Consider the following 70831-nt stretch of genomic DNA (forward strand, 5'->3'; position numbering starts at 1 on the left):
GCAACGTGGCGGCTCAATAAACCCGAGTCTGATATCAGAATGTAGACTGTATGAGGGGAATAACTGCTGAATCAGAGCCAAGATGCACAGCTGCTGTGGCTCTGCTCTAGGTCTCCGTGCTACGCCCCCCTTGGTGCAGTCTTGAGAACAGCTGGAGAACACATCACACAAACAAGCTTATGTTGCCACAATTCAACTAGATTTTCTCTCACTGTTGGAAATCATTTCCTGCTGTGTTCCTGTTTGTTGGTTAGTAGAGGTGGGTCACAGCAAAATAAAATAAAAAAATCAAGACAAACCCTCCAGCTGATCTGCCTGTCCTTTTATTTTCATCCTAACGTGGTGAAAACGGAGCTTTTTCATTAATAGAACAGAGAGTAGAAACATCTTGTCTCAAAGTGATGATGAAAAACCTTTTCTTAGATTTGTTACTTTGAGGCAGACTGCTGTGATTCCTTAGTTAGGCTTAAAACATTCCTTTTTGTTAAAGCAGGATCAGGTGAGCCTGAAACATTCCCATAGTTGCATTAATACGGTGAGGATTTTTCTCCACTCCTCTTTTCAATCCTGACGTGTTTACATGCCAATACTGCACGTCACAAACTTTTGTCTACTCTCCCACAGTTTGTGTTCTGTCCTTGCCTCTCTGTGCTTTTGCTGGGCGTTCTTTCTTCCCACAGTCACCAAGTCCTTGCTCATAGGATAATTTGGTTGTTGGGCTCTCTAACATTTTAGAGTCTTCACCTTATAATATAAAGTGGCTTGGGGGTGACCGTTGTGAATTGGCACTACATAAATCACATTTAATTGAATTAACATAGGTTGTTTATTACTTCAAGAAAAACAGTACTAATTGGTTCCTACATCCGGCTTCAGATGTTCAATTGTTCAGCTTTTCTTTGGTTTGTAGCCACAAACTGTTTCCATCTAACAGAATATTAGACGTACCTGAAAGAAGGCAATTCCAAAAGAAATCCCAGCAATTATTCCCAGGTTGTTCTCCATTGTGGTGCTTACCAGCGCAAAGCAGCCCTTCACAACAGGAAAAAACAAACCCAGAATTAAACAAAGTTATATTGAACCGAAACCTTTTACAAATACAGCTGACCATTTTTGAGATGAACTGCTTGTTCCAAACTCACCGTTGTGTACACCACATTCTCAGCCTTGGCAAGATCCTTCAGTGTTTCTGGTGAGCAGTTATCGCCGTCTTTACAGCAGCTGACCGGGATGCCTTTCTCTTGAAAGTACTTTGTATTGTTCCAGTCTGTGTAATTATACACCCCGCAGCAGTGCAACTAAAAGCAAAGAGTCACAACAACAAAAAATGAAAACAAAGCCATGTTGTGGATTCACCCTTTGAGAAGACACCTTCAGCGATGAGAGCAACATGGTTCATGGAGAGTGCTCCTGTGCGTTCAGCGTTGAGTCGACCTTTAAAATGTTCTCATATAAACAAGAGCCCTTTGGTGGTTACAGAGAAACAAAGTCATAAATGCAACGCCACTAGGGTGATGGAAAATCTCCCACTTACATTCCTCTGGATGGTGTCCACTGGATTCTTGCTGTCCGTGCTGGTGTAGGTTTTCACTGCGTTTTTATAGACGTTGTCCAGCGTGGCTTTGATCTGATGAGTTCAAAATAAAGGCGTCACATAGATAACAGAGGGGTTGACTTTGAGTTGTGCTAGCTGAAACCTGACTGAGAGATAACGGGTATCACAATAGTGGTATTCATCGTTTTGCTGCAGACGCTCATGTGATTGCACGATTTCACCGTTTGTGATGTTGAACTTGTTTTAACCTGTTTCGAGAAACTTTCACCCATGAAAATAAATGACAAACATTCCCTCAGGGTCATGTTACAGTTTCATTTTGATTCAAGCGTACCAACTGTGAGTTTAACTCACCTCATGCCTGAAGATGAAGCCTGAAACTCCAGCCACGAGCTCAGCCAGGAAGACCAAGGTCAAAAACATGGCATACTGAGAAACACAAAAGACAAAAAAAAAACAGTCATGCAAGGTCATCTCTGAGACTGGGAATGTCTCCTACTGCTCTTTCACCGACCAGTTTGAGCATCCACGGGCTGCCGCGGCATGTGGCGAAGCAGCCGAACAATCCGAAGATAACGATGATGGCTCCGGTCCCGATGAGGACATATGGCGCGTTGGTGCTCTCCTCAGCAGCCAGGGAGAAATAGGTCTCCAAGCTTACCTTCCCCCACACGCCAACGGCCAGCAGGATCACGCCTGTGACCTGGAGACAACAGAAGGGCGAGTCAGCTCAAGCATCAAAGATCAACAGACGAACGCAAGAAAGGCTTTTAGGACCTGTGATAGATACGAGTCAAGACCAACCAGTTACTCATTTCATTTCAATTTATTATGTAGCTCTAGGGAAAATCATAAACAATGAGCAGCTTAATTAAAGAAAGAGAAAGCTAATTAATTTATCTGTGGATCACCCGAGGGGGAAAATATCTACTGACTTCAGCTTCCAAAATATGTCACATATGATAATAAAACCATTTTTTTGGTAATTATAGACACTTAAAAACATTCTAAATCAATTATTCTGCATGTGTATGTACTTTGACAGACTGGTGATCTACCTTGAATCTCAGGACACTTTTACTTGAGAACTGTGTCGGTCTGCATCCAGAGAAAACACAATTTCCTTTAGTGACTTCCTTTATTAAATCTGCACTGATCTCAGGGGAGCAAATGTAGATGAGGCAGGGGGTAGATTGTATCTGAGGCAAACAGGATACAGCCTTTCCGTTCACAATACACGCTTAATATGCTGCGGATTATTCATCTACCTGCCTCGCGTGTTTTAGTAAGAACACGCCTGGGATTCGAGCCTCAGTCTGATTTAATCTCAATCTCAGCAGCTTTTCCTTTAACGCTCCCCCACACAAGTCATGAGCCTGAGGGGAGGCATCGGCTCAGCCAGGCAGCAGCAATAAATTGTCAGATAAAAGCACAGGCCTGAAGTCTGTGTTAGCAGAAGCAGGAGCCTCACAGGGCTGTTTGCTCAGAGCAAAGACTAACACCGAGAACAACTGGAAGCATCTGTTTTCCTCCACAGACAAGCTCCTGTTTGTTTGTTTCGTTTTGTGATGAAACATGATTTAAGCGTAAATGGGTCCGGCAACAAGAAATTACTGTTGCGTTTGTTTTTGGTTATTAAACTGTGAAAATAGTAAAACAACATGTTATTTCCCAACTGCAGAAATTTAAACCACAAGCTCTAATTTGAAGATATATTCAGTTTTTTACTCCTGTAAATAACCAACGGAAGCAGGGTTTCACTGATATATTACCTAAAGATGATAACACTGCTCTGCTTTTTAAAATGTGACAATCAGATCAGGGTTTGTCCTACTTCAAAATAAGCCTGCGTATAGTTAAAGCAACAAAGTTGCATTTAGTTGTTCCTGACCAATTGATAAACACATTTTAACCTGAGTCAGGAAATCAAAATCAGTGCATTTTGCTGTAACTTCTGATCTGATTAGAAGAAAAATAATTTATGCATAAGTTTATGAAACCCCTATTTAAATGTTTTTAATTATGATCCGATTACATCGTCATTTGGAGTTGCCAACATGTTTCTAATGCAGGAAAGACACTGAAGATCAATTTGATCTGTTTTGGCTGACTAACTCTTCAGACAGTGTGTTAACTGAAAGTTGGGTCATTATATTAAAATGAGGCATCGTAAACAGAATAGTTGATCCTCTGTGGGCCACTGGGGCACTATATCAGACTTTTATTGTGCCCTTTAATTTATTTATTTTTTTAAATTGGCCCACAAAAGTCAGTTAATTTATATACCACTAGTTAAAAACAAAAGTAAGCTTCGAGCCCCTGTAGGCTCATCCCTGCTGTTATTGTTGCTGGAGACACGCTGACTGCTGTGAGCCTACAGCAAAGTTTAACCAAATATCTGAGAGTCTAAGCTTGCAGTTTGCACACGCACATCTTTAATTAAACATTTACTAATTCAGCTTCGTTGTCGTGGTGTAAAACAAACCGGCTTTGATTGGAAAAGCTAAGAACATCACCATCTTTAAAAGTTTGCTTCAAAGGGGAAGTGACTGGTGGAAACACAGTCACTGGTACAAAAAGAGGAAGTGGTAGCAAGTTGCCCAATGTCCTTTTTCACTAGCCCCAGGTTATGTTGGACCTGATGAAGAAATCTTTGTTTCACCGATACAAAAAGGGGGCCCAAAATAAATTCATTAATAAAAATGAAAAACTGCATTTTTCTTCTAAACATTTGTACTTCCATAAGGAAAACCATCCAACCACAGCTGCAAATTAGCACTAGATCAAATGAAATAATCTATGTACGAAAATTAAATGATTAACTATGGAGCTTTAAACAGTTTTGTTTAGAGTAAACAAGAAATCTGAAGCGTTATTCTGCAATCTGTGCTTTATTCCATAAATCATCTCATGTAGTATTCTTGTTGCACGTGTATATAAAAACCTTTGCCCGGCTTCAATGAAATGTCATCTAATCATGATATGAAACTGAGCTGCAATCATCAAATTATCTCTGACCTTTTCAGACAAAACCATTAATCGTCTACTCGTAAAAAAAATAACAGTTTCAGCAAACTGTGTGGAAGAAAAATTACGAGTTGAAGCCCTACATCAAATCCTCGAATCTGAGAAGTATGCAGAGGTTTTGAACAACAGCTGTGCATTAAAAAAGAAAAAGAAAAGGGGAACAAAAAACTGAGAACTAGATGAGATGAAATGCTAGGATGAGATGATCACTATATGGCAGCACAGGTTAACAGCAGACATTAATAGGAGTGCACTGATTTATCTGCCAAGGCGTGTAACAAAGGTGACTGATCACAGATTGTGATGAAGGTCAATCTGCTGTGTAACACCAAAGGACACTGTGATGAGCGTGGCAACAAAAACAAAGTAAACCAACAACATACATCTAATGGCATGAACTACTGGTCAAAATGTTTGCTAGTTCTACTGGTGGACTGGTAAATGAGCAAAAATAACCACTATAGCCGATTATACAGGCGACCAGGTGCCTTGTCCCACACGTTGTCTGGCTCTAGTTTACACAAGTCAAGATATGTTATCTCACAAGAAAAAAGGTCTCAAAGCAGATATATGAATGCATCTCGAATGTTTAGCAGTAATGTGGCACAAGGTCAATAATTTTAACCGGAAACGGGAGGAATGCAGTCAAATTAAAAGCCTTCCACGAGTTACCTGGGATTATTAATATTAATTTCCTCGTAGTTAATTAAACATTAAGTTTAAGTTTTAGTCTGACATAAGATGTAATGTATTTACTTTATTAAATATCCGTTAAAAACAAACAAACAAACAAACAAAATAAAAAGTGACACTGAGGTTTGAGAAGTGCATTAGTGACTTTATTAGTGTACTTTAACGGCTAATGGCAACTTCCAGGGGTAATAAAGGCGAACACTGGGTGGATTTTTTTCCACAAGTGGTTATTACCGTCGACATAAAACTATCTCTACTCTGACTCGTGGACATTTTTTTTCAGAAAATTTAACTTCTGCAGTGATTTCAAGAAGCCGTGTCGTGAGCCTCGTTGGCATAGCCGCTGCTCGGAGCCCATTGTTGCTCCTTCGTTAGCCTGTAGCCCCCTTCTCCCCTTCCCTTTTGCAAGTCCGGCGACTCACCCAGAAAATGAGGCTGTAGGAGATGAGGAAAGTCTTCAGGCAGGTAATCACTGGCTTCGTCTGAAGCCGTCGAGACGGTGGCGACATGTTGGAGTTTAGTTTTTTAACTGAAAAAAGAGAAAGAGGAAAAAGCTTCACTTCCCAGCGTCCAGAAACTAAGAAGGGAAAAAGTTCTGGATCTGAGGAGAGAGGGGGAAGTGTCGTCACTTACCCACACTCACTTTCCTGGAAGATAAACAGCTCAGCTGGACAGACTAGCGTCAAGTCCGCAACAGCTCAGCGGTAAAACGCCACACGCGCACACAGCTATCAAAATAAAAGCCCAGCTGCGACGTTTTTTCAAGGGAAACGGTGTCCAACATGCGGTCCGGGGGGCAGAATTGGGCCGCCACAGGGTCCCACTCGGACTGTTTGATGTGAAGTCATTTACTGCTTCAGTTTTTCAATATAATTCATTTCTTCTTGTTTTCTGCTGATGTTAGCCTTCCTGCACAGGAGTGATACTGTATGGAAAGCATTTCTAGACCAATACCAGCTGATGGAACCATAAGGAGGTGCAAGCGGTGGGAAATGTTCACAGCTTTTAGTGTTACCAGCTGTTCCTGCACATGGAGGAGAGGCTGGGTGCTTCCTTTACTTAGTGAGGGACTGGGAGTTAGTGAATGGCTGTTTACCTGTGTGTGATTCTGCCTGTGCAGCAGTAGTTTTCATTTTCCTTGCCAGGATAGACCATTTTTTAGGATCTGTTTCAGCGTTTAGACCCCACACATAGGGGTGGGGGAGTCCTGTCAACAGACCTGTCACCGAGTTATTCTTATGATTGTATGTTTAATCTCTTAATCATTTGTTATCTCATAAGGTCATTTGTTTTTTGTAAAACAGGCTGCAGCATGAGCCCAGAAGCTCATAAATTTAGCAATTCCTGGCTAATTACATCCCATCCCTCTAAGAAATGGTTCTGACTTCCAAGAATCGCAGCTGTCCCAGTTTGCTGTGGTATTCATGATTGTGGCTTTTTGGCCGTGCAGGGTTTATAGTGTGATTTTGATAAACTGAGTTATCCACTTGCTGTGTAGCGTTTGGGTCTGAGGCCAATTTGCAAAGTGTCACGGTCCTGGGTCATTTTGACCCAGCATTTTCAGTTCTTATATTCCTTTGTATTATGGTTTGTATTCTGATCCTTTTGTCATGCTTTGTTTATTAGTATTATTCTATGTTTCAGTTATTCTTTGTGAGGGATCAGTTCTTAGGTTGTGTGTCTCGTTTAGTATAAGTTCAGTTCAGTGTCAAGTCTGTGTCTGTTTCTTGTTTCCCGTTTTATTGTGAAAGGTTGTGCCTCATCTCAGTGTGTCCTTTGCTCCCCGTGTCTCGTTAGCCCAAACCCTCCCAGCTGTGTCTCCCTCCTGTTTTCCATTCCCTGATTACTCCCCTGTGTATATAAGCCCTGTGTTTTCCTGTGTTCCCTCAACTAGCTGTGTGTTCTGCTTCTGTGTTTTGTCTCCTGCTCCAGTTAAGCATTTCTTTTCCAGTGTTTCTGTCCTCAGTTCTTCTGTTCAGACTTTTGTTGGTCTTTTGGTGAGTTTAGTTAGTACGAGGTTTTTCCCAGCAATAAAGCTGCGCTTTAAGTTTCACTTCCGTGTCTGAGTCCTGCATTTTGGGTCCACCACTCCTGCTCCGCCTGCCTGCCACACAGCCAATCATGACACAAAGTGTGGATCACTCACTGAAGGCTGAACCAGAGATTTAATAAGGACATTTTTTTAATAAACTTAATTCTAAATAAATTTTTTTTTTTGTCTTTAAATAATCTGTTGAGTGCTTTTCAGCCTCTAAGAACCAGACCAGGTGTTCAGATTTGACAGAGATGGTGCTGCTTTACATTTTTCACTGATAAATAAGAAATTCCAGTTTTACTATAATAAGAGCATATAGATTTTTTTTCTCCTGTTCTGACTGTTCCACAAGTTTACAGACAAGCATGGTTTTTGTTAATTTGTTTGTTTTTCAACTATTTTTCCCGACCTTGCAGTGCTCAACCTTTTCAGCAAAGCTCATATTTATCTTATTTCAAACACCACCGGAAGTTGATTATTTTGTCCTTGGTATGTTTGAGATCAGCTACAATTTTACAGTTGAGTAGTCACAGCTTTCTTCTGAGGCCTATAAACCGGATTGGTTTTCTTGGTATGTTCAAATGAGTGTGACCTTGTTGTAGAAGGACAATGGCTCATTGTTTTGTCCTGGAATGACTAAGGCATTATAGAAACAAATATACACTTTACTAGAAGCTCAGTATGAAACGATAAATCATTTATTTTGAATCAACAATTTAAAAATGAATCTTAAAATTGTATATCAATCTGTGACATCACCAGCCCCCTGAAGTTTGCAGTTTGCAAACAGCAGCCAGTATTTTACTGCACATTTAATGTTAAGGGCTTAAAAAGGTGCAGACAGGCTGGTGCAGACTGGAAGAGATTCGCTGGCTTGCAGAAAAGAGTGCTATTCAATTATTAATTAATAAGCTATCACACACTATTACACCACTGCTTGCTTCACATTTGTCAGGGCTGCGCTGTGTCCACGTGCTTTTATTATGACAGTAGCACCGCTACTTCCTGTCTCTTGCAGTCGGTCTTTACAGTCCTTATAATTAGCTGCCTTCTGCTGATGTGGATGTGACACACAGTTGCGTGTCACAGCAGTCAGAGCAGCCTTGTAAATATGCGCTTAGTTGAAGATAAACACAAAGACTGAGGCTTTTTTTCGTTCTCCAAATTGAATTTCTACTCGCATCGCGCTCTCCTCGTGCGATTTTCTAAACAAATTACATGTGATGATCCTTTTAAAAAAAACAAAGCGTCGCATTAAATAGTGCTACAATTAATTGCTACTAGACCGTGAGCTCTTTGTAAGTGTTGCGTATCGTGGGGGGGACATATTTGGAGCATTTTGTAAGTTTATTTTGAAAGTAGCCCGTTTCATTAAAACAAAACAAAACGAAAAAAACAAAAACCCATCAGGCCTGATGTCACTGAAATAACATTATGAGATTATCAAATAAAGATCCATAACAGCTGATAACTCCAGTGCCATTGTATATAACAGATGGCAGCCTAAAAAATCTGCTGCTGCAAGTGAATTAGCGTATAGGCCTACTTCTTGCATGAGTTGAAGGGTGGAGTTTATAAAAGATCTTTAATCATGTTTAATGCAGCGATGGGTGGAAACACACACACACACACACACACTAGAAGCCCGTTAGTGCCACCAAGTGGTTTCTGTCTCTGTGATGAACTAGAAGAATCTTTCCTTAAGCTGAGGAGGCTGCGTGAAAGAAGCGCTCGTTGTTGACTGTGGGGATTATTCAGACAACTCTTTTTTTTTAAGCTTTCCTCAGTTTTATAGCTTCGTAGGTCTGTGTTGGACTCTGAGATTCTTGGAGCTGTACAAAAAAAGTTTGATCTCATCCAGGAGTGTCATCTCTGCGTTTCTGACATGCGCCTCAGCCGCTCTGTCGCTGTCTTCATCTTGTTCTTCACAGGTGAGTCCACGAGACAAACCTAGCCTGTACGAGGCAAGAAAACAAAATAAACAATTCAAATGTTAGGGGCTAGATTTCATCAAAATACCACGTGATTACAGTGCACGATGTACTTTCCTGCGATCAAAGGAAAAGTACAGAATCAACAAAGTAAAACTACTCCTTAAGTTCCCAATGCAAAAACGTTTGCTCCCAAGGTTTTGGATAGTGCATATTCTGTTAGCAGAAACTCGATGGTGAAGTTGAAACAGGCTGAAACTAACGAGCAATCTGCTGTTTCTGTTTAGCTACAGTAACCATGAAAACTCATATTTCCAAAGCATAAGTGACATCTCTGATAAAAATGGGAAGCAGCAAGCTCTCATATTTAAGAGAGAGAAACCATGAAATCTTTGGCAAGTAAAGAATAACTTTAACTTAAAATAATGACTGTTTTGTTTTAGCTCAATCAATCAGCTGTTCGACTAAAGCTATCTAAAGTAATCCAAAGTAACTACATCTGTCTGACAGTGATCTTCTCTAACATGTAGATACTTAAAGGAAAAGTTATTTAGTCTAAGTTTAGTATAAATTCCTAGATTTTTACTTACTTAAAGTACTTTCTCAAGCATTGGTTTTGTTGCAAGTCTCAACTAAAACAAATTTGCATGAATATGTAATATATTAGATGGTTGGCCAAGGATCAAGTCACTCATCTTCCCTGCAGCTGGGAAATACCTCCTACTCTGCACTAAAGCTACTGGTATTAGATCCAGATGTGCTGCATTTTTTAGGGGAATCGATGAGTACAAAAGGAGGTTCCTGCTCCATTTGTGCCTCCACAACATCTCCCAACATGCAACTGGCTAAAATCCAGGATAAGATGACTTTAAAAATGAGCTGAGCTTCATTTCTCTTCAGGTGTTCCTTCCCCGTTTGCTGACCAAGCAGTTTAATTACGGCTCGGCTCCGGTTAATTACTGAGGAGTCCCCCTCCGGGCCAAATGTGCTAAAGCCTTCATTTAATCCTGCAAGATAATGACATGACCTGAGATTCCCCTCGGCAGCACATATGAACTCCAGTGATGATGAGGAGTGATTGAAAGGATCTCTCAGCTTTGTCATTAGAGACAGATGAAATGTCAGATGAGCAGCAGCTTCTTTGTGGTCTGACTCATTTCTGCTGCATGGTCTCACTCTGTCTGCAGTGTGCATGTCTCTGCAGTAAAAATCTGCCTAATGTGTGTCAGTGTCTGGCTATTCTGCACCCCTTAGTCATCAGAAGCAGCGTTTGAGTAAAAGCACCAGTCGGGCAAGCCTTTCTTTGTCATATGTGAGAAAAAATGGATTCTTTGGATCTCTTTGGGTCCGAGAACAAGTTATGAGGGGACTATTTTCATACATATTATCACAAAAGCTGAATGAGTAACAAGAAGTCTAATCTCGAAGGTTATGTTTGCCTATTAGGAGAAACAGCTCAAATCTATAGAAAACCTCCGTTTCAATTTTATCCATGTATAATCTCACATATCATTTTAATTGCCATATGCATGATAGTACACCCCACTTGCAGTAATGTCCATTTCTATATTTGAACACTGCAGTGATTAGCCTGTTTATTTCCTGTGTGACTAATTCTCTGTGAGGGGAAATATTAGCCTGGGGTAGTGTATTGTGTGGAACATGGGGCTCTTTATAAGAAAAAGAAAACAAACATAAAAACCCACTGACGGTGGGTTTAATCTGCTTGTCTTGGGAAGAATCTGGAGCAGAGTAGGGAAATTAAATGTATCTTTACTAATAAAATGCTTTAAAGTGGACTTTATTAGCTCGAGACTAAGTTTAATGCTGAGCTGAAGCAAAGGAAGCAGAGCAGGAACTGAGAGCTGGGGTGGGGGGTGGGGGATTGACAGACTGGAAAGTTTGGCACTCAGCTCTAAACACGGAGTCATTTTCAGGATACTGCGCCTGAGCCACCACTGCAGAGAAAGAAGAGTAACAGTGATTTATTGTGCAGAAAGTTCAGTACAAGAACTGTTATAACATGGAAAATGGTGAGTAAGAGACACAATCGCCAAGTGGGTAATAAAAACATGCTGTTTGTCCTAATGTGTGGTGGAGTTAAAGTGAAAGTTTCAAAACATAACCAAGGCCATTTACATGCATCACCTCAAGAAAGCAAAGAGCCCCAGGAGTTTCCATTTCCTGATTGGAAATCCAGGTATGGACTGGAATATTATTTGAGTTGTGCTACAGGAAGCTGAAAGGAGGTTGTGGAAATGAGTGTCTGCCTGCTTCTGTGTGACCTACATAATATTTGCTTCAGTCATATTATTTCACCCCAGCTGATGCTCAGGAGGTTTGGGGTTCGAGCCCTAGGCTTTTCTACATGTTGGCTTAAATTTTTCGTTTCCTGTTCTCATGCTGTCCTCCCATAGGTGCCCAGCATGAGTCGAGGTCTCTTTTTTTCCTCTTGTACTTTCCCATTGTTGTGTACTTTTTCAGTGTTTTTCTGTAACGCTGCCGATCTCCGACTTGTATTCCCATGTGATGTCTTTGTTGTGTGTGTAAGTCGGGGGGGGGGGGGGGGGGGTCCTATTCCTCTGCGGGGCAACCTGCATATGGCCAATAAAGCATTCATTCATTCATTCATTCATTCATTCATTCAAATACATGTCCAGGGGTTCGGTTGCTCCTGATGTTTCCATGTGAGTGTGTGAATGTTAGGTTAAAAGTGCTTAGGTTTTTTTAAATACGTGTGAATGATACTTGTAGTAAGAAAGCTCAAAAAGAGTAGAAAAGTGCTATTTAAGTGACCGTCTATCTACCATAAACACATGTGACATGTCTGGTTGTTTTTTCAGCTGGCTCTGGGACTACAGTATATGAAAATGAGTTTACAGAGGAAGATACGACTCCTCAACTGGACTACACAAGTGCGTATGGACAACAGACACTCACTGGGGCTGGGCCATATGTCAGAACATACCATCAAACAGTGTCTATTAAAGATTTGGCCTCTGTTGCTCATATGAGTAGCTAACACATCTGGTGTCAAGAATAAGCAGCTTAGTAAGAAAGTCTCTGTTAACTTTTAGATTTTTGCTCAAAGACTCTTCTAGGAAACCAGGTGATAAAGAGAATATAGATATTTATAGCCTGCTTACTTCTTTGGATCCAGGGTTATACAATCCAGATGAAATGTTTTTTTGATTTTTGTGTCAGTCACTGCTGTTAAAGCCATTAGAAAAAAACCTTGTGTAATTATTTTTTTTATTTTTTTATTCATTCTTTGCTGCCTTGGGCTACGTCCACACGTACACGGGTATTTTTGAAAACGGAGATTTTCCGTTTTCGTTTTAAAAAATAATCCCGTCCACACATAAAGGCAGAAATGAAGGAAAACGCTGCTAGGACATGCCAAAGCAGCAGGTGGCGCTATATTCCTAACCGTGCAGAAATGTTGGCCAATCAGAAGTCTAGAAGCCTCGGTGGGAAAAAGTAAACAAAGCTGGGGCATAGAAGCAGAACCGAGTGGTATGTGTGGAGGGACAGTAACTGTGTGTGTATATGTAAGCATTTAAACACTGCAGAGAGTAAAATTAACAGTATTGTAGAAATTCATTTCACCGAAACAATAACGTGGCGCACAGTGTGACGTCAAAAAAGGCGCACACCTTTGACGCTGCGTTTTTCTCCTCCACACCTAAATGCAAAAACGGAGTTTTAGAAAATATCCACCCTGGCCGGAGTTTTTAAAAATCTCCGTTTTCAGTGACCGAAAATGCCGTTTACGTGTGGACGAAAGGTGCAAACACATAGAAAAATCTGCGTTTTCAAAAATACCCGGATACGTGTGGACATAGTCTCGATGTCTGGCTTAATCCTCTTCACAACGTTGCTTCAGTTCATTGAAGATTGGAGGCATTTGTTTAGGCACAGCTTTCTTAAATTCCCAACAAAGCATTTTAATTGTGTTGAGGTCTGTCAGACAGATGACCTCACGTTTGACTCTAGAATACTCTGTTATACATAGGAGCTCATGGTCGACTCAGTGACTGCTAGGTGTCCTGGTCCCGTGGCTGCAAAACAAGCCCAAACCATCACCTTTCCATCACCGTGTTTGACACTTGGTATGAGTTGTTTATGCTGATATGCAGTGTTTGGTTTTCTCCAAATGTGACTCACAGCCAAACATTTCCACTTTTGTGTCCTCTGTCCAAAAGTCACTGTTTCAGAAGTCTTATGGTTTGCTCAGTTGCAGCTTTCTAATAATAAGCCATGCTGCCATGTTCTTTTTAGAGAGAGCAGGCTTTCTCCTGGCAACCCTTCCAAACAACTTGTTTAATCCTTTTCTAATTGTGCTGTCATGAATTTTAGCATTTAACATGCTGACTGAGGCCTGTAGACTCTGACATGTAGCACATGGGTTGTTGCAGGTTCTTTGGAACAAGTCTGACCTTGGGGTGAAATTTCTGGGATGTCGACTCCTGGGAAGCTTGGCTATTGTCCTGAATGTTTTGCATTTTCCCTGATTGTACAATTACGGTCATTTTGGAAATGACCATATGAGCCTTCACAGGTTGATGGGTAGCAACTGCTTCTTTAAGGTCATTCCTGATCAGCAAGCTGCCAAAACTTGCTTTTATAGAGGCGCTCACACTTTCTAATGAGTAGTAGAATTGAAATTTGTGGTGCTTTTTATCTGGTTTCTTGCTGAAGTTTGACTCTTTGAACTCTATAACAAAGACTGATTAACTGATATAGACAAGCACAGTCTGAAATCCCACTTTTCACATGAGTGAACACTGAGTCCAACACTCAGAGTCTAAAGGAATTACACAAATCTGATTCTGGCTGCTCTTTAAAAACAGACCCTTACTGGTGCCATCCTCCGGGTCTGACCAACGGTGAGGTGACCTGCCACTCCCCTCAAGGCAGAGCCTACAGGAGCACATTGGGAACGCGTTGCCAGATGAGCTGCGATCGAGGGTACAAGCTGCTGGGAAGACGCTCCATCATGTGCCTCGCTAATCGCCGCTGGTCTGGGACTGCTTACTGCCGCAGTATGTGGAGATTTTAACTTAACATGTGATCAGTTTGGTGACACTCTTTGTTTTTCTGACCAAGAAAACTGATCAGCAAATATGGTGAGTGTCTGTTATTTGAAAATATTCATTACATCTCATTCTTACTGGCCAGGAATTATAAAATCAGTTCACATGTTCCCTTATTGCCACGAGCACTGGAGTTGTTAATTTTATTCACTGGCACCACATGTAAGTGTTAATCCACTGCTGAAAATAGTCCCCAATTACACATTTTTTTTACTCTTTGAGAGTAATAGTTGCTTAAAAATGCAGTTCGCAGTTTGAGCCTTTTTAACAGCTCGGAGAGTTAAATCAAATCCTGTTTTAGATATTTTCTTCACACGTGCTCACACTGTTAGTGTTGTTGATACTAAAAATAGAAAATCACCAGCCAAACCTTTTAATTCTTGGACTTTCCTGAGGTGGCTTTTTATGATTCACAGTTCAAAATAATAAATTTTTCTTTTTTTAATACTCTGAAGCAGACTCCTTGACAATTTGATTGCCCCTCCCATACAGAAGGTTTGAAAAGCAGATGGGTGGGGCTTCTGTGCTTACAGTGGAAAATGTGAGGCTGACATGTCCATATTAAGGATATCTGCTGTCAGTGATGTTATACAGACCCAAGACAACAAAATAATCTAAAACTAAACGTTTAGAGCAGTCTGGTTCTTACTTGAACATACACTGAGCTCATTAGTTACAATTTTGACCATGTTTAATATGAACAGCCACCACTGTGGCCATTTAACATACTCTCTGTGTGTCCGTCAGAGATGCGCTGCCACATGCTGCCCCTCATTTACCATGGCAGGTACACCTGCACTCAGGGCTTTATGGTGGACTCCAGGTGTGACTTTACCTGTGACACTGGCTATCGCATTGAAGGAGAACCATCACGCATCTGCCAGCACAGGGGGTCATGGAGCGGAGTACAGCCGGTGTGTTCAGGTACGCAGCGCAGTCTCCGCGTGTAGAGCCAAGTGAAGCCGACCAAATGTTTGGAAATTCTGTCAGCTATATTTTTTAACTTACTGCCATACATGGACTTTAAATCAGGCCATCTGCTCTGGTGTGGTTATCCTTCATTCCTTCACAAGATTGGCTCCTTTTACAGTCTCACAAAAACAAGCATATTTCCTCCTCGTCTGTTCTCTGGACTGAATCCAAACTGTGGCTTGTTGCTTTCTGAATTCAATTCTGCTCTTTATAGCTGTAGCAGTTGGGCCATGCTGACAACATGCCTGCTTCCTTCCTCTAATGCCTGCATTGCCATTATTTCAGATACTGATCCTCCAAAAATAAAGTGTCCTCCATCTAGACTCAAGGTCGCCGAGCCTGGAAAGCTCACCGCCAAGGTGACCTGGGACCCTCCGACAGCTACAGACACTGCTCACAAGTCACTCGAGTATGTCGCAGACTTCCTTTATTTCCCTTTCCTGTTCATTCTTAAATGGATTTGAACATTTTGTTGGCTACTGTGTCTCTCTGCAGTGTGATATTAGTGGGCCAGGAGCCAGGCACTGACTTTAAAGAGGGACTTCACATTATCCGATATAAAGTGTACGATCAGGCCAGGAACAGAGCCGCCTGCAAGTTTCTAGTGCGTGTTGAGGGTAAGCTGCCAAACCGGATTTCTTGAGTTACTATTTTGTTATCACTGTTGTATTTTATTTACATGATTTTGTTTTCCATTCAGTGAGAAGATGTCCAGAACTCTTTCCACCCTTGCATGGTTACCTCAGCTGCTCCTCCGATGGGAGCAACTATGGTGCAACGTGTGAATACCACTGCGAAGGAGGACACGAACGGAGGGGGGTGTCGAGTCGTGTCTGCCAATTCAACCGAAGCTGGGGCGGAGATCCTGCTGAGTGTGTTCGTGAGTACTGAGTCTGCAAATGGGTGACTTTAAGATGACTGTATAACAGTGGCAAATGTACCAGACTGACACAACAATATAATAAATAGAGTAAACAAAAAGCATTCACAGAGAATGAATGATACACTAGCAGATCTAAAAAAATAAAAGTTGTATTTTTGTCATTTATATCGTGCAAGATTCGTCTTTTTTTATTAAATTTCGAGACTATCAGAAATGCAGCATATTAGATTATTCAAGTAATCTAAAATAATTTTTAATACAGCAACGTCTAACTTCTGAAAAGCATGTTCATTTATTCAATTCAGTTCTGCCAAATCACAACAGCAGTTGCCTCAAGGCACTTTATATTGTAAGGTAGACCCTAGAATAACACATACAGAGAAAAACCCAACAATCATATGACCCCCTATGAGCAGGAACTTTGGCGACAGTGGGAAGGAAAAACTCCCTTTTAACAGGAAGAAACCTCCGACAGAAACATGCTCTGGGAGGAGCGGCCATCTGCCGCCACCGGTTGGGGTGAGAGAAGGAAGGCAGGATAAAAGACAGGCTGTGGAAAAGAGCCAAAGACTGCACTCAGTACTCAGTTCAGGCTCCATTAACATGAATTAGTGCATCAACTTGTGGCACTGCTGAGGTGTTATGAACCTCCTGTTGCTTTGATGGTTGCTTCAGTCGATTCTTATCTACATCTTGATAATCCTGCATAGATACTCCATGTTATTCAGGACAGGTGAGTTAACTGGCCACTAAGCAACAGTAATAATATGGTAACCATCGGGTAGCAGTTTTGGCTCTATGGGAAGGTGCTAAGTCCTGCTGGAAAAGGAAACGAAGTGGACCAACCTCCACCGACACTGGCAGATGAATCGCAGACTGCAGAAACTTTACATTGGACTTCACACACCGGGAATTCTGTATCTGTCCATTGTTCCTCTAGACACTAGGACTTAAATTTACCAATGAAATGCAAAAATCTTCATCTGAAGAGAGGCCTTTGGACCACTGAACAACAGTTCGGTTCTTTTACTTCCTAACCTCGGTAAAATGCTTGTGATGTTGTCTTTGGTTCAGGAGTAGCTTAATATTAAGACTGCTTCTTTCCCTGAGGACGTCTGTGGGTGTGGCTCCTGATGCTTTGACACCAGCATCATCCCACTCCTTGTAAAGCTTTCCCAAATTCTTGAATCGACTTTTCTTGTCAGTCTGCTCAAGGCTGCGGTCGTCCCTGTTGCCTTTGCATCTTTTCCTACCACGCTTTTCCCATCCAGTCATCTTTCCGTTAATATGCTTCGATACAGCACTCTGTGAACAGCCAGCCTGTTCAGCCATAAGTTTCTGTGGCTTACCCTCCCCATGATCGTCATCTGGACAACTGTCGAGTCAGCAGTGTTGTGGTAGTGTGTTGTGAGGTATATTGTAGGGTCTGATCTACTACTACTGATCTGAGTACTTGCCGATACAGAGTACAAAAACCGATACTTCTACCACACACACACACACAAATGCAATGAATTGGAAGACAGGTTTTATTTTATTCTCTGCCGAAAAAAAATAAAATCTTAATAAAAATGACCACAAAAAAATTTCAAGTGAAAAATAAGCACTTCTGTTAAATTATTGCGTCTCCACATTGTAATTTAACAAAATATCACTGAACTATTGGCACTGTCTCGAGCTTTCAGAATAATAAATAAACACTTCTGTTTGGAATAAAATAAATACAAATTAGGTTTGAGAATAAAATAAACTTTTAAATTATTGCAGAGTGTCCATATTGTAAACAAACAAACAAAAGAACTAAAGTATTTGGCATTGACGAACTCCTCATCTGCCCGTGGATCATCAGTCCACTGTGCCGTTAAACCGAGGACTGACATCACGCACACACTGCTTGTCTTTACCTCTTCAGAAAGTTTTGGCACCATTATCTCCCTGATGTGTGGGCGGTTGGGAATTTCATATCACGGCTCGAGTATGCTGAGAAGACGGTTCAATCCTATGTTTTCCACGACCGGCATTGGCTGGTCATCCAGAGCGATAAAATGAGTCGAGCCTCTGTTATTTAAACTGCCCGTGGATTTTCTCTTGACATTTTTCATTGCTTTTCCAAAACCTGAGTTAAAGTTGGCTGTTCCACACTGCTGACATTTTGTTTAGCCTAGCTACAGCAGCCTCCAGTTTCTCTTTTTTATCTGGAGCCGCCAGTCTCACTCGCCTAACCCTGTGCCTGTTTAGTGCGGGATGTCCCCCTAGTGGCCAATCTAAAAAACTACAACAGAAATGACAAGCCACCCTCTGATTAATGAAATAAGTTGGTATCGGTTCATGGTATCGGTTAACTTTTACGAGTATGAGTACACACACATTTTACAGTATCGGCACCGATACCCGATACCAGTATCGGTATCGGTGCATCCCTAGTATATTGTATTTATAATGTTTGAAAATTCATTCATTCAAACTCAAAATGAAATCTTCAAATTATTTCAGATACTGCACTTCAGATTTTGTGAGCTGTAACCAACAATCATCAAAATTCAAACAAAAGAAATGAAGCTTGTAAGATTTCACGTCACATCAAATGACTATATGAAAGTAACTTTTCAGGATACTTGCATTTTTTGAGATGCACTAGTATATTCCAGTTAATAAACATTTTTTTTTATCATGGCTGTTTTGCATCAACCAGCAAATATTTTATATACAGTGAGGTAGTAAAGTCCAGTGGTTCCCGACTTAAGGGGAAGGCACCCCACAGAGATAATTATTAGAGGAATAAAAAGTTCCACTTTACAGTTTCCTCTGTCCGTTTGTTATATATGTTGTGACAGATATTCAGAGGCAGGACATTTTTTGATGGGGTCTAAAAGTTTTGATGAGGAGTGATGATTACACACTTTCTTCTTAAGAAGGTCAGAGCTGAAAAGGCTGAACAGCGCTGCTTTAATCTTGAACAGCTCGTGCGATTTTACGCTTCAGCGAAAAAAGTAATACATTTAAATTTTTGGAGATTTTAGCCAGAGGTGGGGGATCTGGTTATGGATCATGGTGGCAGCAAAAAGTATGAGATAGAAGAGAATACATCTGAAATCTATGCTTATGTATGTGCTTATGTACATATGGAGGGGTATAAGTGGAGGATGTAACTATGACCTTTTGTTTGTAGCAATTGAGATTAAAGCCGATGTAAAGACAGCGCCGGCTCTCCTGGATCAGTTCTATGAAAAGCGGAGGCTGCTGATCGTGTCTGCACCCAACATGTCGGACCCTGACTACCAGCTCCAGAACATCATGATACAAGTGAGACTTCACTTGATCAGCCCGGTAAAGCTTCTGAAGCCGTTTAATAAGTAACAAGAACCCAATCATGTGTTTCAGAAAGCAGATTGTGGATTAGCCCTCCGGCACGTAACCGTGATCGAGCTTCTGGGCTCTCCTCCTCGTGAGACTGGCCGCATTAAAGAAAGTCTTCTTCAGCCTCAAGTCATAGAGGGTTTAAGGTAATAATTTATCTGTTCAACGCTTCTACGGTTCTTTTATGGTGACTTAAAAAAATCCATCCTGAGATGACTTTATAAAATTTCCATTTCACTTAACAGTCGGGAGTTATTTTCACAAACTTTAAATGTCAGGAGTCTCCTAATAAAAAGAGAGTCTCCATTCAAAGATTAACACTTCTAAATATAGCATAATAATCACTTCAATGGGATTTCAACAGACCCGACAAAACATCAGTAATAATCATCTGGCTTTTGGTTTCCCTGAGAAGCACTGCGATGCTTTTGAAGCTGAGCATTTTGCAGTAAAAATAAACATTAAAAAATAATTAATCTTAGGAAATGCCTCGATAAAGATTCTTTCCTACAACTGTGCAATTTGAGTAAGAAGCATTCCTCAGTTTTTCCAGACTGGAAACTCTTCCTAACCTAAGGTCTCACTGCAGACACACAAATCCTAAAGAGTGCTGAGGTAAACTGAGTGAGCAGAGCACAAATCATCAGGGGAATTCAGACATCAATAAAGGGACATGTTTTATCTCAAAATATAGGGATGCAATGATACCAATTTTTTCAAACCGATACTTGGATCTGAGTACTTGCCGATACAGAGTACAAAAACCGATACTTCTACCACACACACACACACACAAATACAATTAATTGGAAGACAGGTTGTATTATATTCCCTGCCGATAAAAAATAAAATCTTAATAAAAATGACCACAAAAAAATTTCAAGTGAAAAATAAGCACTTCTGTTAAATTATTGCAGAGTCTCCACATTGTAATTTAACAAAATATCACTGAACTATTGGCACTGTCTCGAGCTTTCAGAATAATAAATAAACACTTCTGTTTGGAATAAAATAAATACAAATTAGGTTTGTGAATAAAATAAACTTTTAAATTATTGCAGTTATTGCGGTCCACACTGCTGACATTTTGTTTAGCCTAGCTACAGCAGCCTCCAGTTTCTCTTTTTTATCTGGAGTCTCCAGTCTCACTCGCCTAACCCTGTGCCTGTTTAGCGCGGGATGTCCCCCTAGTGGCCAATCTAAAAAAACTACAACAGAAATGACAAGCCACCCTCTGATTAATGAAATAAGTTGGTATCGGTTAACTTTTACGAGTATGAGTACACACACATTTTACAGTATCGGCCCCGATACCAGTATCGGTATCGGTGCATCCCTATCAACATAGCTTAGAGTTGGAAGGAAATACATTTAATTGTAATTGAAAGCAATGAGTTGAAAGCCAACAAGTATAAAGCTGCACTGAACAACACTCTTTTTAATACAGTGATCGTGCACTCTCCATAGACTGTATATAAATGATGGCTGTAACTACCTCGCTATAACCCATTGGTTCGCTAAATCCAATTTCAAAGACTTGTTTTGAACATTTTGGCTGTCACCAGCGTATTCTGAGAATATATTGATCACAAGGCAGTAATGTTATTCCAGTTTAAATGGGATCATCATTCACTTATTTTTGTACTAAATTAGACATGAAACTAGTGATTGAGACCACAAACCAGAAATATTTTAGGATCTGTGTTCACATACAGTGTTTCTTGGGGTGGAAGCAACCTGGCGCTAATTATATGAGCACTTCTGTGAAGAGTTTATTATTGCTAAGCTATAAAAGCTTTAAAAAAAAACAAACTCCATCACTATTTACAGTGCTGGTATTGTAAATTCTGCCCAATGTTGAAAATACTGTGTGTACAGTGAAGTATAAACATACTTCTTGGTATTTGTGTAGAAAACAGATGCTGAGAGTCCAAAAAAACACAGACCGTGGACAGAGGCCATTGAGGCCATAGACACAATAAGAAGTGGGGTCTGTTTACTGATCATTAGAAAGAATGTAGGTTTAGGGCACTCAGATGCTAACTCTGAAGTTTCCCCTCAGTTCTCCAGAGTGTTTTAGACGTCCTTATCCTTGTTTTAGTTCTAGGGAGCACAGTTCCAGTCCTTCATCGCTATCATAACCTTTTCAATCGTAGCAGGCAGCTATAACTGAAAACTAAAAGCTAAATTTATCCAAACAACAAAGTTACCAGGCAATGAACACCCGGAGGCATTCAGAGCTGTAAAGCTTGAATCAATTTCCCAAGTCTCTAAAAAACATGCCTGACATTATTGTAACAACTTTATATGGTGTTTTTCTGAAGATGATGGATGGATGTTTTTAAATTCAGGAATCAAGTGGTCAAAACTAAAATAGATAATGCAGCTTTTATACTCTAATCTGATCATTTTGAACACCTTAAGAATGATGTGTGACTACTTTGAGAAGGCAAACCTTGAAGCAAAAAGTTGACTTTTTTTAAGCAACGTTTGCCAATTATAAATATCCAGATATCCGGAATATTACAAGGATGAATTATATATCATCCTTGTAATATATATAATTACTATTAGAGTAAAATGACAAAATGCAGACTGTAAAACTCTGTTATTTGTAATTTTCACTGTAGAGGATGTGTTAATGGCTCTTATTGGGTTTCTCCACAGACAAGCATTCAGAATATCCAGAAGCTACTTCAGCATGGTGCTCCTGGATGAGCTCGGTCTGGACCGAGAGCGCTTCATTTCCCCCGTGGGTTCAGAGGAGCTGTTCTCCTACGTCGACAGTTTCCTGCTGGACGAAGAGGAACGGGAGAAACTGGAGCTCCGCAGCGATTTCTGTGACTAATTTAATAAACCTCCGTCGTTGCCACAGCAATGCACTCATCAGTATTACTAACACACAGTGAGTAAGGACAAGCAACCAGAAACCAGGTTCAGAGGAACATTTGAAGCGGGAAAAAAAACAGACAAGACAGCAGTTCCTTGTTTTAAAATGTGCTTATACAACACTGAAGCGCAAGCACTGTTTGCTCTGGATTAAATCATCAGCCAAAGGGGCGCTGACAGCGTTTGCCACAGAAAATCTAGCATTTAACATTAGAAGTAAAACACACCAGCAAATATGTGTATATACACACATATATAGAAATGTAGATATGTATTTGTATAGAGCTTCTTTATTATCAAAGAAAATTCCCAGCTGGACTCAGATGTAACCAAATTCCTTCTAGAAGCATCTTTCACCACATCCATACACTGAAATGCTTCTGAGCAGTTAGACTGAAGCAGTATATATAAATCAACTTTAATTCAATAGGATATAAACTTGCATGCATAACAAGTCAGATCTGATAAATATAATCTACTGCCAACTTTGCTCTAAAGGTTATAAAAGCTTTATCTCCTAAAATTTATATTTTTTTACCAACATTTAAAAAAGGATAAAAACGTGTAGCGTGTGAGAGAGCATTGAGGTAAACAGTGTTACCAAAGATAAAATGTTCTTTATTGAAAAACTTCTCATGCAAGTTATACAAATCGTAATGTAAATGCACTGGTGTGGATTAAATAAAGCAGAATTTCTTAGAAGCGACAGCTGAAATACTGCGTAACCAGTTTGTTTCAAATTGTTTTCCCACACCAGTATACATCTCGACACAAATAAAGAAAACTGTGAGAAACTGCCAAGTGCTGTGCATGATTTTGAATAGCGATAATATATATACAGTTTGAATTTTTAAAAAAGTGACTGCTTTAACAAAATTAATTTGTTGTGGTGATGCTTTGGCACGCTTCCAAAAGGTTAACACCCATCTGCAGTTTGGGGGCCGTGTTAAAGATGAACCCCGTGCAGAGAGAGCAGGTGTGAGCAGCCGTGAAGTGTCACGACAACAAACTGGGTGAGCGCTCGCTTCAAGAGACCGGCCTGCTCTGGTGTGACAAGCTTGAGAAAATAAAATTAATCCACAATCCCATGTTAGTCTCACAGGACACAGCTTCTCATCATCTCAGGCGTGTGCTGTCCTCATTCGCCCTTCGCCTTCCCCATAGTGGAACGCAGTGTAAGAGTGCCCTCTGCCCATGAGTCCGGGTACTGCATCATCTTCTGCCAGAGACTAATCTCCTCTCCAACCGAGTCCAGCTCCACCTCCTCTTTGCCCACCTTTACTGTGCCTGCAGGGTTAAGATTGCACACTCACTGCAGAATCTGTTTTTCTCATTAATAATGGTAAATTCAACAGTTTTTTCTCAAAGATGCTTAATTTTTGTATTTTAGTTTAATTGTAAAACCCATTATATTGGCATGAATTTCAATTCAAGTCATCTTTACTCCACTGTGACATATTGCTTGCTTTTAGGCTGACCAAATGTTAATAAACTAAACGTAGAGCAAATATATTTTATATGAATGCAAATTTCCCAAACCCCTTGCTACTAAATATAGCACAAGGAAGCTAAAGCTTAGTCTTAAGGATCATTTTTCCAGTTGTGTACATTCTCCTTTTAATCACAATAACCTTCAAACTGTTATTTCTGTTGTTTTGTCTTTTAATCATTTGATTTTGCTGCAACAGCACATCTTTCTCCCATTACATTCCAGAAAGTTCTGCATAGCGTGTGATTGTGGTCAAATTTCCCAATGCTGGGTGTAGCTTGAACAAAGAGGGTAACATTTTACTTAGCAGGAGGAAGAAGCCTTACAATGAAAGCCAGACCTTAGAACAGTTTGTTTTACATTGTTGATTTCTGAAAACTGGAAGCAAAATTTGTATCTCAGTATGAGAGGTGAGGGGGACGAGAGATAAAAATGCTGTGCAGGCACACATAAAGGAACATGTGGTCACTCCTGTCCGATTGCCCATAAATAATATCTGACAAATGAATTGGTTATGTTAACAGGTTATGTTTTCATGTTTTGTAAGATGATTGTTTTGTTTTTTTTAAATACTGACTCACATTCCTTTGTGCATGTGCAGTTTTCAGTGCATGAAATGGGAGATGACGTTCATTGTGCTCATTTTTCATTCAAAAGTTCTTCAAACTTAAATATATTCCAGAGTCAGAGATGTTTTTCCTCTTTGCTTTTCCTTGTTGAAGTGCAGGGGGACTGGAGGGGCTTTTGTATCAAAAAAAAAAAATCATGCAACTTTAAAAGACACCCACAAAATTTAACTAACAAATACAGGTAATACTAAAGGAAGAGGAAACTGCTTAAAAAAATATAAAAATACAAATAATTAAAAAATACTGGCAGCTGCTATAGCTACCACCCAGTCTCTCAATGGATGTGCCTATGGTACACATTTGAAAATCCTAGGCAACTTTCTTCTTCACATTCCAAGATTTTTCTGAAAACTTTTGACCTGGATGTTGAAATAACTGAGATTCAAACGATCACATTAACAAACTTGGGTGTCCATGTTGCGCACCTGCCTGTTGCGGTGATGAAAATACCCCATCAGCCTTTTACAGGTGAGTGGCCGACCTCAAAATCTTTGTAGTTTAATGATTTATTCCACTTGCTGGCGACTAAGCAGCAACAAAGAAATAATAGTCTGGGTTATCCCCCCCCCAAAAAAAAACAACAAAAAAAACAGTCCATCTCATATATGAGCTTTAAAAGCGTGAAAAAAGGTGAAAAAGACGACACCAGGACTTCATAGATTTGATCATTTACCTTCTCCGGAGCTGAGGCGGACACCTCCCAGGAATTCATTGCTGTGCAAGGACTCTTTGTCCCACACAGTCAGCTCCAGACACATCTCCTTCAGCTGCTCCAGAGTCAGCGCCTTGTACACGAATGTTTCATTGTAGTGGGGGTTCAGGCTCTTCTTCATAACCGGAGTCTTCCTCTTTGAGTTCTTTGCCTTAGTTGGGAACAGGTAGCTGCAAAGCCACAAACACCAAACTAATTAAAAAAATACAAATTCCTGTTTAAAAACCACGAGTGCGTTTATTTATTTTTTTATTGGTTTAAGAATTGGACCGGTGATCACCAACCCCTTCACAAAGCTATCCGATATGCCTCCTGACTTCATTGCCATCAAATTCTTTGCCTCCTTTATTAGGACATGCAGCTCTCCTCCTTCCTCCACCCTGGCTTTTTTATCTGAACAGGAGAACAGACGATCTCAGAAATTTGAAGCAAAGCCAGAGTTAGAAACAGCCACTTTTTTTACCTTTGGTTTTCTCAGCCGTTTGCTTTTTAGGTGTGACAAACTTCAAGGAGATCATCAATTCCCCTTTGTACTGAGCAAAAGCTGAAGGTGGCACAACAGAGGCTGCCTGTTTAAAAAGACAAAAAAAAAAGAGTTAATTTGTACACATGCCAATGTACTAACAAGGAAACTCAAACCTGTAAATATATGAGACAACATCTGTAACAGCCAGGCTCTTTTCTTCATAGCTAATCGATACTGTCGCTTTGATTTAAATTGATTGACATTTGGGCTGCTCACTCTGGTCTGTAATGTGCTTTTTATTATTCTTGCTGCTTGCTGAAGCCATCATTTTGTCCGGTCTCCTGCACAAGGACACATGTACGTAGTTACTAAGATTCTCAGGTCTGCCGCTGCTTTCATCCAAATGCACTGATCTACAGGTCAGTAAGTTTCAGGGCGTTTTCCCACCTGCAGTGTTTAGTCCATTTATGCTTTGTATTCTGTGGCAAGGGTCTGTACGGGCTAGCATCTAGCTGTGAAAATCACAGTGAAAAGCTACAAACTCATCAATGAATTCTGACCAGATTTAACAACCTATAGGTGTTAAAATGCCCTCAATGAAAAGCAGCAGTCCACAGAGGAAGACTGCTAGTGTGGATGCAGACAACGTGTAAAGCTTGTTCACTGTGGCTTTATCTCTAAGTAATAAAGAAAAATAAATCCAGCAAAAAAGCAGGGCAATAGAGCACAAGCGCAAAAAAACCCGCTTCATCTAAAATCAGCCCTCACCTGGTTTTACAGTAGGGCTGCCACGATTAGTCGACTAGTCACGATTACGTCGACTATCAAAATCGTCGACGACTGATTTAATAGTCGACGTCGTTTGAAGCTTTGTAAGATCATAAAAGACGCAGGAATAAGTAGTAGGATTTAAGAGTGTAATAACGGACTGAAACAGAAGATGGCAGCACTGCATGTACAAGGATGACAGCTGCCGTTAAACTCCGAAGAAGAAGAAGCTGTGTCCCAGAATTCATAGCGCAGCCCAGCTCAGTTTCCAACAATGGCGGCAGCTAGTTAATTTTAATATTACTCTTATTATTCTTTCTGGGTCACAAAATAAACGTTTAGCATATTTTCAGGCGAGAATGTAGCTGTGTAAACCTCAAATATCTGCTCAGTTTATCAAGACACCACATATTTTCAAAAGCGCTCCGACGTTTTCGGAGATGTCTGTTACCCACTAGCTCGATAGCTAGCCGGGGGCTAGGCTCACTACAGCCGTGAGAACACCGGACTCCCGGCTTCAAACCCACCGCTGTCTTTTGCTACTCAGGTTAAACATGATATATAAGTCACTTAGATAACTTAAAAATGTTATTGTTTGGCTTTTTTGTAGTATTTTATTTGTTCCTGAGTAAATCGGTTTGGCTGAGATTAAAGTTATAGTTTTTACACAGCTGAATAAAGGTCAAGCAGACAGCTGATTATCAGAAGGTGTCCTGTTATATTTTAGATAGCAAGGAGTTTATTAAACCGAAACAATCTGCAAATTTAATTAAAATTTAATAAACTATCATCTTGTCTTTATTTTTAGAGTGCTGCTTACAAAAAGACTCCCATGGTATGATCAATATTTTAGAGATCAAATTAAAGTTACATGAGCTTCATTAAGATTTATTTACTGAACTTTCTATAATTAAACCTCAGACAGCAACTGCCAGCTCAGCCAAAGGTAATTTTCTACAGTAAACAGCTCAAACTGGAACACCGCAGTTAGTTTTCACTGGTTTTCACAGATCATGTGACTTTACCCAAACAACTACAGTTTATTGTCCATGTTGTAAAAGCCTGTATGATGCCATTCATAAAGGAAGAGACGTCATTCACAGCAGCGTTGATAGCCTTTGTACTAATTTATAATTCTGTTATTTCAGCCTGATAAAGGAAGGGGCTACCTGGTGCAGCTCTCCTTTGCTTAGAGACCCTTCATTCAAATTCTAGTTAATTCATAAAATGTTACATGGCTCTGGGTAAAACAGTAACCTCCAAAAGTGATGATGAGTGGTGAGGAAGGAGTAAATGTTTCAAATAGAAGGGAGACATCGCCTGTGTGAGGTCTCCTCACTTTAAAGTAATTGAGGTTTAAAGGTAACAGTGTCACTAGGAGAGGAATCCTATCAGCAATCACCTGCTGGCATTTTGCAGATAAACCAATTAAAATCAATATTTTAATTTGTTAACCGTTTCATAAACTGGGTGGGGCATCAGTGCATGCCCCCGATACGCAGTTTAAAATGTGTGCAAACTCCACCTATTCAGCACAACGCAGACGTACACTCTGCATCAGACCTTATGGGTAAATAAGCCATTTGTTGAGTTTCAACATAGCTACAAGAAAACTCCTTAAAGAGCTGCTCTACCTTTGCCAGGAGAGCCATGCGCTCCTCCTGTGGGGAGTCGAGGTCTCTGCAGTCCAAGGGGATCTCCACCTCTCCCAAGAAGGCGTTGCGGCTGAGGCGACCATGATGCCAGACTGATATCGAGAGGGAGCGAGTGGACAACTGAGAGCAGTTGATAGAGTACTGGTAGAAGAAGAGAGGAGACGTGATGATCAAAAGCCTGATAGATAATTCTCCAATGCGTGGCTTTGAGGAGCTTTTTAGCCCATAGTTGAACCTCGTCAGCTCACCAGGATGCCACAACCCACACAGTGATTCGCCGCTCACATTTTCAGTGAAATGTGTGTATTCACAAAAAACAAACCATTTTTTTTATACTGAATATGTATTGACCCATAACTGATTGACCCAAAATGCCCATTTTAAGCCAAACCCTGATCTGCTTCTGAAACAGCGGTTAAATAATATGATCTCAGGTGTGAGTGGTGAAATAATTCACACCACTGCTACTGCTTCAACCTCCAAATGTGGACATTTCAGTCTTTTAAAAGTAGACAGAAACACAAACTATGACATGAAAAATTGAGAGTATTTAACAACAACAAAAACAACATGTTGAGATGGATCTTTCTGGTTAATTTCCCTGTCAACAGTTTGCTACTCTGCTTAAGCCGACTCTACACTGAAGGCTGGGACTAAAATCAATATTTGACAACAGCTACTCTAATCTGCAAAGTCAATATCAACCTTAAGGTCTCCGTAGGTGCGGTCATTATTTGCAGCAGACATGGCGCAAGGTCGCTAATAAGGGAGCGTCTTTAAGTCAACAGGGTAAGATCAACAGTTGGAGTCCAGTTAGACATGAGAAAAATGATAAATCGTCACCTTTAAAGTCTCATTGTAGACTGGGTTTATAGTGTTTCTCTTGGTGCTGGTTTTCTTTTTGCTCTGGCGAGATTTGTCAGGGAGCAGATAACATTTGACATAGCTGTAACATAAACACAGAAGCAGGTCAAATCATTATTACGGCTCATCTGTTGTATTTCCTGACGAAATGCTGAGAAAAATGTACGTCTGTTGACACTCAATTTCCTGTGAAGCTCAACTAATCAGCTCTGGGATGTGTTTACTGAGACTCGGTAAACACAGTAACCGCTTATCGACATTGATCAAAGCTTTGCTTACATTACTGAGGGGTGTGTGTGCAGTAGAAAAATGTGTCGTTTTTAGGCACAATCAACAGTGCTGCTTAATCTGAAGGTTAAAGTTTGACTAAACTTCGCTTTTAATTTTAAATTCTGCCAGTTGGAGCTCGATGTAGGTTTGGAGTGTAGCGAAAGCTCTTACGGGTTGCAGACACTCCGTGCAGCATCGCCATAAGCCAGCTGATGACACTCCTTGATGAAGACCTGGAGGCTCTGGCTGCTCTCGTCGTAACTTACGGAGAACACAACATCTCCCTTCACCTCCACACTGTCAAAGTCTCCAGCTTCACTGTAAAGGCTCATCATGCTGCCCAGTGTGCTCTGCGTGATAACAAACGATCGTTAACAATGCCTGCATTTGTTTCAAGTTGATGACAAATATTCAATTTTAGTTAATAAGTGGAGAAACAGACTCAGTGCTTCAGTTTAAAAAGTAATAACAAGGGAACAAAGAAGCTACAGATTGAGAAAAATTCTAGAAAGATACAGAAAAATTGTTAGGGACAAATTGAGTTAAGCATTATCAGGATGGTTCAGAAATCCATATTAATAGCATTAAAGTCGCCTTGGTGACAGCTTTGCCTTCTATTCAGGCTCTGGTAACTATAGAAACACTTTGCTGGACTCGCACTATCAGTTTTGCACTTCCTAACGCGCTAGAGGATTTCCTGAGGTTAAAGATCCTTGTTCAGATAAGTAAGTATCAGCTCTGTTATGAGACACGTAATGAGCTGCACTTCAAAAGCTACTTGAGAGACCTAATGTGAGTTCTGAGAACTGTCATTACTTTACCTTTGAGCCACGCAGGCCGGAGGGATTTGAGTTCATCGTTCTTCTATGAAAGCTAACCAAGCTGTCGATATCTTCTTCCTCTTCTTCATCTTCCTGCGGCACCAAGATACACACTTAGCAAGTTTATCATACGCACACAGACTTTGAGACCCAGCAGAATCATCTAGTTTCAAAAAGGTATTTGAGGTTTTCAGAGAAATAAAAGTTGATTTAATAACCGTTTAGCTGCAGGATCTTTCATTTACTTTCATAAGGTCAGTGAAGATATTTGACTAAATACCCACCAAATTACCGATCAAACCAATGGCATTTTAATTTAAAGGGCAGAACCTATCAAAACTTATTGAACATCACCAAATGGATTGACCTGGATTTTGCTAACATAATGCACACTTTTCCAGCAAAAAAGATCTCCAATGATGGATGAAGGGCGTGCCCAACAGTTTCTCTAGCTTTCCAATTTACACTCACTTCACAAAGTGAGTGGCTAGCAATGTAGACGTGAGAGGCCCAGGGGTTAGCCTCCTGTTGCATGCCCAACCACCACCTTTATGCAAGTTATTACACAACCGCCTCCATCACTTAACAGACAGACAAAATTTCATCTGGAGGGACCGTCTTTGAAAATGTTCACAGTTATTGCTCTTTTAAAATAACAGAATGCCACCTCTCGCCTGCCTTTGCCGCTCAACCTTGTGAAAGTTAATCTGGCCACCACGAGAACAACTACTTTTGATCAAATCTAACAGCCCAGAATGTCACTTCTTCTGCCCTTGTCGTCACCTCTGCTGTCAGAAATCATCCTTAGACATACTTAAACATCCTCTGAAACTGGAAAGGTAGCACTGGGGATTAAAAAAAGGCAATAAAATGGTTGCAGGATCCGTTTTTGATGATTCTTTCACATTCTTTCACATAGCTACATTGATGGAAACAATGTTATCCTTGGTAATTAACTTTAATGTGACATTATAAAATCTAAGCAGCTACACACACACACACTCACCTGTATATCCAAGCCTGGTACAGATCTGCTCCTTTTGCCCAGTGATGCCTCTGATGTGTCACGTTCATTGCGCAGGTCCAGTGTTGATCCATACTCTGATGAACACACCAGCAATTAAATACATATAATAAATACAGAAAAACACACATTTTTGTTTTGATTACGGGGAACAACACTGCACATGTTAACAGACAATACAAACCTGCAGGTTTTGGGCCTCGCTTGATGCTCTTCTTAAAGAGTCTATCAACATCCAGCTCTGGGTTTAGGGTGGAGGATTTTACTTCTGCGACCTAAAGTGACCAGAAACAAGATGCGGTCAGAGAGGAAGGTGGTGAAAATATTTCAAACAATGAAAACTGTCTTACAGTGTTGATCTCTGCGTTGGTGGTTTCACGGCTGACAGTATCTGCTTTGATGGAGACAGTCAGACTGGAATTACTGGATCCTACTGGGCTGGTTTGAACAAAGCTGTTCTCCGTCCTGGTTGGCAAAAGAAACAGACATTTAACAACTACAATAAAGACCTTTTTTTGTTCTAATATACAAATAAAAACTTTTCGTTTTGTAAAGAAGTCCCATTAGCCTCAGATTTGTGTTTCATTTCAGTTGTGTGACCTCAGTTCTGAAATCGAGAATGGGAGAACACTTTAATTAAAATTACTTTGGTGGATATTTGAGGCCTGTGACCCTACTTAGCATACAAACTGGAAACTGCATTAGAAACAAGCCCCCAGCTGGGCTTCCTAATTTAGATGGGATATTATGCTGTTCATGATCCCATTTCTAAGGATATAGCACAAATCAACACATAATTATACTGACAATAACACGAACAAGTGTGAAGTCCAAGGTCAGATATGATGGAAACTTTGTTTAGATATACTAGGGCCTTACTTTGCAATAGTTTCTCATTTTTTTAAGTACCAACACAACTTAGAAATGATTAACAACTAGGTAAATATAGGAGATTAAATATGCTGCTTTACTATACTGCAACATCACTGAGAATATTTACATTATAATAAGTTCTTTCTTTAGTACACAAACATTTCAGGCTTAATAACAATCAAATGTAGGTTAAAATGGCTGTAATTGCTCTACTTTCTCATAACGCTGTCACATAAATATCATTATCTGTTAGTTTAAAAATACAGTCTGAGTTTTTCAACCCCACTTTGATCTTAACGGTGTCAGACTAAATACTCTACTCAATTAGGAGCCAAACACCTAAATGTTGCTATTCCGGTCTCAAAAATTGCTATTTGATCAGCTACACCTGGGGGTACCTTGGTTGCTCAGGCTCAGGGGTCACACGGCCAGACTCCGTCTCAGTTTTAACGCTGGCTATACTGGAACTTTCTACAGACTCCGTGTCACTGCGATTTGAGTTTGATTGGACCTTTAATTCTTCCTCCTTTGATTCCAATGATGCCCTTGAAGTGATGGATCCAGTATAACTGCTTGAATTACTGTCAACAAAAATGCGAGTTTAAGAAGTGGTTTATGAACATTTTTAAAACCAGACAAAAGTGATGTTAAGAGTGACAGCACACCTGTTGTCAACCATCTGAAGTTTCTGCTTCGTCAGAGAGGGACCTGAATTTATTTCAGAACTACTCAACAGGACTTCACCTGTTGTCTCTCGTTTCTTCGCTACAAACACAGAACAAAAAACAAACAAGAAAAAAAAAAAAAAGTGAACTGGAACGTCACTGCTCTGACTGCAGGCCGGCTGATGTTTACATAACTAGCTCAACAGTTCTACTTCCTGTTAACTGTACTCACATGGCTGCTTCTTTCTCAGGGATACTCTCACTAGGTCATGCCCAGGTGTTGTAGAGAAACGGTTGACCCGCTGATCGTAGAACCAGTCACCCGTCCTTTTCTTGACATCACTAGAATCCCATATAAATATTCATCAGTTAACTAACAGATTTGTTAATGGTTATCCAACAAGGTGTGAGCAGTATGTGACCAATATGTGAGAGTGCAGAACACAACATATATAGTGATTATCCTGAAAACAAGCAGTTCTGGGTTTTCATTGATGTTTCTGTTAATGCCAAAAAATGTCGCAAGACAACGAGGAGAGGAAGAGATGAGTGGTGAGATACATTTCACACTGCATAGCTGATCATCAACAGATGTGGTTTGCAAGACCAACAGTGATTTTTCATAGAAATTATGGCTGCCACGATTAGTCGACTAGTCACGATTACGTCGACTATCAAAATCGTCGACGACTAATTTAATAGTCGACGCTTCGTTTGAAGCTTTGTAAGATCCAAAAGACGCAGGAATAAGTAGTAGGATTTAAGAGTGTAATAACGGACTGAAACAGAAGATGGCAGCACTGCATGTACAAGGATGCCAGCTGCTGTTAAACCCCGAAGAAGAAGAAGCTGTGTCCCAGAATTCATAGCGCAGCCCAGCTCAGTTTACAACAATGGTGGCAGCTAGTTAGTTTTAATATTACTCTTATTATTCTTTCTGGGTCACAAAATAAACGTTTAACATATTTTCAGGCGAGAATGTAGCTGTGTAAACCTCAAATATCTGCTCAGTTTATCAAGACACCACATATTTTCAAAAGCGCTCCGACGTTTTCGGAGACGTCTGTTACCCACTAGCTCGATAGTTAGCCGGGGGCAAGGCTAACTAGAGCCGGTGAGCACACCGGACTCCCGGCAAATCGTTTTCAAACCCACCGCTGTCTTTCACTACTCAGGTTAAACATGATATACAAGTCACTTGGATAACTTTAGAATGTTATTGTTTGGCTTTTTTTTAGTATTTTATTTGTTTCTGAGTAAATCGGTTTGGCTGAGATTAAAGAGATGCTCGAGAATATCCTCCGGTGTCCTGTTATATTTTAGATAGCAAGGAGCAGACAGCTCAGTTTATTAAACTCCACCGAAACAATCTGCAAATTTCATTAAAATTTAATAAACTATCATCTTGTCTTTATTTTTAGTTAGCACATACCTTAAACACTTCAAGCTGTAAGCTAATGATAGTTATATAAGAGCAGATGCTGCTGGTGCAATAATCTGTACGTTTTACGTCCAATGGATGATGATCTGATTAGTCGACTAATCGCAAAAATAATCGGTGACTAGTCGACTATCAAAATAATCGTTTGTGGCAGCCCTAATAGAAATATTTAGTTATTTATTACTACTGTATTGACAAATAAAGTAAAAATCTAAAACAAATGGGTTAAACCAGATACTCGGTCTGGATGGCACCAATAATATTGTGAGAAAGTTTAGAGTCATTTTCACCAGGATGTCCTTTAACGCACACATAAAACAAAGCTTTAGGACTGCCTTCTTTCATCTGTTCAGTACGGCCAAAATGACATAATAACATCTCATTACTCCGTTACTCCAGAGTTGGACTATTGTAATTACCTATTATCAGGTTATTCTAAAAGCTCATAGAAAGCCTTTGGTCCAAAAACACCACAACAAGCACTAACAGGAGCTAGAAGGAGAGATCATATTTCTCCTTTGTCAGGTCCCATCACATCTTAAAGACCTCTTAGTATCATATTATCCCTATAAACAACTCAGACTGCAGGCTTACTTCAGGTACCAATCCCTTCTCCTTTGGAACCAGATCTCAGTTCATCTTCAGGAAACACCCTCTATACAACTTTTTGATAAAGCTCATATTTAGAGCCAGATCAGATTAACCTGAACTATAATTTTGTAATTCTGTTACAGGTTTAGGCTGCTGGGGGCACTTTGTATTATACACAATGCAAAATAAAACCTAGCAAATCATCATTAGTCTCAAAAGCAATTCATGCGCTGTCACTTCACGTGACAGAGCAATTCATGTGTCTGTTGAACTTGGATGAATACCAAAAGCAGCTCTTCCAGTGGCTAGTCAAAACCTCCCAGATGCTGTCCGCTGACTTATCCAAGTTACACAAAAATGTTCATGTATCATAGAAGTGCCTGACATGTAGGAACACCCCAGAAGACAAACAGCTGACTGGCACTGTGTCACCTGGAAACCTGAAGGACCAATCCTATAGCATCTTTGTAAGCCACTGCAAACCTGCATCAATGATGAGCTATATTCACAACTGAGCTACTTAATGGACAGAAATGAATTGAAAGGCCACATATTTCTGAGGCAATGCAGACTTTAAAGCTCAGTGGGCTATCATACTCAAGAATTGGCGAAACCAATTTTTCCTGGTTAAGAATTGGCTTAACCAGGAAAAACTGGTTTCGCCAATTTAAATAAAAATGTCAATAAAAATCTTTTACCCTTCAAAGAGTTTTAATTGCTTTAATATGTGATTAAAAAATTACCATTATAATTTTGTGGTCAGTATTTGCATTCAAAACGACACAAACTGCTCTCAAAGTTGGAAAGGATTTTGGACAAGGTTTGAAATATTTCTTTTCAGCCACAATGGGCACCTTAAATTATTCTGAACCAATCTTATACATCGTCCTAAAAATATTTATTTGTGTGCAAAATGTGGAAGAAAATCTACAGCTGAAAATTTAAGTATTTAAATATTCAGAAGCACGAATGGGAATCTTACTTGGGCTTGGAAATCTCTCAAATATAAAACATCAACCTAACCCCACACACCCTGTTTTTTGAAGATACAATATTTGTTTAATTTAAAACGTTTCTTACGATTCTTTGGCACACACGTTGCACAGCCAGGATCCATCGGGCAGGACCATCCGGCAGTTGCGACATACGATGTGATTGCACATCTTACACTGGCTGGAAAAAACAGTCAGTCGGCTCAAAGGCTCCAGGCATCGGCCACAGCTATGCTGACTGTATTTTTCACTGGCACGTTTGGCCCCTTTCCTCTTAACATCCTGCAGCTCTGTCTTCAACTTCCTGAGCCAAACACGGCACACAAATGCCACATAGTCAGTTTCACTTGAACAGTCATATGGCAAAGTAAACATTTTGCTGGATTTCTTAAAAAAAAACAACCCAACAACCCAAAAACAAACAAACAGTACATGAAGTAAGTTTTTAAACATATACTTTTTGTAAATGTTAAAGTATAATTTTATTTCAGAACTTGTGGTCATTATCAAGGTGTAGTCCATAAATATTACTCAATTATTGCAAAGCCTGAAATGGTAAATGGCCTGTATTTGTATAGTGCCTTACTAGTCCCTAAGGACCCCAAAGCACTTTACACATCCAGTCATCCACACATTCACACACACGATCACACACTGGGGCTCGAACCGGCAACCTTCCGATTACAAGGCGAACTCCCAACTCTTGAGCCACGATAATATAAAGAAGTAACACTGCGAGACAAGAATTATGAAATCAAAATAATATGTACAGTGTCTTTGTTACTCAGCTTCTAGTGTAAATTTGTCTTGTGCATTAAAGAACTCGGGCGGAATGTTGTTTAATTTTTTTAAATACTTGTGCAAATAAAATGAGACATTGTTGCTGATAACAAGATTAGACTTTACTGCAATACTTCACTTCAGCAAAATATGTTAACTTCAGAGGGCAGGTGGATTAAATTCGTCTGCATTAAGCAAAATTGTCAGTTTTGAACAAATTTCTAATCTGTACATGCTGACCCACCCAAACACATGTTTACGACTTACAGTGGACAACAACAGAAAAGATTTACAAAAGCAGGACAAATGCCTAAAAGGCTTAAATATCTTAAATTACAGAATAAACTTAAGCAATGAAGACTGAACATTATAAACACTAGAAATTAAACATCTTAGCAAAATACTGAATGTGTCTCAATACAGTCAAAATATTGGTCTCAGTTCTCTATAGCCGAGTCCTCAGTCTAACAATCCTGCACTGAAATCTTTGCAGAGGTTTCTGGCACGACTTCGCCTGCTTCCAAAGTGCACAGTCAGGTGAAGCTTTAAGTTCTTTTTCTTTAACAGAAGAACTTAAACTGCAACAACACTTGCATCAAACAGGACATGCATGCATTTTTTTAACCTTACCGAACACCTATACTGTTTAAAATATGTTGTCTATAATATGTTTTATGATGGGCCAGATGAAGGCCACAACATGAAACATATCAGATAAACAATAATTAAGTGGTCTATATACTGTATGTACTGCCGGAGCTTTAGCTTCTTCAGGTTCTTTTGACTAATTTTATACAGTTGCAGTTTTTAAAATGTCCTGGTGACCACATCAATGCTAATGTAGATCAGACTTTAATATAAGTGCAAAGTTTTGTTGTTTTTGTTTTTTCCTTTTATAAAGAAGGAGCTTTGAAGCAGAAACACTTCATGCTTCATATGATGCACCGAGTGTTTCTTCTACACACCTCTTCACTCTGTATGTACACCACTTTGTATTCATTAGTCATTAATAATCTCTGGCTCTCTTCCACAGAGTGTTTTATGTTTGTCTTTCTCCCCTTCCTCACACCCGGGTCATGGTAGGTGGCTGCCCCTCCCTGTGTCCTGCTGGAGGTTTTGTCCTGTTTAAAGAGAGATTTTTTTCATCCCACTGTCACCAAGTGCTTGCTCATAGGAGCTCATCTAAATGTGTGGTCTTCTTTTCTCTTTACAGTACAAAAGTGCCTTGAGGTGACTCTTGCTGTGATTTGGTGCTCTATGGATAAATATGAGTTGAAGTAAAAGTGAGCAGTCTCAGATACTTTTCAAGATGCTCGTCAAGCGCCAATACCTCCAGAACGACTTAATGATATCTAGCACTGCACAGTGCACTGTTGCCTCATGGTAACAGGGTCCCTACTTTGACGGAGTTTGCATGTTCTCCCCATGTCTGCATGGGTTAGTCGAGGTAGTTTGACTTCCTTTCAGAGTCCAAAGACATGCACATTTGGTTAACTGGCGATTCGAAATCAGCTGATGTTAGATAAAATGCTTTACACGTATAGCATGAAGTTCTCTACAAATATATTTTTAGTTTTAAGCACTCTGAGTGAACAGTAAGTGTGGAAAAGCACTACATTGCAAGTACATTACAGTGTTTTCTTCATAATGATGCAAGACGGGGGACCTATGAACAAGGTTTCCAAACAATATTAAATAGATGAAAACAGAGGCTCATTCAGAAAGCGACTAAAGCAATATCTGTGGAATTTAATCCAGTCGCAACTGACACATTACAGTTTTTGATTGCTATTGTTATTTTATTGTATTAGTTTTGTCATTACATTTCTTTTTGTTAATATTTTGAATAGATGTGCACTTTGTTAAAACTAAATGGAATTCTAATAAAAACAAAACAATCAGCAACAGTCAAACAATGAATCCAGATGCATCTAATACTGTAAGAGACAGCAATAAGTATCTAGAGCCAACACATTAACAACAGTGACACTGACAGTGTTTTTGTTTTGTTTTTTTCTTTAAAAAAAAATCAGATTACAACATTTATATCTTTTGTTCTCCTATTTTTGTCTATGATTTTTTATCTATGAAAACCACAAAGCCACCACGCCAATATTACTTTAACTGGATTAAGCTACTATCATCCAGCTCTTAGTTGAACCCTGACAATAAATATCAAGTCCCCACAAGTATCAAATGCCAAATGGGCATATTTCTAAATAATTAAAATATTATCTGAAAAGTTGAATATAACGCATGGGAATACTTTTGTGAAGTAAAAATGGCTAAAAATAAAACAGAATAGAAGTGCGGTAAAAAAAATAAATAAATAAGCGGCAGATATGAGTTGATTTTGGTTCTTCTAACAACTAAATAACAAGTGACTAACTGACAGGTGTGAAAAATTAGGAGCCTCTTCTCACCGCACACGCTGGTCCTCAGCCTGTCTCAGCTTCTCATCTCGTCGCAGCACCTCCAAGATCAGCTCCCGCTCGGATTCAGACAGGAAGCCCAGGTTTATCATGTCAACAGCCTCTGGCATGGTGTCTGTATCCAAGAACCCTTAGTGCAGGTGAACTGGCTCAATCGAGTCACTTTTACATTGAGATGTCACTGAGGACAAAGCAAGAACATCAGGAGTTGAGCGTTTATGCAAAAAGTGTTTTTTTTAATTAAACCTTCCAACTAATGCTTGACTTTACTACAGGACAACCTGCTTTCCTATGATCTCCTGTAATGCAAGCTCACCAGAGCCCTTGAGTGAAAACGGGAACTTAGTGACTCGATTCCCTGTGACGACAACACAGCCAGACAGAAACAGTTGTGTTTATGTGGTTTTAATCAAATAACTGGGAGACGACTGAGTGACTTTTCCTTCTTCCTGTTGGCTTCCATACAGGGAAGTTGCTGCTGCCAGTATGCCATCCTGCATAACTCAGCTGGAGATTTCTCATTGGATTATTTAAATCTCATGCCAACATCAACAGCAAAGCAAAGCTTGCCTGGTGGGAATACTGATAAAACCACCAGGAATACTTTCTATTTCAAGAGATGACTCTGGAAGTTTCTGGCTGAAATGACCTAAAGAAGAACCAGGATGTGAGAGGATTTTAAAATCCCACAGAAAGCTTCTGCCGGGTGAAAGCAAAAGACAACATGAACTTGGCTACGGTGCATGGTTCCCACCCTCTAAGGATACAGAGAGCAGGGTGGAGTTCAGGAGCTGAAGCATTAATTTAAATCCAGCATCAGCCTTGTCATCTGTCATGTCCCCATCTGAAACTTTATGCTCCATTTAAACTCCCTGCAGGGTGATTTAGGCGGGAGCAAAATGAGGCAAGCTGTGAGAAAGCTCCCGTTTCTAAGCACGCATGGAAAACGTGATAACTTCTTCCTCATTGTTTGAATGCCTGGAGCTTGTTATTGTGATATGAGGGGTTGAACAATACCTGCAGAGCAACTTAGTGAGAGAATAAGCTTCAAGGAAACAATACTCTGAGTTCGTGAGGCACGTAATTCTTTACCAATCGTAAACATAAAGGGGGTAAAATCATTAAACCAATAAACAACGCTGACAGATTTAAATACAGACTGAAAGAGTTAAAAAGAACTCGACTATGAGTCGCTAACTGCGCCTTATCTGAAAGTCCAATTAACGCTAACGTTATATCAAAAAACCGCCTGAGACTTCCCTTTTTCCTGCTGTACAGACCGGTCTGTAAACTCTACACGTCACAACTGTTGCGAATTTTACTAAATAAAAATAATTTTTAAAAAAGCCTCGGACTCATTAAAGGAAATTAAACACACCTGTTGGTAGAAGTCCACGGAGAACAGCCACTATACGACTCGCAAGTCACTCCCGTGAGAAAACACAGGCAAAAGTGATACCAGCAGCACGCGAGCTCACCGCGCGCTCACAATCACACAGCTGTACTCTGCTCCGTGGTTAAAACATAACCGTGCTCGAGTCTCCCTAACTGCTGACTTTGTGGCGGAAGAGAAGTAAAGTTTGCAGGAGACGCTCAGGAGCGCCTCTCTCTCTCCACATTTTCCATGACAGGTGCTTTTCCTTTGCTCTATTTACCGGAGGGCTGGGTGTGGAAAATCTCGCCCATATCTTGGTTTCCTTTCTCCCCCCAAGCTGTTTTTTTTTCTAATCCTTGGAAACTTGGAACAAAGAAAGTGCATGCATATGCGCTTTTCATTTTGCATTTTGCATAAAAAAATTGCACGTAAATGTGTGAAATTCAATATGCAAACGAGAGAGAGAGAAGCACAGCAGATAGTTACGCATAGTTGTAATACCTGGCTATTATTTGTTGTTAGGGCACAGCCATAAGAGAGCAGACAACAAAGCAAATGATTTCTGAGTTTTATAAAATGACAGCAGCTTTTAAGCCTGAAACACAGGTCGTTTAAATTAAAACAACAACAAAACAACAACAACAAACTTTCAAAGTCCTTTTTGGAAGAAAAACTCCTCCCCTTCCTGTTGTTTCATGTCTTATTTTACTGTAAAAGTCCAAAAAATGTTTACTTAGTAAACGCATTTTTGATTATAAGAAAAGGAGTCACTTGAATTTATTACCACTTATCCCTCCATAAACTATTATTTAGTTTTTCAGTACATGTAATGTTCTGTTTGTTTTCATGTCTGTTTGATAACTGGGCGGTGGTAGTGACCTCAATCTAAGGCAAACCTAATAAATCTATAGGATTAAAACAAGCTACGCTACCTTGCTATTCTAACTAGACCATGACTTTGATACATGTCAAGTGCTTCAATATTATTAACACATTTATATACATAAATAAAGAGAAATAGGATGAAACAGACAGACAAAGAAGGATAAATAACACATTGGAGCACCACAAGCCAGATTAGCTTCATCGCTCCATTGATTTCTCCAGGAAGGATGGACCCAGCCATCCGTGCAGAACATATCCCCCAATTAAGGTTCAAATCTCTCGTATCAACTTAACTGGATTCAGACCACATGCCTGCAAAAAGCCAAATCATATGATTCACATAACTTCTGAATGTATGAAAACTGCATTCTGCAGACATTTATTCAGGCTTTTCCTTTAATATGTCATGCATATAGGTCATGGTAGTAAAACATCCCCCCTTTAAAGCAAACAAAAACAACAACAACAAGGAGGGTTGTGGATCTTTAATCATGGCAGATTTATGACTAATGCAGAATAACAGTGATAACAGTGTATTTCCTTTCCAATGCAGCCACCCTCAAAGGTACTAGTAATCAAACACACCTGAGAAATAGTACAACACAACAATGAGCTGCTCTCGAGCAAGGCACAGCCTGACTGTCTCTAGCGGCTCGCTGGTAACACTGTGACTCTGGTGAACTCGTGAAAGGGATTGAGGATTGCAACTAATTCCCATGAACGAGGAATTTCCAGGGCCGGTCATAAGTCCCGTGCACAAAAGTGAGGCAAGAAACCTGAGGCCTGCACTACGTTCAAAGCAAGTTCACATCTCCATACATTAGCCACAAGATGAGGCAAACCTACGAAGGTGGTTATAAACTCAACATGTGAACCCAGTGTTTCTCATAATCCAGCTACGAGCATGTTCACATGCCAGAAGAGTGCATATTTTAAGATGAGCAAGGTAGAATATTAGAAACATATGAAGAAGTTAAATGCGTCTTGTAATACAGCTACTGCAGGCAAAGCAGCTGCATTAGGAATGTGCTGTATTACAAGATGTGTAAATTCACAGATTAATCAATATTAAAGCTCCAGGACATTCAAGAGTCTCACATGACTACAACTGCATATTCTGTTAAGTTAACCACCTACTGTTGGATGTGTGCAAGATGATTTTAACCTTATTCTTTCTTTCATAGCAAGCTTAATGTAAGGCAAGGCAAGTTTATTTGTGTAGCACAATTCAACAACAAGGTGATTCAAAGTGCTTTACAGATACATTAGAAACAAGAACAATGATTTAAAATTGATTAAAACAAGCAAACTGACTGACTAACTAACAAACAAAACAGTATATAAAATCAAAACAGATAAAATCAAATCAGATAAAATCAGTAGTTAAATGTAAGTTTTGAAATTTAAGCTTAAGTGTGGATTTGGTGTTTTATTCAAATGCAGCTGAGAACAGGTGAGTCTTCAACCTGGATTTAAATAAACTGAGTGTTTCAGCTGATCTGAGGCTTTCTGGGAGTTTGTTCCAGATATAAGGAGCATAAAAGCTGAATGCAGCTTCTCCGTGTCTGGTTCTGACTCTGGGAGCTGATAAAAAACTAGATCCAGATGACCTGAGGGATCTGGAAGGTTCATACTGGGTCAGGAGGTCACTGATGTATTTTGGTCCTAAACCATTCAGAGCTTTATAGACCAGCATCAGAGCTTTAAAGTCTATCCTCTGACGGACAGGCAGCCAGTGTAAAGACCTCAGAGCTGGACTGATGTGGTCCAGTTTTTTGGTCTTAGTGAGGACTCGAGCAGCAGAGTTCTGAATGAGCTGTAGTTGTCTGACTGATTTTTTAGGTAGACCTGTAAAGATGCTGTTACAGTAATCAAGCCTACTAAAGATGAATGCATGGACTAGTTTTTCCAGGTCCTGTTGAGACATCAGATCTTTTATCCTTGAAATATTCTTGAGGTGATAGTAAGCTGATTTTGTTATTGTCTTAATGTGTTTTTCTAAGTTTAGGTCTGCGTCCATCACTACACCCAAATTTCTCGCCTGGTTTGTGGTTTTTAGGTGTATAGATTGAAGTTCTCTGGTGACCTGTAATCGTTTTTCTTTGGCGCCAAAGACTTACCTCAGTTTTGTTTTTGTTTAGCTGGAGAAAATTGTGGCACAACCAGTCATTAATTTCCTCAATGCATTTACCAAGAGCCTGTAAGTAAATTAAAAAAAAAAATTTAAACCAAAAAAATTCAATTTAAAGCTTCGAGTGTTTAAAAAGAAGGCAGATAGATTTCTTAGTGCCCAGACATTTTCATCACTACACAAATGCATGGCGCCACCTCATCAGAACTCAGCACATCTGCACCTAAAGGAAAAAGGACAGTCTTTTAAAGATCGCAGTGTTCAAGGAGGCATCTACATCCACTGTCAACAAACCTAGAACCACCTAAAATGCATCTTGAGATCCGTTCCCAGATGCTTCAACCCCCACTCACAAATTGTCTGAGGTGGCTCACATGACAGTTAAGTGGGACAGCGTCTTTCACACTTTGGCCCCAGTGAGTCAGGCCTTTTTTCACATGATTGGGTCAAGGATTCTCAGGAACACCTCCAAGGGGATAATCCTAACTAGGGGTTAAATACCTGAGATTCTATAGCAGTTGTTTTAGAACTAAAGGTGCTTCCTGGATGAGAGACAAACGGTATTGATGAACCTAAAGACGCCCAGTTGTTTCCTTTCTAAGCACTCAAGACTACCATGTCCTGGATGACTGAGAACTTACACAAACATATTCAATTTAAACCTGTAACTTATGTGAGCTTATCAAGTACAAAGCTTTGTTGCTCTGTTCTAGGATCATATTACAATATTAAGGATTAGAAAAAAATGCGTTTGAACTGCTTTCAGCTAACAGAAACAACAACATATGACTACAGTTTCTCCTGAGCATCTACATTTCTTAATCGTGCTCACTGAGGAAAGACAAAAACTAGACCTTCCTTCTACCTGCGCACGTCCATGAGCCCATGGGCTTTTCCACAAGGTAAGGTCAGCAGCATAGGTTACCCTGGCAACGCACCCAAAGTAAGAACTGAACCACCTTTGCAAAACTGGAGACCCAGGGTTAACCCCAAAGTTACGTTGCTAAGCCACTAATCCTGCTTTGTAGTGCAGGCCTCTGGATAAATAATGGTTGCGGTTGGTTTGTCACAGCCTGACAAATGATTAAACCAGCTTGTGTAAGGTTTGGTTAGAAACGTCTGTTTGTTTAACACCACAGTGTCTGTTTAGTGTTTGTGATGATTGCTTTCTCAGGAAGGCCTGCACTCCAAGTCCAGCACGACATGGTGAACATGAGGTGCATATGACTTAACGTGCTCGATGTGCTGGATGTTTGTTGTCCACCGTGTACCAGTGAAGTCCTTTAAAAGAGAAGCGAAGTGCTTTGCCGTGTCTTCGGCCCAGGCCCGCCACACCTCTCTGTCTGCTTTTTTCCCAGAAACCTTCTGGGGGGCATCGCCGGCTGTACTGTGCTGTACTGGCGAGGTAACGTTCTGGTGTATATGTAAAACGCCTCCTGTTGCTCTCCTGAGCAGTCGACAGGCGACAGGCCAGCCGTCCTCAGAGCTCGGTATGAGACCCAGGTTCACTCGGTCAGCGACGCCACACAGCTGGAGCTGGAAAAACAAAAGTTAGACAAAAAGAGGTGATTACAAAAACCTGTATAGAGTATCTTTTTTTCTTAAAGCGGAAAAAAATGCAATTATATTTTTATAATAATGGTAAAAACTCAAAAGAAACAGAAACTTGCTGGTCACACTTGCTGATGATCATTTAATCAAGAGGATTTAATTAGCAGTGCCTGGCTGATACTTGCCTTCTTAATTAAGGGTAAGTAAGGGTGTAGGTACGGCACACAGTCCTGAGAAATCTATCTCATAGTTAAAATAGATATAGTTTTTATTAGAGGTGGACTTTCTCTGATGAAATGATCATTTCCCAAGGGACCAATCTAAAACTGTAGTATATAAACACCACATGCGGCATAAGATATAACGAATCGATGAACTTTACTTGGCGATTATCTCCTTGGTGAATCGTGCAGCGGTCAGACACTCCGTTTGCCTCGAGGTTTTTCTTCAGAGCTTCGACTGCGTTGGGGTTCCACTCACAAGCATGAACGCGACTGGCCTTTGCATGCACCAGATATGGGAGAGTGAAGTATCCAATACCTGAAGTAAGGCACAGATGGGAAAATTAAACAACAATATGCATCATAATTTGGTTGTTTTTAGGTAGCACACAGCTGTAAGAGCAATAGTACACGAGCAGTGAACTCAGAATTCAAGGAAACAACATCAACTTTATTTCATATCTACTAAAATGGGTCCTTTTAACCTTCAAAAAGTTACATTTACCACAGATTCCTTTTATTGCAATCATATAATATTTTTTCCAGTTTTATTACCTGCATATAAATCCACTACAGTCTCCCCTCTGCAGTCAAATCCAGCCACCCGGAGCTTCTCTGTTATGTTTCCAGCCGAGAACATGCACTTGGTAACATCAAACTCATAACTGAAACAAATGTGAAGCACACATTTTAGTCTAATAAGCATGTCCCCAAGTGCTGAAATCTATGACTGATTATTACCTAATGCCATTGTCTACATGTTTGACCCAGCTGTGCTGTCCGAGCAGCATCGTCACCTCAGGAGATCTAAATCCATCTCTTGAAATTCTCCTGATCTTTGCTAGGCGCTTTGCTCCCAGTCTTCTGGCCACTGTGCTCCAAAGCTGTTGATCTAAATGAGTTAAAAAGTAGCCAGTGAGCCTCCTCATGAATTATTCTGTGCATTTAGCGGTAAAGTAAAACGTGGTGCAGTTTGAGATCAGTAGCTACCCATGTTTTCCCATAATGGCAGAACAAAACAAGTGTCTCCCAGCAGGACTAGGTCTCCATGTCGCTGGAAATTGCGAGGGATGTCTCTCTTCAGCTCTTCTGTCCATCTTTCACCATGAGACTCCAACAGCTCCTGGAGGACTTTCTCCAGTTTACTACCACTTGCCCTCCCTTTCTCTTTTTTTGACTGCAGAGCAGACTGTGATGAAAGCAGGACAGAAATGAAAATATTCACAAAAAAACAAACAAAAACAAATCACCTATTACATTTTAATTCGTTCAGCTTTAATTACCTTACTCCAAACTACTTCAAAATCATCATCTGAAGCCACAGTGGTCCTGAAAGACTGAAGATCGAGCTGGGACAAACAGGATGCTAAAATGGGCAGGAGGACTGTCCCATTTGAGTCTTTCACTAAACTCAAACTCGGGTCCAGAGCCCCTTTGGACTGTAGTGACCTCCTGTGAAATAAAATGCATGTTAAATATAATGTCAAAGTTATTTCAAACAGGCTGTTTGTTCAAACTAATCAGCTCCTTTTGATCTAATGCTAATTGCTAGCTGCCGTTGATAGCAATGACCAAATCGTGGATTACCTGAGCTTCTGAGCCTGACACTGAGGCACACGAAGGCATGGCACACTGTCCATCTGTAAACAAACAAATCAGCTCTATTTACGTTTAGATTACGATGCAAACAAAGACCAGATGCACGTCAACAACCGGGTAGAAGCTTCCCTACTAGACACAACCCGTGTTTCCAGTCGGACTGTTATGCCGGACGGACAACTGCGAAAACAAGCAGTTGATAAACCAAAAATATATTAACAAAAACAGCACCCGGCGAACACATTTTTAATGTTTTTGTCTCTATTTCTTTTACTGCTACAACTACAGCTTTTCCTCGATTAAACGAGGCCAAAAACCATTAAGTGATAGCCAGTTTTGGAGAAGTTGCTCGCGGAGCCCAATAGATGGAGACAAAAGGAAGAGAAATCAGAGGGTAAGTTGCGGATGGTAAAGCAACTTTAATGTAAAGCAGACTAAAAATCCTCCAGAATCAATCTAAAACTAATATCTATAATAAGATATAAAAATTCAACTGTTTGGGTTTATTCTTAGTGGGCCTTTATTTATATTGTATTTGTGTAATATAGTCAAGTTATTTTGTAGGCGTTTACAAATGCAACAGAAGCATCAGTAGACACGTGTACTCAAAGGCCACTTTATTAGGTACACTTTACTAGTACCTGCAGACCTTTGCAAACCTTCATGGCATAGATTCACCAAGGTGCAGGAAATATTTGTCAGATATTTTAGTTCATGTTGACATGATAGCATCACACAGTTGCTGTTGATTTGTTGGCTGCACATTCATGATAGGCTGTGGCATTTAAATGACGCTCACTTGGTACTAAAGGGTCCAAAGTGTGCCAAGAAAATGTCCCCCCACACCACCATTACCAGACTGAATGATTGATACAAGGCAGGATGGATCTATGCTTCCATGCTGTTCAAGCCAAATCCTCATCCTGTCATTTGAAGGAGCAGGCACCGTTTTACCATTGCTCTGTTGTCCAGTTTTAGCAAGTCCCTGCAAAATGTCACCTGCTTTTCTATTCTGATCGGAGTGGTACCCAGTTTGGTCTTCTGCTGCTGTAACCATCTGCTTCGCTGTTCAACATCTTGTGTTTGGAGATCGTCTTATGCAAAGCTTCGTGGTAACAAGTGTTTATTTGAGTTAATGTTGCCTTTCTGTTAGCTTGAAGCAGTCTGGCCATTTTCCTCTGACCTCTGGCATAAACCAGTGAACTGCCACTGACAGGATATTTTTTTCTTTTTCGGACCGTTCTCTGTAAACCCTAGAGATGGCTCTGCAGCAAAATTCAATTTCTGAAATACTCAAATCACCCATCTGGCACCAACAACCATGCCACCTTCAAAGTCACTTAAACCACCTTTCTTCCTCATTCTTATGTTTGGTTTGAACTTCAGCAGGTCTTCTGGACCATGTCTACATGCCTAAATGCAGTTAAGTTTTTGCTAAACAAATTTAAGGACAAATCTGACTGCAAATATGGGAAAATGATAATATGCACCTGTGAGATGTCCAATGGCCAGGAATTCCAAATTTCTTCTATTAGCAGGGCTGCAGTCCCAAAAACAACTGCAATTTGATATGAGTTGTATTAATAGCATTTTGGAGTATGTTTGTTAGTGCCCAAAAGATGGAGGCAGTATTGGCATGCCTATCTCAGACAATTTTCCTTTTCTTCCGAGATTACGTTATCTGTCGATTAGTGTGTATGACATTAGATCAGTCATGCCACCACTGAGCGTTCCCCTTAAAAAAGATCGGCCCTGTTTGACAGATCTAATGAAAAGTGTCATCTGAATTTAAATTCAGACTTTAAGCTGTCTGCAGCTGGGGGGGCATTTGAACTTGAGAGGGCGGGTGGACCAATGCTACATCTGACACGTCATCCATCATCTCTGTGTTTGATGAGGTGTTGGAGATGTTATCATAGCAGGATGAATGAACTGAGGCAATATTGTAGCATTGCAACATATATATATATGTATATATATATATATATATATATATATATATACACACACACAGAATTAAAACATGTTATATCTTTGTTATATAAATATTAATTTGTTATATAAATAAAACACTAATAATTCTATTGAAGAAATACACACCTAATGAAAATGCTGTCCTTCTCCTGACTGACTATGAGCACAATCGACAACATCTATTCAAAACTTCAAAACTCTATCAAACTATAATTATCCATAACTGTAAATTTGCAATTTTGCACATTTATATTAACCTGTAAATTTACAATTTTTGTGCGTATCTCTATATATATGCCTTAGTATTGCATACTCTGTATATATTATCACTGTGACAGTGTTGCAACTACTTGCACTTTAAATTCTGATTACACCCACACATAAGCTACAAGATCTACAAAACACTGTTTTACTTATTACTACTTTCTTTTTAGTGCTTTTAGTTGTGTGAAGGGAACCTGCAAAGTAAGAATTTCATTACTCTGCCTAACCTTTTGTGTTTTGCGGAGTACATGACAATAAACTACTTGAATCTTGAATCTTAAATCAAGGAAGAGAGGTCATTGACATTAATCAGTCTGGAAAGGGTTACAAAGCCTCTTATAAGGCTTCGGACTCCAGCAAACAGCGAGAGCTTTAACCTCCTAAGACCTGAACTCTTCCATGGCATGCATTTTTAATTTCTCTTTGATATTTGGGCTGATTAGGACCTGATGAATGTAAAAACAAAGAATTACCAGATTATTTTTATTTACCTAATTTTTGTTTCTAAGAAAAATGAGAGCCACATATGAGGATATTCATTTAAAATTTCGATAGAACAGTTGCAGCATAATGTCCTCGTAAGTGGATATCAGGCCCTTGTAGAGCAAGATTTAGTATTTTGGTCTAAATAACCCAAAATGTGATGTCCACATATGTGGACGTCGGATCCTAGGAGGTTAATCCACAAATGGATACACCTTTTAACTGTTAATGCTTTAATAATCAGAAAGAGACGGAGCAAAAAATTGCATCCATGGGAGAGCTCCAAGGAAAAAAACCACTACTTACCAAAAAGAACATATAGGCTCACCTCACATATGCCAAAAACATCTTGATGATCCCCAAGACTGTTGGGAAAATAAACTGTGGACTATTAAGACAAAAGTTTAACTTTCTTGAAGGTTTACATCCTGTTACATCTACAATTTCATAAAGAGAGCATCATAACAAAGGTCAGACATGGTGGAGGTAGTGCCAGACCATCGCTGCTTTTCTGCTTCAGGACCTGTTCGACTTGTTTTACTTGATGGAAGCGTGAATAGAGAGCAGATCTCTACCAGGAAAATCATGAAGGAGAATGTCAAGCCGTCAGTTTGTGCCTTGAAGCTTAGCGTACTTGGGTTATGCATCAGAAAAAATGATCTGAAACACAGTTAGTCCACCTCTGAATGACTAAAATAAATAAACAAATAAGTAAAAATGAAGGTTATGGAGTGGCCTTGTCAAGGTCTGACCTTAAATCAGATGCTTTGGCGTGACCTTAAACACTTCATGTTGGAAAACCCTCCATGCGGAGGCGTTGCCCTATATATATATATATATATATATATATATATATATATATATATATATATATATATATATATATATATATATATATATATATATCGCATTGATTTTAAGCTTTGCAATTAGCTTGAAACACTTAAGTGTGAAAAATATGCCAAAAATAATAAATGAGGGCGGGGACAAAGAGTTTTTCACACCATTGTGCACTCAAGCGTGTTAATAATATAGCTTACATACACAGTGCAACAATTCATGTGGTCAAATCTTCAAAATGTATCGGTTTGTTTTAGCCTGTCAAACTGTCTGTATGATGCAGAAGAAATACGATTAAAAAAAGACCTCTGCATTGTTTATCTCTGCTCTCGTGGGGGATCAATCCTTCTGGTTTCCATTACCAATTAACTCCAATAAAACACTTCACGCTCTGCTCCCTTGGGCAATACGATAGGCGAGCAATTTAGCATATTAATGTGATCAACACCGGACCTGTTCCTGTGTCCTTTGTTCCCTTTTTCTTTCACCTGTCCTGCCCCTTTAAGATTAGATATTTCAATCTAGGCGTGTTTCCTGCTACCATTGACTAAAACCGAGAGCTGGCAGGCTGTAGGGGGGAAAGGCATATCCAAGAGCTTTACATATTCCTGGACACACTGGCGATTCTTTCTTATTTATTTTTTTTCTTTAAATGAAGGCTGTTGAACCAGCAGTGCAGTCACAGTCTAACAGCCTGTTTGTGAAGACCCAGCAGCTGCTCGCCCGTAAAACCATTTATGATTTATCGAGATGATATGAATGTCAGTCGGTCAAGGTCCGCTCTTCCGATTGAAAAGCTGGATTTTCAGGTTTCTGGTGGGAATCATCTGCTGCACGCATTTGGATGAATTTCTCCTGATTTCCAGAGGTGCCCGGACCGTGAAGGGATTGAGGTTGTTTGAGCGCAGAGGGAGGCTCACTGTGGGAATGACATGCTGCAGTAAAGACGGGAAATAATATGGATTAGAAAACGCCGATGATGTGACTGCGACACTTTGAATGGTCAGAAAATGCTTCCCAGCTGCCACTTAGCGCACAAGTCTTTAATATCACTCATTAACTGGACTGTTTTTGACTAAATAGTATTTTGGGAAGGGGCTACATGTGCGCAGATCCCCTCCCGAGCCATCGGCGTATTGTCTGAATCCCTTTGCAGTATAAATACTTGTATTGAGCCAAAGAAGCGCACACTGCTGATCTGAGAAGAGGACACCATGTCGGCGGTGATGATAACACGAAAGGTGCGAAAATGGGAGAAGCTCCCGGGGAAAAACACTTTCTGCTGCGACGGACGGGTGATGATGGCCCGGCAGAAGGGCGTCTTCTACCTGACCCTCTTCCTCATCACCGGGACCTGCGCCCTCTTCTTCGCTTTCGAGTAAGTCATACCCCGTGGCAAAGTTATCAGCTGCTCCAAAAAGTGTTTGTAACTCCCTTTAGGCTTCTTATGCCTTTTCCGGTTCCCAAAATATCGAGTCTTATAGCCTTATCCAACATTTGTCAACTTTAGAGGTGCATAAAATCAGTATAAACTCACATAATAAACATTTTAGCTTCAATCAAAAAACATCCCTGCTTATTTACGCGTTAGAGATGTCCGCTCTGAGAATATAGGTTATTTGATCATGAAACGCATTAACAATTAACAATTTATTTTGATTGATTGATCTGGAAAGCAGTATCCACCTTCTCAGAACTAGCTGAATATCCTAATGCATCACCAAGAGTAACGTAAAGTCCTCACCTTTGATTGGGTTAAATCACCAAATCAAGCTTTTACTGTTATCCTCATCTCAGTTGTGTGTAGTTGATCTGAAAATGATTTCTTTAAGGGAGTATTGGATTTTTGTTACCTTTCTAAACCTACTTAATGGTAATGTGATCCTGGGCTCGGTGGTGGGCAGTAACTGTAACCTCCTGTTATGGTTTTCTTTTGTAACAGGCAACAATTTCACTTTGATCACCTCGTATTTGTGTCTTGTTGATCTAAATTCTCTTCCTGACAGAGACGATGGTTATGACTGACCACATACTGAGTTGTTCAATATTTAATGACACAAGTCGTTCAGCTTTGCGGCTGGTTTAAGACAGAAATGCTGCCCCCCTCCCCTTTTTTTTTTTCCGGTCTCGGCAGTTCTGTCCCAATCCACTACTTGCACAACCCATTGGACTCATTATCCAGGCATGCACTGTCGACCTGCTCGGATGCTTCTCGTGAACCCAGATCTCACCAGTTCATGCTGTACTGAGGAGTGCCTTTAATAAAATGAAGAACATGGACGTGGCTCATAAAGCAGTGCTGCTTACACTTTCTGTCCACATCCTTTTTATTTCCTCTTTTCTTTCTTGGTAGTTTTAAATGACACACAGAACACAATGATTTGGCACAAAATCCTGCTGTGTAACACAGTAACCTCCGTTGACTGTGGGTGTGTATGCGGCTACCAGGCCAAATGGATTTGGAGCATAGTGGAGAAGAGAAGTAGCTGCTCTTGCATAGTGCCAGGCCCTTCCCGTCTCTGTCTGCCTGCACGTTAATGGCCTCTTGCTTTCCTCTGAGTCTGCACAGAAGGAGCTGTTGTCCGGCTCACAGAGGGAAAAGGATGATACTGCTCACGCTGAGCATCCAGAGCTGGGAGGAGGCGTTGTGATAACTGATAGCTAGAGGGTCGTTAACTTGCTATGTTCATATTACGGCACAATATAATTATCTTTCTGGGTGGGACGGCTACTGAAGTCGGGCCCGAGCAACATGAGGGTAATTGCTAAATTCAGTTACATGGCAACTTGATACATTGAAGCTATGACAGGGTGAAAGCCATCAGCAGAAAGGCTCTGAGGTATAATGCATTCACAAAATGCCAATTTAACTGGTGATAGAAACATTAAAACACCAAGTCTAAGCTCTTTGCTATTGTAGAATTATTTGTCAGCTAGTGCGAGAGCTGTAAGTAACAGCTGTTTTCATAATTAATGCATCTGCTGTTGATTATGTTCATTTTCTGCATTTTCCAGAGTCTGAGACCGCTTGTTCAGAGTACTTATTTTATCTTAAAACCCGACATAAACAACCTTCCCATCGCTTGTCACCCATAAATAAATAACAACTATTGCATAATCATGAAACTTAGCACAGACATTGAGGCCAATTGTAATCCTCCAACCCCAAATCTTGAATCTCTATAAACAGATATTTGCATATGAAGATCTGGAATCTGTTGGCAAAGAAAAGAGTTTTGGTGATGGAGGTTTCCTGGTGTGGCAGGTATTGAGGAGTCATGTGTAAGACATGCAGAGAGACCACGTGGAGAGCAAAAGAAAAGTGCATTCAATTGCACTTAAGATATGTTTTGCAGATGACTCAACTTTCTTCTAGCTGCTTTAAGATAATCTGCATTCACAGTTGGAGACCAAATGGCACGAACCGTTGAGCACTTCCTCAGAAAACGCCTGTTAAGTTTCCCCACTGGATGATGTCGTGATGATGTTCTAGCCACCACTGTGATTTGATTCATGACCAAATCATTGCAAAACTGATCACATTTGTAACAGCTGCTGCTCTCTTTTGAAATGTCATCGTGTTAAGCTGCTAAACTAAGGCACGCTAGTGGATAAATATCTGTTAGGTTGGTCATTGTGAGTATGAATCAGTATGCTGACGTTAGCATTATCTGGCTCATTTTGTGCTAAAAATGGGGGAAAAAAGGTATAAAACAGAAGCCAATAAATTATCAGTTAATCTGCAAAACGAATATTTGTTGAGTTTCACTGCTCTAAAACACTAAAAACAAACCAGTGATCAAAAATGTAATTTTTGTATAAAGGCTTGCAACACATTAAAGACTGTATTGCAGTCGATTGTGTGACGCTGCATCAGTATAATCAGCTAAGCTGTCTGTCAGGGCAACGTCTCGCTGTTTCTTTATCTTGGAGAATTCCTTCCTCACATGTGAGCTTAAGGTTGGGCAGCGTGCTGCACCGTGACGTTGATGGCAGAACAAGGGAGGGCAGCGTCATGGCGTGAGCTGGCTAATATCCAAGACCAGGGGAGCAGACGTCTCACTTTTATCATCAGCCACCGGCACCATGTGCAGGGAGACCCCTCCGTGTTTTAATTTGTGCTAAATTGCGGAAACCAGCGGCTGAGTACACAAATGGAAAGATGCATTAGGGACAAGTAAACAAATTAGTCACTGAAGAAATGGGCCCAGCCTTTTTAGTTTCCTTTACATCCTCACCTTATTGGATTTGTGCTGATCCTTTTTGCATATGTATTAAACTGGGTATTGCATTCAGTGTGTGTGTACAGAGGGCTTTAGCATGCACATATCTGCAGAAGGCTTACTTGCAGATAGATGTTTGCAGGTTTGGTTTCTATTTGCTGCTTTTTTGTCAACGTGTGTGCATATGTGCATGCGGATTGCCACCTATGGATTTTGGAGGAAGGAACAAGAAACTGGAACATAAGGACAGCGTGTCATCTGTCTGTCCACCACAGGACACTTAGCCACTAGGCCAGAAAACCATATGTGCATGACGATCTTCTTTTCTGGGTATTGGTGCTGCATGTGTGCGGTGATGGGAGCGATGCAGGAGAAGTAGGTATACAGGGATGAGCCTGCAGAACGAGTGGCTGCAGTCAGAAGAGCGAACCCCCTGAGCCTCTCTCAGCATCTAACTCCACCCTGTCTCCCTGTTAACCAATCGGAAAGCGGCATCCGGCCAAGGCCAAATGAGCAATAACATGATTTATACCCTACTCAGAGTACGCGCTCCATTTACAGCAACCATGATCTAAAGGCTTTGTTCTCTGGAAGCTTCTCTATCAGAAGGAGAGAGCCGCTCCTCTGTGGAGGGTGGATTTTATAAATCTATAGCTCACAGCCTGTGAGCCTGCTTCATGCAAGGAAGGAAAGTCCACATTATATTTGCATAAATCTTGGGGTGGGGTTGAAGTAGATGCACTGCTATCAAAAATGTGACAGATGCTGCTAAATAAACACATTTCTCATCAGTCTCAAGTTCACTTGCTAAATATTATATGACGCAACATCTGTGATCCTAACTTTAATCCCAGTAAACGCTCCGTGACCCGGGCTCTAATGTTTCATCTCTCTCGTTTGGTATTTAAATGTTGCATAACAAGGACGAGTGATTTAAGCCCGGCATCAGAGTGTAGTGAGTGTAGTCTGGAGCTTCAGGTTCAGGGGGTGCAAGTTCCCATGACATCAGAGCAAGGGCATGTATCATCTTTGTCTACCTGAAGCAGGAAATTCAGTCACGGCTTGATACCGCATACTAATGTATGAGGTTCTGATATCTGCATAGTTTGGATGACTCTTGAAATATTCTTAGATAAGAAGTAAATGTTAAGTGAGGCTTTCGTTTTTTTGAATATTTATGAGAATAACATGAGCAGTTTTATCGTTGTGGGAAAAGCACAAGGATCCACGAAAGCTTTTCTGATATCGACTTGTTTCTGTTTGTATCTTAAAAAGGAGAGAGGGCAAGCAGAGTTTGAGAGCTTTTGTTTTTTTCCCTCAGCAGTGCCCTAGAAACAGCCAGGCACAGTCTGCAGATGTTTGTATGACAGAAGGCTGTTACTGAGGCCCACTGTTGAGCTGCCTGCACAGCAAGTGCATAATTCATTTGGAGTATGAGTCAAGCAGGCCTGCAACAGCTTACAGCTGTTAAGTATTAATAACGGAAGGGTTTGAAATGTTCGACAAAGGTAAAATGTCATGGTTCACTATGTGCGGCGTCGTAATCCCGGGTTCAGGGGCGGTGCGGCTGAGACGCTGAAGTGATTCTAATTTGGTGATATCACTACTTTAGGAGCTTTTCATCTCTGAGCTTGTGTCATTCTGAGTTAAGAAGGAACTAAACGTCTGCAGAAGACTCGCCTTAAAGCGTCTAATGCTGACAGTAGGAGCAGCAGTAGGTAGTTTATCTGTCTCCTGTGTAATGAGATTTAATTGTTTTATTTTAATGCCTTTATTGTCTTTTATGACCACCAGGTTTTTCCCTAAACGAGTTCCCTTTTATTAAACAAAGTTTATTCGGTGTAACTTCGGTGTAAACTCGGGGCCTAATGCCCACTCTGTGATATTTGTTTAAGATTTAATTAGGGGCCAATAAATAATCCAAAGACCATACAGCAAGGGTTTTTTGCCTATTAAGTCAAGGGGTAAACTCAAGTGTGATAATATTTTTGTGCCATGGTTAATAAGATTACAGCCTTTGAATGTGATGCAGGCCTCCTCTGGGTCAATCAGTAACCAATATGACCTACTGCAAACTGTAGAAACATGAGGTTTTAGCATCTCATACCTTCATATAATTGGCAGTGGCACAATTTAAAATCCTTTGCTATTGTTGTTATTATTATTATTATTATTATTATTTTTTTTTTTTTAAATAAATTGGAAGAATGCAGGAATGGGTTAATACGCATATAAGGGGTGAGGTTAACAAATGTAATCAGGTTACATTTTGCCTTTTGTTATGCAGCACACAGGTAAGTGTGCAGCTCATTAATTAAAAGACAATTTTGCTAAGAACTATGAGAACACAGTCTGTTTGGATTGTGATGGCAATGCATTTTATTTATGTAGTACCTTTCAAAAACAAAGTTACAAAGTGCTTAACAAGATAAGATAAGAAACAGCAAATAAAACATCTAAGAGAAGGCAAAGGTCACTCGACATTTGGCTTAGGAATACTAGCAGCACAAGGAGATAAAAAGTGAGGAATAAAGACAATTAAAAATAAAACAACAGGTAATTAAAAGCTAGTAGAACGTAGATTGAAATTATAACTAGGAGAAGGCGATTAAACAATTAAGGTGGACAACATCGAAATAAACTTCAAATGGAGGCACAGAAAAAGCCTACTTTGAAAAAATATGTCTTTAAGAAGGATTTAAAAGACAAAAGTGAGCTTGCCCATATGGAAAAGAAATAGTAAAAACATATATGATTTACTCATGAAAGTGGCCACTTTCTCATTACTTTCATATTTTTTTTTAGTAAGTATACAAAACATACAAGTTTCATTATATAATTTTTCAAGGGATCTTATGTGTTTTCACTCTTGTATGCTTTTCATACAAGTTTCATACAAGACAGATAAAAACTTTATAAGATTTTTATATATCTTTTCCATATGGGTGGTGATCTGATCTCCTCGGGATGATTATCACGGTGGGGTGACCAGCTTGGCCGAGGACCTTTTTTCATTATTCTTTTCTTATTTTCTGTAATAATCCAAAAGCCTACAGACAAATTCTATTGTGTATCAAGGCCGAGGTGTTTTCTAACTTCCTGGTTGGTTAAAAAACAACAACAACAAAAAAAGGCACTCTATTACAAATGTATTATCTCTAAAGGTAGTTCATGTATTTGTAGCATTTCAGTGTAATAGAAGGTATTGTAATGTATTCTCGATGAGCATTACATGAGATGAATTATACTACTGTTTATTTTGCTAAATATAAAGCAGTAGATAAGCTTAGCTTTGCATAAAATTTAGATATTGTGGCACACCTGTCTCTGTACAAAGGTAAGGAAATCTGCCTTCTAGCACCTCTCAAGTTCATGAAATAACTTCCGCACGGGTTGTTTTCACACCTTCAAAAAGACATGCTGTTAGAATAGTAAACAGATGTTTCATAAATATGAAGTAAGAGGGTGTGTTAGCAACATGTGCGTGTCAGTTGACGGATATCCCCTCGTAGACGATCCAGTTTTTCCTGCTGCTTCTGTGGTGATTGGTGAACACGGAGTCACCAGAGTGGTGCCGTGACAGCTCCACCCTGCACAGCACAGGAAATTGTCACATCCAGGAAAGATAGGGGGGCTTGATGGGAAGCAATGATAGAGAAGCCTTCCTTGAATATGTTCCAGTTTACGGTTACGGGAATTGCACTTCATCGACAGACTGCATTCCCTCAGCCTGAATCCCGCTGTGTGCGGCCTCTGCACAAACGGCTGTGGGAAACGCACCTCGCAGGCCTGCGCCAGTGGAAATTTCTATTGATTTGAACTCCGCTCCTTGTTTCCATTAATGTTTGAAATGCGCTGCCGGAAAACTGCTCAGACAAGTCAAGCAGGTGTGTGTGTGTTTGCTTTGTTGTCTTGTCAGAGCTCAGGTATGCTGACAGGGTTCATGTACGTGGTGATATTAAACAAGTCCGCTTTGTTCACTTTTAACTGTATGTCTGCATAGTGAGAACAGAAAACCGACCATGATGATGAAGCAAAACTGTGGGTGACACTGTAGTACATGAGTAGCTGACATCCCGGACACCTGTATGAGGTTATCTGTATTAAACAAATTAAATAAAACAGGCAAAAGCAATTTATCTTTTAATGGCTGTTGATTTCTATTTTCCCCTTTTTGTTATATAACTGCAGCCACTTCAGGTTTAATTGTGAGATCACAGACGTGCAATGGTGCCCCTATGTACAGATTTCTGTTATTGGCTTAGAGCGCATTGGATCGTTATAGAAGAGCAACTCCAATCAGCAAAATTTGAACTAAGTCAACAACTGTCCACAGTATGAAAAAATAAGAGTTTTACCCTCCATATTTTTCATGTGTTATAGGCTACTTGTTTTTGTTACAATATATGGAGTGTTGGCTATAACCAAATGTTAACCGTTTGGATATTCTTGTGTTGTACTTGATATGTATTTGGGTTTCAGTTTGTAGATTCTGATATTTGTTTTTAGTTTGTCACTGCAATCATCCTGCACCTCATTTCATTGTTGCTACTAGGGCTGCCACAAATGAATATTTTCATAGTCGACTAGTCGGTGATTATTTTTGCGATTAGTCGACTAATCAGATCATCATCCATTCAACGTAAAACGTACAGCTTATTGCACCAGCATGCATCTGCTCTTATATAACTATCATTAGCTTATAGCTTTAAGTGTTTAAGGTATGTGCTAACTAAAAATAAAGACAAGATGATAATTTATTAAATTTTAATGAAATTTGCAGATTGTTTTGGTGGAGTTTAATAAACTCAGCCGTCAGCTCCTTGCTATCTAAAATATAACAGGACACCGGAGTAGATTCTCACACTTCTGATAGTTAGTTGTCTGCTTGATGTTTATTCAGCTGTGTAAAAACTATAACTTTAATCTCAACCAAACCGATTTACTCAGGAACAAATAAAACACTGAAAAAAGCCAAACAACATTTTTAAGTTATCTAAGTGACTTAAATATCATGTTTAACCTGAGTAGCGAAAGACAGCGGTGGGTTTGAAAACGATTTGCCGGGAGTCCGGTGTTCTCACGGCTCTAGTGAGCCTAGCCCCCGGCTAGCTATCGAGCTAGTGGGTAACAGACGTCTCTGAAAACGTTGGAGCGCTTTTGAAAATATGTGGTGTCTTGATAAACTGAGCAGATATTTGAGGTTTACACAGCTACATTCTCGGCTGAAAATATGTAAAACGTTTATTTTGTGACCCAGAAAGAATAATAAGAGTAATATTAAAACTAACTAGCTGCCGCCATTGTTGGAAACTGAGCTGGGCTGCGCTATGAATTCTGGGACACAGCTTCTTCTTCTTTGGTGTTTAACGGCAGCTGTCATCCTTGTACATGCAGTGCTGCCATCTTCTGTTTCAGTCCGTTATTACACTCTTAAATCCTACTACTTATTCCTGCGTCTTTTGGGATCTTACAAAGCTTCAAACGACGCGTCGACTATTAAATCAGTCGTCGACGATTTTGATAGTCGACTAATCGTGGCAGCCCTAGTTGCTACCTTAGCAAATTTGTTGCTAGATTCAGCCGCTTTGCATAACCGTTCACTGGATTTTATATTAGATGAAAAGGACTTGGCAGCAAACCAAAAGACAGTAGCTTGCTGTTCTGTCGCAACCAACAGAAAACTCCTCCTCGCACTTTTTGTTATTGGTTTAGCAAGAAAAATAAGGACACATAATGACAGATGCAGAAAATCTTTACCACCTCACACCACAACACCTTCATTTATTTTATTTTTAAGCCCCATTTTTTTTCTTTATCGTGGGCTTTTTTACATTTTCTGTTTAATTTAGTGTGGCTTGTTTTATATTTTTATTATACTGTATTATTTAAAGATGTTTTTTTTATGGTTTGGCTGCTGTAAAATAGTAATTTCCTAACTTTTGAGATAAATATATTTCTTATGTTATTGTAACATAAAGCGTGTTCACTTGGTGCTTCTGATGTTCTCTCTAAGTGATAATTTTTGCCAAATTAGCAGCAAAGGCTGTGAACACTTATGTACATGTTATAGTTTTGTTTTTTATTTTTTATAAATCTGCGTTAATTTCAAGCAAACTGTTTGTTCATTTTATCTTTATGGGGAATCGCATGTCGAGTTTTGAGGCGAGGCTGTAAAATGACAAAATGTGGAGGGACTTTCCAGATGCATGTATGCAGATGCTGTTTAATGGAACAAAAGAGAATACTGTGTAAATAAAATGTAGCCTGGTGATTTTGTGTGTGGGCAGTTTTATGCGTGGCATGCTGAACTAAAGTTGGTGTTTCTCAGTCCCCTAAAATCCTGTAGTGCAACATTAGAGTCACATTATGAATATATGATTTCAGCCTCAAGGGAGAGCGATGAGGTCATAGAGTTAAACTATTAATAACTGTGTGTGGAAGCCTTTTTGCTGCTGCTGCGCTCTTCTGTTGCAGCACTTTGCATTGCAGCTCACATCTGTTATCAGACTGTGCAGCCAGCTCTTTTGGAGGAGGCCGGCTGGCTCCAATCTCAATGGCCTGGCAAACGGATCCACGCTTCTCCACTAGTACAGAAGGTGTAGGGAGTGCGGCATCGTGTTATTTATTCAAGGCCACGACTTCGGTCTTGTGGTTCGTGACCTTATGCTCTGAACATCAGTTAAAAATATGTGTGGTGTTGTTTTGTTGTGTCCTCTGTGCTCATGGCTTTCCTGAGAGTGCTCTGCCGCTTCTCTTAAGATTATCCGTAGTTATCACATGTGAAACATGTTTTTCCCTAATCCTGTATGATGTCAAGTTTGCAGATGCGAATATTTAGAAAAGAAAGCAGCTGTTGTGTGCGCATTATTTTAAAAACACTTTTCTTTTTCTTGTGCAGATGTCCGTACCTGGCTGTTCATCTTTGTCCCGCCATCCCAGTTTTTGCTGTCCTGCTGTTCCTCTTCGTTATGGCCATGCTGCTGAGGACCAGCTTCAGTGACCCCGGGGTGCTACCGAGGGCCCTTCCGGAAGAGGCTACATTCATTGAGATGGAAATTGGTAAGTTACAGGATTTGCGGACAGACACTCTCCACTGCTTCCCTTATAACTTCATATGAAAAAAGTTTTCACAGGACTCTATGCCGTCCTATGAAAAATTAAGTACACCCTTACTGCAGGTGATTAAATGATCATCAGCAAGTGTGGGTATCTCTGTAAAAGCACAAGATTTGTAAGTCTGCTGGTCTGGAAAATGTCAGGTGTGTGTTTTAACACAATGCCGATGCTCCCAGTAGTGGACTTTGCAGCAAATTCGCTCCAAGGTCGGACTGTGCAATGCTAAGAGAAACTACAAAAAACCCCAAAACAAAGTCCAAGAGCTGCATCTCAGGCCTTTGTCACCTTAGTTAGATAGTAAAGTTCATAAGAGCCCAATCAGAAAAAGACTGAAGAAGTATGGCTTGGTTGGAAGTGATGCCAAGAGTTAGCTTCTTCTGACTAAAACCACAGCAGCACAGCATTAGCTTGCATCTGCATAAACCTCAAGACCTCTAGAACTACGTCCTTTAAGGTGACCGACATAGAGATGTTTGGCCATAATGCGCGGTGCAAAGAGTGCCAAAGACCAAACCCAGCACCTCATACCATTTGTGGGCTGGGCACTTGTGTAGCGTGGCTGAGCAGTTTAAGGTGCTGGATTTAGGCTCTAGTCTCTCTGGAGGCGTGGGTTCGAATCCTACAGCTGCCATTATTGGGGACAGGGATAGCTCATTAGGTAGAGTGTTCACCCCATGATTGGAAGGTCGGGGGTTGAAATCCACTGAACGGCTACCCTGAGGCAAGCTGGATTGGTACTCCTTCGATGAGTGAATGGGTTAAATGCAGAGGACTAAACAAGGATTAATACAGGATTATTATTAATACAGGATTAATAAAGTATACATTTATTATTATCATTATTATTATTCTGGAGTCAAATGTGATGTCTGACAGCTAAAGCTGGGCTGAAAGTGGGGCCTTCATCAGGACTATGGCTGTATCCCAATTCAGGGTCTGCAGCCTTAAAGTACGCAGCCTCAACGATCCTCGAGGGCCGCGTACTTAAAGACCGCTAAGGCCGGAAGTGCGAGGCTTGTGAAATGGGACGGTCTAGCCTCCGTTGCGCTGCCCAGGTTGCCTAGCAACCATGATACTAACAGCTGGAAACGTTTCATACAGCTTTGTTTGACAGAAATGAAGGAGAAAATCTTTTGTTCATTTGTTTGTTTGTTTCTACATGAGCTTTGATCATTCTCTGATTAAGCTCAGCTATTGAACGGCGTATATTTTAAAGTAAAGGCTTTAAAACCAAGTTAGTACAAACGTCACTAATGTCACATGACTTTGCCGACATGTGGCCAACAGTAATGTTTTAATGTTCTTCGTTATTAAACATTTGCACATAAATAAGTGACATAATATTCAGTACTTACTTAAAGTTTACTCTTCGGGCGCCCCTCATCTGCTGTTTTTTTCGGCAAAATTATCCACACCCACCGCCGCGCTATGCATTCTGGGATATGTTGGGCCACGAAGTCTACACCGCCACGTCCTTAAAATTTAGGGAAATGAAGGACGCATTTGAGGGCCGCATTTTGAGCAGCCTTCGAATTGGGACAGCCTTCGTCGCGTCGCGGTGACGTAATCGGCCTTAAAATGCGGCCTTTAAGGCTGCAGACCCTGAATTGGGATACAGCCAAAGATCCCAAGCAGAGCGGCAAATCTACAAGTGAATGGCTGAAGAAGAAATAAAAATCAAGGTGTTGCAATAGCGCGGTCAAAGTTTTGGTTGATCACATTTGATTGAAAGCGATATCACCATTATTACCATCATCTTATCCACATGTTTCTCAGTCGGGACTAAACTGTTTGCAACATGGCTTTGCCCACTTCTAACAATTGAGAAGAGCTCAGGGAAAAACACAAACACAGGAAACTGTTAAAGGAAACAGTGTTTACATCTACAGAAGAATGTCAACACTCTAGATCAAGACGATAGAGCAGCGTTTATGTCTTTTAAATACCAGTTTAAATTGCAGCAAATCTTTAACAGCCTGACAAGACCACATGCTATGCAATTGGGTTTATTTGTACTATTACAAGTAAGTTATCTTGAGCACTACCTGTCACTAGCAAACAATGGAGAGACACGATCAGTGACTAGCCGTGTAGCATTTAGCAGCTAAAGAGCCTCAGGCACAGCTGAAAACTAACGGCTGAGCCTAAAAAGGAGCAAGAACCTGACCTACATTTGGCAGGTAAACACAAACACGACTCCATGTGAACAGTATTGTTGCTAGTGCCAGTGTAGGTGTAGTTGCAGATTTATTTTTATTTTTGGGAATGTTTGAAGAGGCTTTATTTGTCACTTTGTTAGTTATACGTTGCTAGCACCAGATTGGGACCTTTAAGGATCAATGTGTTGACAGATGGTCTTCTGCGTGTTTATGGTTATTTGAGTTACTGTTGCCGTACTATCACCTTGAAGGAGTTTGGCCATTGTCCTCTGACATAAATGTGGTATTTATGCCCAAAAAACTGCTGCTCTCTTTTTCAGGAGGTCATTCTTTGTTGTACAGATGTTCGTACAGGAACATCAGCAGTTTCTGAAATACTCAGAGCGCCCACTCTTATCAACGACCACGCCACTTTCAAAGTCACTTAAAAAAATCGTAATTACCCATTCTGGTGCTAGACCTTGTAACCAGGTCTACCCCTCTGCACTGGAATCCCTGCTGTGTGATTGACTAGATATGAACAGGTGTATTCTGGTATCTTTTCAAACCTTTGGCTTTTGACACAAATTTCAAAAATACAGCAGCTATGTGATTGTAAAGTTTTTATTATTTAAAAAAAAAAACCAAAGTAATAAATAGTAAAAAGTAGCATGTGACCTCACCTTGCCAGGTGTGGCAGTCCAGCGCCTGCCCTTGTAAGCAGAGCTATTCAGTACCAGTGCTGATAATGCCACAGTCACACGTCTCTTATGTAGATACATTTAAATGTTTAGTCAGCGACGTGTCTAGTGGTTATTGCAGCTCAGGTGCTTTTACATCGTTGCACACAGCGGCGCGTGTCTGTGTGTCAAAGGACACCCAGAGGTGTGGATTGCAAACTAGGTGGAAGTAGTTAAAGTAAAAGTATTTAGGAGGGATAAAATATTTCACTATATATGTTTGCTAAACAGTGAGCAGACTCAATCTGCTGGTTTAGTTATTCTTGTTATACTTTAGATTGCTAAAAGTTGGGGGTGCTCATCCACAAATGTAGAGCTTAGTTTAAAATACAGTTTTTCACAGTATCCAAAACATACAACACTCTTAGAAAAGAGAAATTGCCCTTTGTTCTTTATGATTTTCATGCTGCTATATTTGTTTAGTATCCAGCGCTCTCTCTTTGCCTCCCTCAGTTTAGTGTGTTGCTCAATGTTCTTTGTCTCTGTTAAAGATTCACAGCATCCTTCAGCCAGCATGCGTGTTCCCTCGCTCCGTGTACGAAGCATGGGCGTGGACCGGTCTCTTTTGAGGCTTATAAAAAAGGCTAGGGCACTCGGCTCTCTGCGATTGGGTTAGCTGGCATCAAGTGCTGCTGTCATCATGACCGTGACTCATCGTGCTCGTTCGATGATGCTGATGGAGAACCTGAAACGCATGCATGTTTGTGCCGTTAGCTCTGAAACAATTAGTCAAAGGATGGAAAATTCACTGCCTATTTAAGTGATCTATTACTCACTTGAGTCATTTCTTTACGCAACAATACCACATCGATCCTCTCGGGATGTTTCGTCGCTTTAATTTGTCTTGAGTGACAAAAACATATTCAGTTTTTATTATTATTTTTTTCTCTCAGGGAACAATTGTGATTTTTACATTTCAGATTGAATAGACAAGTTATAAAATGTTAATTAGCGAGCTTTCGAGGTGCAGGAATGTGGCGTTCGAGTTGTTGATAGTTGCTACCTGTGTTTCAGTCTTTATAGCACCACAAACAAGCATGTTTGTGATAGTTTCATTTCAAATATGCTGCCAGCAGCATCAGTTTTCTTTAACCTGAGGTAAAAAATAATTTCTGTACTTCCAAAAAGGTAAATCTGTACCTTTAAATAACCTCACTGGACATCCTCTCTTTTGCAGCAGCTTTATGTTTTCTTTGACCTTGTGTGTATCCTCTCACAGCATTCCCAAAGCCTTGTACCTTTAAGACATCTCGGCAACCTTCTTCAAATATGAAGCTATTATTGACATAAACACTATTTAAGCAGGTCACATGACCGCATTATGGCAGTTTAAATTACGCAGTTTGGTACCAACTTCATCAGCCCACACCTTCAGATATTAAACAGTATGGTTTTTATGTGTTAGGATAGCTGTTGTAAGCGTGGGAGTGCTAAAAGCCAGTCGAGCGAGCAATCAGGATGTTAAAGAAGCCTCTGCAGCCCCGATGCTCTGTCCCTCCTGCCTGTTAGCAGCGGTCCCCGGGGGGAAAGCTAATACGAGGAGAGGCATCTTCTCGGAATATATAATGCCACGAGCAGATTGAGCTTTGCTACCCAAGGGAGTGGCATCATTCCCTGTGAGTGGTGACTCATAAATTTATTCTTCACTACTTTATCCTGAAAGCCACTAAATCCCACCTTCTGTGGGTGCATGATGCCAAGTATTTGTTGCTGTCACAATCTATGAATTTATATCCCAGGGATGTTTTTAATAGACGCCTGAACATGTGCTCGTTTCACTGATTTATTCGTGCAGAAACTGCTTTGTTTTACTTAAGAGATCTTCATTTAGGACTCTATACAAATGATAAGTATGCATTTTAGGTGTTTTCCTCTTAGCATCTCTGAACACTTTCTCAAACCCAGATAATTTCATTTCCACAGAAAGCACGTTTTAAAAAAAAATCTTAATGAATCCCCAGGAAGTCAAATGAGTACGCTTTCTCTTTTCCATTAACTCCACATTCACGCCTGTCCACTGCGGCATGCTAATGGTAGATTTCTTCCTCGCAGCTACTCTGCGGGGTTATTCAACTGTGTGATCATCGGCTTGCACGTATGATCTCCAGATCCCGGAGTGTAAGATAATCAGAAGCATCCAAATTGTCACAAACAAACAGTATGTCAGAATTCATTTGTTTGATAGCTGCTGTGCAGACATGAGATTACTGTGAAATATGGCCGTTCCAGTGATAGGAAGCTGTCCAAATGGAGAAAGATATGGTGCTTTATAGTTGCAAATAAAAAATATTGACAGTTAAACAGCCCACCTATACTGTACTGAGGGACAGTTGTTGGTGAATGACATCCTCGAGGTTCAGCTGTCGTGATTTATGTCACTAATTCTCACATTAGAGCTCCTGTCCAATGCAGAAATCATGTTTAATATCTTTAACGCTGTCATTTGTTGCTGTGTTGTGTTGACTGTGATTAAATATGATCTCTTAGAGTAATTTCTATTACGTCATCCACATCGATTTAATGTTTTTCTGTTCGCTTCCACAGAGGCTGCCAATGGGAACGTCCCCGCAGGGCAGCGACCCCCGCCCCGAATCCGCAACGTTCAGATCAATAACCAGATCGTCAAGCTCAAGTACTGCTACACGTGCAAGATCTTCCGACCACCTCGAGCGTCCCACTGCAGCATCTGCGACAACTGCGTCGGTAAGAAGTCTCATCTGATCTGCCGTCGTTTGTTACGCTGCTCAGAAAAGCTTCACAAAAGGAGAAAGATGAGATGGGTTTATTTCAGGCGTGCAGAAATAGAAAGGTGAGCAAGGAGAAAAATAGCTCGCTGACACGCTGGCGATTACTGATGCCTCGTCCTTAATTACCTCCGTGCGTTCGTTTGTCACGGTGGAAAAAAAGAGATGTTAGCTTTATAAATATACGCAGAAGCGGACGGGGTGCAAAAGTTTTAGAGAAACATTCGTGAGGGGATTTATTTTTATTTTTTTTTAGAATGCCCTTTAAGTTTTGAAGGCCGTGAATTTGTGGTGCATTGTGATGCTTTGTGACGCGTGTGTGTAGATGTGTCACCTCACAGCCCTGCAGATTAGCAGTGATTCGGTAGCCGATGAATGAAGAATGTGTTTGAAGGGAGTGTAGACTCACAGGCGACGAGAGAGGAGACAGTGGAGGCTCAGTGAGGAAATAAGTGCTCAGTCATTGTGAACACTGGTTCATCTGTGTCCACCTGCTGTAGAAACACACACACTCCCAGCGCTAGCATTACACAACTGCATTCCTGTGACCCTCTTTTACTGCAGAGGTTTTTGTTCCCTCCTCACCTTAACTTTGCTCACACTGATGAAAGTCTCAGAGAGAAAACAGCCACTCCACTATTATAAGATGCAAATGCACAGTTTTGTAGTCCTGCACATAAAGTCTGGGGTAAAGGTGTTGCACATATTTTATTCAGTGACTCACGCTGCAAAAGGAAAAAGAATATGTGAGACTTTTAATCAAGTTTAAGTGCTTATAGATTTATTATGGAGTGAACAGTGTGGGTTAGTGTGCACTCCATATGCAACCTGCAAATCTGGGGCAATCAAAGTAAACACAATATGCATAAATGATGTTTGTCCATATGAAATGGTCTTTTTACACTTGTTTGCATCCCAATAACTGCTAAAATCTATCTTTTACCTGAGCTGCTTTTCTGTCTGCTTATATCGTCTTTGGGTTTCAGTAGGGATGCATCTATATATCACTTTGGCCAGTTTGTTAGGTGCACCTGTTCAACTGCTTGTTAACATAAATATCAAATAAGCCGTCACGTGGCAGCACCACGATGCTTTCATCTATTAGAAAATGGTCGAAATGAGCTGTGGAGGTTCAAACTGAGATGAGGCAATTAATAAAGGCGATTTAAGGTCAGAAAATGAGAAAATATAGAAGTTCTGTTTGCATAAATGACTTATGGATAAGTAACTTCTAGTCTTGCCAGAGGTCAGGGGAGAGTGTTTCACCCTGACAGGAAGGCAGCAGTAACTCAAATAACTAATAATTACAATCAAGGTATGCAGAAGAACAACTCTGAAAACACAACTCATTGAACCTTGAAGCAGACGGGCTACAGCAGCAGAAGAACACACTGGGTGCTGCCCCTGTCAGCTAAGAACAGGATACCGAGGCAACAATTTGCACAGACAAACCAAAGCTGGGCAGGAGAAGACTGGAAAAACATTGGCACAATTCCTGCTTTGATATTTAGATGATATGGTCAGAGTTTGGTTAAATGACATGAAAGCATGGATCCATCCTGCCGATCCAACAGAGCACCTTTGGAATATGGTGAAATGGGAGATTTAGGATTTGTGCTAATGTAACAGATAGACAGTGTTGGGGAGTAACGGAATACATGTACCGCTGTTACGTATTTAAAATACAAAACATGAGTAACTGTATTCCGTTACAGTTACCGTTTAAAAAGGTGGTATTTAGAATACAGTTACTTTGTTGAAATAAATGGATTACACGGCGGTACTTCCCTGTTTCATATTGTCGCGGGTCAGGACTGTTTGGGTTTTGTTTGACAGCTACGTTCTGTTGTTCCAGGTGGCAGCGTTACGGTTGCCATGGTTACAGAGTGACACTCTCTCTCTGCGTGTTTCCTGGGTGAGAGAGGCCTTTTTGTTGTTGTCGTGCTAAGCTAATAGGCAGAATGCTACCGGTATTAGCGCTAAAGAATGTAGCATCATAGGCAGTGTAGTCCGTGCTGCAGGGAGAATGGACTGCCATACACGTTATGTGTCTGTGAGCGAGGGAGGGAGAAAAAGGAAAAGTACGAGCTGTCATCGAGCAGAAACGGGAGCTGGAAGCATGTAAATATAATAATAACCACTGCAGCCAAGAAGAGAGCCTGACGAGCCCAGTTGTAAGTAAGCTATTAAGACTTGACTGTACACCGTGTTCGTGTTTTCCTCCAAAAACAATAAGTTCCGTTGGAGCAGCCTCTGTCTCTCGCTAGCAAAGTTGACCCAGACAACAAAGTAAAGCTAGTTTTCAGCTACAAGCCCGACACAGAACCCACCGTATTAGCCAGAGGTCCCTTTACTACGGTTCGGAGTCGCGGACCTTCAGTAACAGTAATAAATCACAGCAATAGTACATTCACGTAGTTGTAAACAGCATGATAATGTATTAAGTAATCCAAAGTATTCAGAATACGTTACTCTCATTGAGTAACGGAATACGTTACAGAATACATTTTGGGGCATGTAATCTGTAGTGGAATACATTTTAAAAGTAACCTTCCCAACACTGCAGATAGACTATTTACCATCTTAGATTAGCTGGGGTTTTTGGTTTTTAGTGGGTAAAAAATCTGACCAAGTGCTAGAGTGAAAATTTTGAGATCACCACAAACATTAGTTTTCATCCTCTGTGCGTCTGTACTAAATCTCATGAATATTCCTCCATTACGAGTTAAGATATTTCAGTGAGAGTCATGCTACTCATATGCGTTTTATACACTCCTATCATTCCTTTCCAGCTCGTTGCTTTACATTTAATATACATGTGAACATAAATTTAAAAAGTAAGTACTTCCTCTTTAGCGACTAAAATGGTCTGTATTTATATAGCGCTTTTCTAGTCCCTAAGGACCCCAAAGCGCTTTACATTATCCAGTCATCCACCCATCCACACACTGGTGATGGCAGCTACATTGTAGCCACAGCCACCCTGGGGCGCACTGACAGAGGCGAGGCTGCCGGACACTGGCAGTAGGTGAAGTGTCTTGCCCAAGGACACAACGACCAAGACTGTCCAAGCCGGGGCTCGAACCGGCAACCTTCCGATTACAAGGCGAACTCCCAACTCTTGAGCCACGATCGCCCGACTACTTGATCCCATCATCTTGGGTCAACAGTTGCATTGTGTTCCATAAATATAACAATCATCCACGGGTCCGCTTGAATCTACAAACCGGTTCACATCCTGTCTGTTTGCCTCCGTGTTTACTTGATATTGTTGTGAAACTTCATCTGGGGATTGCAGCGGTGTCGGCTGCGGAGGAAAGTGTAAAGTAAGATGTTTACTTTCATTGTCCGTTTGACCCTGCCCTGCTTTCATATGGCTCTCCTCCAGCTGATAAAGGAGCAGCAGCAAAGAGGAAGCGATCACTATATTTAGATTCAGAAGCTGATGCATAAAGCAGCCTTTGACTGAAAGACTGTTATTGAAATTTGTGTATTTTTAACATTCTTTTGATTCCCAAAATTGTCTACTCTCCAATAAGGCTTGTTTTTCAGATTCTGGAACATTTTACATATTTATAGTTCTCCTTTTGTTCTTTTTTTCTTTTCTTTCCCTCAGACCGTTTTGATCACCACT

The 70831-nt window shown here is 40.3% G+C and overlaps 5 protein-coding genes across 8 annotated transcripts in view; 2 read left to right on the forward strand and 3 right to left on the reverse strand.

Annotated features, from left to right (window-relative positions):
* Nucleotides 1–6016, reverse strand: part of tspan6 (tetraspanin 6) — an 8971-nt gene extending 2955 nt beyond the window's left edge. The window contains exons 1-7 of one of the 2 annotated variants that reach the window (XM_085130339.1): nucleotides 5909–6016; nucleotides 5698–5804; nucleotides 2070–2258; nucleotides 1910–1984; nucleotides 1535–1627; nucleotides 1143–1298; nucleotides 949–1032 (exon numbers count right to left, since the gene is read on the reverse strand). In XM_085130339.1, the coding sequence (XP_084986465.1) occupies nucleotides 949–1032; nucleotides 1143–1298; nucleotides 1535–1627; nucleotides 1910–1984; nucleotides 2070–2258; nucleotides 5698–5784 (684 nt within the window). In that variant the 5' untranslated portion in view covers nucleotides 5785–5804; nucleotides 5909–6016. The other variant, XM_085130335.1, reaches the window with a different exon arrangement.
* Nucleotides 6017–8379: 2363 nt separating this feature from the next.
* On the forward strand, nucleotides 8380–23303 carry srpx2 (sushi-repeat containing protein X-linked 2). 2 transcript variants are annotated; one of them, XM_085130313.1, is made up of 10 exons: nucleotides 8380–11274; nucleotides 12085–12156; nucleotides 14095–14286; nucleotides 15085–15261; nucleotides 15595–15718; nucleotides 15805–15926; nucleotides 16010–16189; nucleotides 19362–19495; nucleotides 19574–19695; nucleotides 22217–23303. In XM_085130313.1, the coding sequence occupies exons 1-10, from the start codon at nucleotides 11265–11267 to the stop codon at nucleotides 22395–22397; spliced, it is 1314 nt and encodes a 437-aa protein (XP_084986439.1). In that variant the 5' UTR covers nucleotides 8380–11264; the 3' UTR covers nucleotides 22398–23303. The 2 variants fall into 2 exon arrangements, with proteins under 2 accessions (XP_084986439.1, XP_084986431.1); XM_085130305.1 differs by having other exon boundaries at nucleotides 8381–9241.
* sytl4 (synaptotagmin-like 4) lies at nucleotides 18309–42502 on the reverse strand. 2 transcript variants are annotated; one of them, XM_085130281.1, is made up of 17 exons: nucleotides 40289–42502; nucleotides 38902–39091; nucleotides 35787–36002; nucleotides 32907–33016; nucleotides 32675–32774; nucleotides 32408–32590; nucleotides 31487–31601; nucleotides 31321–31411; nucleotides 31119–31213; nucleotides 30113–30205; nucleotides 29463–29641; nucleotides 29001–29103; nucleotides 28137–28298; nucleotides 25732–25837; nucleotides 25553–25661; nucleotides 25230–25438; nucleotides 18309–23725 (listed from the first exon to the last, which is right to left on the reverse strand). In XM_085130281.1, exons 2-17 carry the CDS (start codon nucleotides 39018–39020, stop codon nucleotides 23577–23579), a joined length of 2139 nt encoding a protein of 712 aa, XP_084986407.1. In that variant the 5' UTR covers nucleotides 39021–39091; nucleotides 40289–42502; the 3' UTR covers nucleotides 18309–23576. The 2 variants fall into 2 exon arrangements, with proteins under 2 accessions (XP_084986407.1, XP_084986416.1); XM_085130290.1 differs by lacking the exon at nucleotides 35787–36002.
* A 677-nt stretch (nucleotides 42503–43179) lies between these two features.
* Nucleotides 43180–47137, reverse strand: tyw2 (tRNA wybutosine-synthesizing protein 2). Its single transcript, XM_085130324.1, has 7 exons — nucleotides 46661–47137; nucleotides 46357–46525; nucleotides 46064–46262; nucleotides 45815–45965; nucleotides 45629–45738; nucleotides 45235–45392; nucleotides 43180–44837 (listed from the first exon to the last, which is right to left on the reverse strand). Exons 1-7 carry the CDS (start codon nucleotides 46711–46713, stop codon nucleotides 44472–44474), a joined length of 1206 nt encoding a protein of 401 aa, XP_084986450.1. The 5' UTR covers nucleotides 46714–47137; the 3' UTR covers nucleotides 43180–44471.
* A 3500-nt stretch (nucleotides 47138–50637) lies between these two features.
* zdhhc9 (zDHHC palmitoyltransferase 9) overlaps nucleotides 50638–70831 on the forward strand; it is a 32030-nt gene continuing 11836 nt past the window's right edge. The window contains exons 1-4 of the mRNA XM_085173629.1: nucleotides 50638–51611; nucleotides 61358–61518; nucleotides 66998–67156; nucleotides 70814–70831. The exon at nucleotides 70814–70831 is cut by the window's right edge and continues 120 nt beyond it. Of these exons, the coding sequence (XP_085029755.1) occupies nucleotides 51448–51611; nucleotides 61358–61518; nucleotides 66998–67156; nucleotides 70814–70831 (502 nt within the window). The 5' untranslated portion in view covers nucleotides 50638–51447. The remainder of the gene's footprint in view (nucleotides 51612–61357; nucleotides 61519–66997; nucleotides 67157–70813) is intronic.

The sequence above is a fragment of the Neolamprologus multifasciatus genome, chromosome 2 (assembly GCF_963576455.1).
Source record: "Neolamprologus multifasciatus chromosome 2, fNeoMul1.2, whole genome shotgun sequence".
Taxonomy (NCBI): domain Eukaryota; kingdom Metazoa; phylum Chordata; class Actinopteri; order Cichliformes; family Cichlidae; genus Neolamprologus; species Neolamprologus multifasciatus.

Excerpts from the sequence above, each read along its gene's own strand:
- srpx2 (XM_085130305.1), top strand. The coding sequence starts at position 9,196 with ATGCGCCTCAGCCGCTCTGTCGCTGTCTTCATCTTGTTCTTCACAG. Across the intron at positions 14,287-15,084 it reads TGGGACTGCTTACTGCCGCA|AGATGCGCTGCCACATGCTG; the intron begins GTATGTGGAGAT and ends TGTGTCCGTCAG. Across the intron at positions 19,496-19,573 it reads TCCAGAACATCATGATACAA|AAAGCAGATTGTGGATTAGC; the intron begins GTGAGACTTCAC and ends CATGTGTTTCAG.
- sytl4 (XM_085130281.1), bottom strand. The coding sequence starts at position 39,020 with ATGCCAGAGGCTGTTGACATGATAAACCTGGGCTTCCTGTCTGAATCC. Across the intron at positions 29,642-30,112 it reads CCGGCCTGCGTGGCTCAAAG|AGCACACTGGGCAGCATGAT; the intron begins GTAAAGTAATGA and ends GTTATCACGCAG. Across the intron at positions 23,726-25,229 it reads CCGCCTCAGCTCCGGAGAAG|GCACAGTAAAGGTGGGCAAA; the intron begins GTAAATGATCAA and ends TTAACCCTGCAG.
- tyw2 (XM_085130324.1), bottom strand. The coding sequence starts at position 46,713 with ATGGACAGTGTGCCATGCCTTCGTGTGCCTCAGTGTCAGGCTCAGAAG. Across the intron at positions 45,966-46,063 it reads GCCATTATGGGAAAACATGG|ATCAACAGCTTTGGAGCACA; the intron begins GTAGCTACTGAT and ends TAACTCATTTAG. Across the intron at positions 45,393-45,628 it reads TGTAGTGGATTTATATGCAG|GTATTGGATACTTCACTCTC; the intron begins GTAATAAAACTG and ends GCCTTACTTCAG.